Source organism: Nuphar pumila, chromosome 1 (genome assembly GCF_984573655.1).
Source record: "Nuphar pumila chromosome 1, dmNupPumi1.hap1.1, whole genome shotgun sequence".
NCBI lineage: Eukaryota > Viridiplantae > Streptophyta > Magnoliopsida > Nymphaeales > Nymphaeaceae > Nuphar > Nuphar pumila.
In genome coordinates, this window is record NC_143249.1 from 122,920,413 (window position 1) to 122,992,501 (window position 72,089).

General features: G+C 35.1%; 2 protein-coding genes and 1 non-coding gene across 3 annotated transcripts; 1 reads left to right on the forward strand and 2 right to left on the reverse strand.

The window, feature by feature from the left end:
- Positions 1–28,529: 28,529 nt before the first annotated feature.
- Positions 28,530–34,594, reverse strand: LOC149849145 (nucleobase-ascorbate transporter 7-like). The gene is made up of 14 exons (XM_090013431.1): positions 34,477–34,594; positions 33,585–33,682; positions 33,301–33,477; positions 33,084–33,184; positions 32,912–32,987; positions 32,641–32,700; positions 32,304–32,485; positions 31,386–31,482; positions 30,661–30,747; positions 30,520–30,578; positions 30,353–30,444; positions 30,202–30,279; positions 29,244–29,404; positions 28,530–29,143 (listed from the first exon to the last, which is right to left on the reverse strand). Exons 1-14 carry the CDS (start codon positions 34,571–34,573, stop codon positions 28,925–28,927), a joined length of 1,584 nt encoding a protein of 527 aa, XP_089869557.1. The 5' UTR covers positions 34,574–34,594; the 3' UTR covers positions 28,530–28,924.
- Positions 34,595–41,650: 7,056 nt separating this feature from the next.
- Positions 41,651–48,920, reverse strand: LOC149849146 (uncharacterized). Its single transcript, XM_090007332.1, has 2 exons — positions 48,640–48,920; positions 41,651–41,894 (listed from the first exon to the last, which is right to left on the reverse strand). Exons 1-2 carry the CDS (start codon positions 48,918–48,920, stop codon positions 41,651–41,653), a joined length of 525 nt encoding a protein of 174 aa, XP_089863458.1.
- Positions 48,921–61,008: 12,088 nt separating this feature from the next.
- Positions 61,009–61,114, forward strand: LOC149849147 (small nucleolar RNA R71). Its single transcript, XR_016426488.1, has one exon. It is a non-coding gene; the product is annotated as a small nucleolar RNA R71 (small nucleolar RNA).
- The last annotated feature ends 10,975 nt before the right edge of the window (positions 61,115–72,089 follow it).

Here is a 72,089-nt window from a genome sequence, read left to right on the forward strand (position 1 = left end):
TTTACCTCATTAATCAGTTTCAACTCATCCCATCTCTCTCTCACACACACATATGTGCTTCTTGCCACTGTATCCAACATCCTCATAGGCTAATAAGAATCTGCGCCTAATAGGGTAATACACCCTTCCAGGTTTATTTATGATGAACAGAATCTGTACAAATCTCATCTATGGGATCCAAACATTAAAAATAATGATGAACAAGAATTGAAAAGCAAAATTCATGGCTAAGTCCAGAGGTCAAGATGGGTCCATCGTCTTTTCATCCATCTGTATCATAATTTATATCAAAGGTGTTGAGATATGCGCACATTTTGAACAGGCATATTTTCTTTGAAGAATAAATTCCCCTAATCTCTTTATTCAGTACATATACGCAGGTAGAATGATAGAGGGATATGAGGTTCTATCAAATCAGAATACTTGAATTGCTAAAAAAAAAGAAAGAAAGAATGAGTGTGGAAATGCATAAACGATGTATATTATGTTGAGTTAACATCATAAAAGCATAAATGAGAAGTGATGAGGGAAACAAAAGCATAAATCGGAAGAAAAAGAGAGAATCGTACTGAAGTTAAACTGATAATCGTATGTTAACACTGATGGCTACAGAATTTTCAAAGATGATAAGAGCATAACAATGAATTTGCAGCAAAAGGAAAGGAAATGGATATCAGATAATTGAAATCAAAAAGAAAAATGAAAATAAGAAGTAAACCATCACGATAGAAATCAAACATAAACAAGAGATCAAAGAATCAAAAGAGAAAACAAGCTAAACACAGGAAATAAAAAAAATCGAAAGGGATATCAAAACTAAAAAGGGGGAATTAAAATAAACTCAGATGGGAATTCAAAGCCTCGATGAATCGGTGATGCCATTGTGGGGCATCGCCAATTATTAGTGTGTAAAGCAATGTACTCAAAATAAAAACTGAGAGTCCAATATAAACTGGAAATCAAAATGAGCATAGGCAATTAAAATACAGAGAAAGAAATGAAAACAAAGACAGAAAATCAAATGTAAGCAAACCTTCAGAATATACGAAAAAGGAATTCATAGAGAAACTGCAAAAGAAAGAAAAAGAAAAAGAAAATGTAGAAATATATTCATTCCATTGATATTGCAATATGCAGGTCGATCTTGCTATATGCAGATCGACCCTGCAAATCATGCATTTAATGAGTAAAATTGGAAATCAAAGGAAGATTATATGGAGAGAAAAAGAAAAGGAAGCTTGAAATGACTATTTTACAGAGGATTCGAAGAGAAAAGGTGGAGCTCTTACCTTGGATTAATGAAAGTTGAAGCCGAAGGAGTGAATCTTCTATACGTGCTGTTGGAGAGTCATTCCTTTGGTCGATGTGGAAGATCAAAAGAAAAAAATGATCAGAAGAAGGAGAAGAGAGGGGGAGGAAGATGATCGTGAAGAAGAGAGAGAAGGGTGCAGGGGTGAAGAGGCGATGGAAATGTCGATCCCCAGAGGCTTGTTTCTATAGGTGAAGACCGTTAGAAAAGTTTCAAAACGGATCCTTCCCTTTTTTAAAGTTTTTCAAAAAGAGGGCTCTTTTGTAAAAATTTCTCTAAAAACAATTTTCACTAAAACAATTTTTTACAAAAGGGCTTCTCCATCATTTTTTTTGTATTTTCTTTTTTTCTATTTTGATTTTTTTTTGTTCTTTTTTTTCTTTGTAATTTCTATTTTTTGGGTGTTTTTGAAATAAAAACTCTGAAAACTAAAGGATTTTAAACTAATTTTGCGAAAATTTAAAAATATTTACAAAAGAAGGGTTTTCTGAGAATTCGGGTTTGATCTTTTGAAATTTCTTTCGAAAACGAGTTTTGATCCGGTTTTTAAGGAAATATTCAAGTTTTTGACCTCGAATCAAGAAATACAGGACAATGGATCCAAATGGATACTGGATGGATTGTCTGAGCCTTTCAGAATTTTTTTTTGGTATTTTTATAATTTTAATTTAAAAATTAGATAACGGGGCTTAGATTTGGATTTTGATAATGGATCCGGATCCAAAATCGAGTCAGATATAGAAAATGGATTATGATTCCAGTGAATCTGAGAAATAACTGGAATTTTAGCTCAAAATCGACTTAATTACTTAGAAAATGGGGGCCAGGGGCAAAAAGGGAATTTTTGGTATTTTCTGAAAAAATTGGGGTGTTCACACTCTAAGGTTCAACAATGGCTACCGTCCTCTATGGAGAAGACGCCCACCTCTATTGAACTCGAATTTCAAGAAAAAATGACCATCAATTTTACTTACAATGCACAACTAATTAAAACAAAATTTCATATACATAAAAATACTACAAAAACTCAATCTTAAATTATCAAAAACTTGGATTTAAACTTTTCAAACTGTTGTAAAAAAAATCAGAGCAAAAAAATGTTAAAAGATCTAAAACGGCTAGACATAGCCTAGCCAATTTTACAAATGAACAAACGAAAAAAAATTAAAAGAAAGCGCAATGGATCTTACCGGATGATCCAAGCTCGGTTTGAAGCTTGAGGTCTCCCACGTCCTCTTCTAAACTTATGTAAATGTATGCATAGCCAGTAGCTTCTTGCAAGAGATCTGGTGGTCAGGGTTTCGAAGGACGGTAGATGAGAAGGAAGAATGGGTCTGAAAAACTCCTCAGCTCATTTGGAGGCCCGAAAAACTCCTCGGTTGGAAAACACCCAGAAAACTCCTCGATGCGAAGAAAAAGATCCTTCAATGGCTGTTGATCTGCTGCAAACAAAACAAAAATATAAAAGAAGATTGATACAAAAAGAAAATACACAAAAAGAATGTGGAGAGGAAGAAGACGGAAGATGCCTGGAAAACTCTTCGGTGGTGCAACACCCGAAAAGCTCCTCAGTGCGAAGAAATGACAATAGAGGAAGGAGAAGATGGGGATGGCTGCTGTAGTGAAGAATTCTCAAAATTTTGGACAAAGTTTTAGAATGAGGGGCGTCCCTACTTTTGTTTGTTTCTTTTCAGAATTTCAAAAACACTCTTATGAAAAATTATTTTTAGAACACCTCAAAAATTCTCAAAAATTGTTGGGCACCCCTAAAAAAAGGTAATGGATCCTTGGATTGGGATATTGTGGTCCAATCTGATCCATAATCCATAATAGGTCATGCTTTATATGGGTTTGGATCTGGATCCCGATTGGATTTGCTCCATTACACAAAAATTCTCATAACTTTGCCAATTTAACTCAGAATCGGATGAAATTTGAAACATAACTCCATATCACTTACTAACATAAACATGGGTTTTAATTGAAAATGTGGATAATTACATCCATATAATGCCTAATTTATAATGCATTTCATGCATTATCAACCGCATCTCTCTTCATACCCCTCCACAAGTACTTTCTTTGCAAATATCGAAACATTTTTATACCTCTAGGGTGGATAGTGTATTTGCTATTGTGCGCTTCCTGGAGTATCTATTCTCTTAGCTTACAGTTATTTGGGACCCATAGCCTTTCATCCATCTATATACTTTCATCTTCTTTTAAGTGGAAGAAAGTGTCATCCTTAACAGCCCTTGATTTCAGTTCAATATACTGGTGTACCTTGAATTGTTCAACTACAATACGATAAAGGATCTCAGGCTGCATTGTCAGACTTGACAATTGAATTTTGCCTGAATCAACTAGAAATGGCTTCCAGTTGATGAAGTCTTTCATCAACTTTCACTCTCTTGTGAGGCTAGCAAGAGTGCCAACAATCTTACGGCTAAGGGCATCGACTATGACATTCGCCTTTCCAGGGTGATAGGAAAAAGTGAATTCATGGTCCTTAAGGAATTCAAGCCATCGTCGTTGCCGCATATTTATTTTTTTTTTGAGAGAAAAGGTATTTCAAGCTTTTATGGTCTGCCATGACCTCAAACTTCTCTCCATATAGGTAGTGTCGCCAAAACACTACCACAACAAGCTCCAGGTTGTGGGTTAGATAGTTTTTCTCATAGATCCTTAATCATCGATATGTGATCATTTTTCTGTGTTGTATCAACACACAACCCAAACCTATTCTTAAGGCATCAGTGTAAGCCATGAAGCCGCTTTGACCAAAAGGTAAGCCAAGGATAGGAGTTGTAGTAAGCCTCTGTTTCAGAATCTCAAAACACTCCTTGAACTAGTTGTCTCATTCGAACTTAACTCCCTTTTTTCAACAGTTTTGTCATAGGTAAGGCAATTTGGGAGAATTTTTGTATAAACTTCAGGTATTATCATGTAAGGCCTAAGAAGCTATGAACATCTATGATATTCTCTGGTTGTTTCCAATCTAACACAACTTCTACTTTTGCAGGATCTACTGTTATACCATCTTTCGAGATTACGTGCCAAAGGAACATTACTTTATCAAGTCAGAATTCATATTTTGAGAATTTGGCATAAAGTTGATTCTCTTGAAGGGTTTTTAAGACAATCCTCTAGTGCTCTCGGTGTTGCTCTTTGTTCTTTGAGTAGATGAGGATATCATTGATGAAGACGATGACAAAGCTGTCCATATAGGGCATGAATACTTGGTTCATCAGGTCCATAAAAGCAGCAGGCACATTAATGAGTCCAAAAGACATTACTACGAACTCATACTGGCCATATCTCGTTCTGAAGGTCATCTTGGGTATATCCTCCTCCTTAACTCTAAGTTGATGATACTCAAACCTAAGGTTGATCTTAGAGAATACTCTTTCTGTTATGAGTTGATCAAATAAGTCCTCAATCCGAGGCAAAAAATATTTGTTCTTGATGGTTTTCTGGTTTAGCATCCTATAATTGATGCATAAACATAATAATCCATCTTTTTTCTTTACAAATAGTACGAGTTCTCTCTAAGGTGACACACTCAGACGAATGAATCCTTATTCTATCAGTTCTTCCAACTGACATTTTAGCTCACTAAGCTCTGTTGGCGCCATTCGATAAGGGGCTTTCAAAATTGGCGCAGTTTCTGGTAAGGATTGAATTCTAAATTCAACCTTACAAAGTGAAGGAAGTCCTGACAGTTCATCAGAAAACACATCGGGACACTCTCGTACTGCTTCCAAACTCTCAAGGGGTATGGAAATTAATCCTTCTACCAAGATACTCATAAAGAAGGCTACACAACCTTTCCTAAGGTATTTTTATGCCTTTAATGTTGATATGACTCATTTCTGTGGGACAGGTTTGGATAACCGATATTCCATCCTAGGTAATCTCGATCGAGATAGTATCACCCTGCCTCCGTGGCACCAAATTTTAGCATGTTTTTGGGCTAACCAATTCATTCTCAGAATGACATTGTACTGTACCATATCGAGTAGAACGATACTAGTAGGCAAATGTTGCCCAGCTATCTCTATATCAAGGTTCTTCACATATCTTATGCATTTGGTTCATGAACCTAGAGGATTGTATACTTCTATCAATTTATCTATCAGTTCCATCAAGGCATAGAGTTGTTCAGTGAAATCATCAGAGATAAAAGTATAAGTAACACCATAATCAAACAAGATGTAAGTGGCATGTCCATTAACATGTACAGTGCCTCCAATCAGGTCACTATTGGCTACTTATTTAGTAGTTACAGCATATACACAATCTGTCATAGGTCTTTGTTCGGTTCTAGGTGACAGTCGTTGAAATTGAGGGTGTTGTTGTGCTTGTCAAGAGGGTCCGACTGATTCGGTGTTCATCTTTTGCTCATCTGTAGCCTTCTTAGTGCAGTCTCTCACATAGTGGCCTACTTTGCCACAATAAAGGCAATCACTTGTGTCACGAAGACACGGTCTTTCAGGGTGTTTCATGCGGCACTTCTGGCAGTTAGAGTTATACTATTGGCTAGGTTGATCCGTTTCTTATCTTGGTAGTGGCCTCACAACATATAGAGCATAGTTCTTTCTTTGAAACTCCCTCTTGCGAAAGGGTGGTCGTAATCCCTGCCCACTTGGGAACGTCCTCTTTTGGTTCTCACTATTCACTACCGGCCTCTTTCCTATGATCACTTTTGATCGCTCCCAATCAGTTTGAATCTTCGAAGTTGCTGCCACAATAGCTTAGAAAGTTTGGGGCATGCTAGTTATAACATGAGACTGTAACCATTTTTGTACTCCATATATGTACTTGTCAGCCCTCTCCTGATCAGTCTTGAATAACTGAGAGCAGTACCGCTCAAGATTTTGAAATTTGGTGGTATAGTCTATAAGACTTATACCACCTTGCTCCAATTCTAGAAACTCCATATTTTTCTTGTTTTTAGAGTATAATGTAAAGTAGTTGTCCATAAGTGCTCTCCAAAAATCATCCCAAGGGATGACCATGTTGTGAGAACTGGATGATCTTTGTGGTATCCCACCACTTTCGTGCGCTATCCTTTAACCTATACATGCCGAAGTTAGTCTTTCTATCTTCTGGCACTCCCAACACCAGAAACACACATTCTGTTTTCTTGATTCAGCTTTCTGCAAGTTCTGGATCGGCTATATCGGCAAAGACCCTTGGGTCAAGTTTGAGGAACTTCTCATAGGTTATTCCTCTTGAGCTTTCATTGCGAGGCGGGGTGGGTTCTTGCCTCTTTTCATGAATGATGGTTATAAGGTTGTTAAGAGTCTCTAACAAGAACTCTTGTATGTGGGACTCCTCGCTCGGTGCAGTTCTCTTTGTCTTAGAAGTCATTTATCTAATCATATACATTAATGTAGTTTAGTTTCTCGATATATATAGGGAAGTAAAATTTATTTACTTGTATATATATATATTGCATCACAACAAGCATACATCACCTTTAAATACAAGTGTCACGCTATACTGGCAGACATTGGTGGCGAAAAACCATACACACGAGTCTGTTGACTCCAAACATAACCAGTTTCTGAGAACTGACTTTCTTTTTTGACGTAAACAACCTCAAATAGGCTCATTGATCGCCACACCGCCTTGGCTTAGGTGTAGTTGGAATTGGCTCAGGCGACACTTCCACACTCTCAAGTGAAGCCAGTGGATAGGCTGGTGATACCCATCAATTCTGTGGCATGGCGTCATTATGACTCAGAGAATCCAAAATCATAATGGGCGAATAAAAGGAGTTGTATCCTTCATTTGGGCCATATAGGCTAGGCGTATATGATATCGGGTGATAGCTTCGCGAGTGATAGAATTTCGTAGGAAATATCCAATCATTGCCTCCCAGACTCGGAGATCCTACCGAAGTTGATAGGGTACTGCTACTCCTCATACTCGAGTGATGGAGTCCATTGATGAGTGAGGTCTCATCTCTAAGACCAAGCGATGTCTCTCGACCCATATCGACGGTGTATTTTTTTTTGCATTCGTTGGCAGAATGCCTCTCTTCACCACAAAACTGGTAATCTTGGATTTTATATGGGCATATCCATTCATCGTGCATGAATTTGCACTGATAACAATAGCCTCGTGAATCATGGGTTGGCATCTATAGTTGGCAAGGGTTTATCCGGTTAAAAAGTATAAAAAACTACTTATAGTGCAATACTGCAAACATGACAGATCTTAAACCAAGTTTCTCAAACATAGGCTCTGATACCAATTTTCTAACGCCTCGGATTTCTAAAACAATACTAAGTTGAAAATTCATGGATTACTTTTTTTTTTCTTTATAGTGGAACTTAGAAAAAGTTTTAGCAGCAAAAATAGACAATAATGAGTCATCAGTTTTAGAAAATATCAGGCAAGTCACAGGTATGTGGCCAAGCACTCATTGACCATGAAAGTGTTCCAATTATCAAAATAAGTTGTTTATTATAAACATCACTACTTAGAAAAGCAATACTAGTCTTATAAAGGAAGCGATGCAACACTGTCTGGAGAAACCCTGGAACTCGATGTTGCCTTACTCTATATATCGCATCGTAGGTTTAATACTTGTATTCTCCATTAAATAGGGTCAGAACCATTGTTGGTCTAGTAAGATAGCATTCAATCACATCAAGTATAACTCATGAAATACAGAGACCACTTAGGGTCACAGTTCGCAATAACGATGCTCAAGTCTCTACGACTTAGCGTATATCGCGAAAGCCTCCTTAGGGCTAGGATTAGAACATTATGCTCAAGTCTCCAAGACTTGGTGTATATCATGTAAGCCTCTTTAGGGCCTTAATTGAAACATCAAGCTCAAGTCTCTAAGACTTGTTACATTCGTATCTCACGAATCCAAGCGAGAGCTCCTCGAGCTTAGCTTAGTCATGCAGATACAATATGGGTATTTGCCGTATCGGTCTAGTAGTATACCGATCTTGATACCTTTCTCAAGGTTATGCAAGACTTGTCAAAACAATGCACATTTATTCATATATTCATACATTGTTGAACCTAGAACTAATGCATTATTTCGATATTAACCATTCACCCCCTGGTATATAGGAGAAGCTTGAACTTCGACATCAACGCAATGTTTTGGGGGTTTATTATTCTATGTATTTTAGATATCCTAGAAGCCTGATAACCCTATCTATGATAGGGCAGTAGAACTCATACTAGGATAACCCTAACAGGCTATTTCGGATGCATCCACTATTGCAGTAGTGGAGTTCAATCCTCAGATCTTAAGGATAAACCGACCTCCAAACCTTCTGAGTGACGGCAGGTCCCTTGAACTCTTTGGTTCATGATAAATATGTGTCACTCGCAGATGTACATCACAGTCTTCCACGGTGAGCAATAGTCCTGAAGGGGTTTGGTGGTCTAACCATTACTTGTGGGATATTTGAATGTCACTCGGGCAAACCAATGCATTCTGCATTAAGGAAATATGTACCCCAACCCCATTTAGTATTTCAAAGCACAGTAAAACTGTATAGTCCAGAAACTATCATTAACTTTTATTCATATGAATGCTTGACTCTGGTCTCGACATCTACGGCCATCACGAGCATTTCATCTCTTTTGGGTGAATAATGAACTCTGGCACTCCAACCCTTACATGTCTAGTTGTACAACAGTATTTCACATGGGCATGTTGTGATCATCGCAAAAATTTTCCTCTCTTGGTATTCTTTCTCCATCTTCCTTCTCTTTCTCTTTCCAACCTTTATTTCCTCCTTTTTGAAGGGAAAAAATAAAAGACAGAAAGAAAGAGAGAAGAGAAAAGAAAAGAAGAGAAGAGAGAGAGGAACTTTTTTGCGGGGTCTCACTTGACCTTGATTTAAAAAATTTTATAAAATTACTCACCTCCGTTTTGAAATATATTGCGGGAAAATGGAGAGACGGGATTCGCTCGTCGGTACGTGGTTCGACCGTTCTTGGCACCTTTACCAGGGGTAATTGAACCAAGGATCGAATTTATGCCTTTTGCTTTGCCTAAATATTATCTAAGGATTTATCCTAAGTCTAAATGCACAAAGAATCATGCTTGTGCAATGCAAAGATGTATGCTTCTTTTAAAAATGATTTGAAAAAAATCTCCAAGTGTTCTGAGATGAACTTAATAATGGAGTGAAGAAATGGTTTTTAAATGGTAAAATTTAACTTAGAACTTGAGATGGATTTAGAGAAGTTCTAAGTTTTTGAAGTAATCAGAGTTGGGAAAATAAATCTTGATTTTGAAAAGAATGATTTTTGAAGCTGAGATAAAAGGAAAAGGAATGAATTTTCAAAATCAGAAATTGACTTTGAATTTGAATTTTGAACCTGGTTTTAAGAGAAGGAGATAAAATTTGAAGTGATATTGAATTCTAGATTTAAAATTTGAAGTCGAGATGGATTTGAGAAAATCAAATGGTATTTAAAAATAGAAATGGATTTAGGAAGTTCAGATGAGATCTAAAGATGGAATTGGTTTTGAAATCTAGAATTGGGAATGGAATTGGATTCTGGATCCTGAATAAAATTGGATCCAAGATCTGGAATCCAAGATGGAATTGGATTCTGAATCCTAAAATGGGTTCTGGATCTTAAAATGGATTTAGGATCTGAAATCTGAGATCCAAAATAGAGTTGGACTCTGGACCCTAAGATGGATTTTGGATCCGAAGTCTGAGATCCAAAGTGGAACTGGGTTCTGGATCCTAAAATGGATTTGGATCGGATGGTATCTCACGGCTTGTTAGAATGGCTGGAACCACACCGGGCGAATGTTCAGATCCCCCTCTACAATGGATCCAGAGCTAAAGACATAAGGTGACTAAATAATGGATTTATGCAAATTAAACTAAAAAGGAATTCAGAAATGAACCGACGAAGGGGAGGAGAAAGTAAAAAAATGTTGGGATTTAGAGAACCCCATTGTTATTGCACCGGAGAGATCGGTGTTGCTATAAGCAGACCGAAGCACTCAGTTGTGCATTAATGAAAGAAAAAAAAAAGAAAAAAAAATAAACGAAAAGGGAATATGGTAAAGCCAAAAAAGGGGAAAGTAAAATGCAGCAATATAAAAAAAAGGAGAAATACCAGCAGAGAATTGGAGAGGAGCAAAGGGATTCTTACCGGCCTTTTGTAGGGGAAATGCTTCGGAGGGAGGATTTGTTCTTCAGCGTCTTGCAGAAGAAAAAAAAAACCGGGAAGGGAAAAAGAAAGGACAAAGATGATGAAAAACAAAAACTCGATGATGACCTTCGTTGATGAGATTCACTGTGCGCCCTTTTAAGGAGGGAGGGAGAAGGTTCAGGAGTGGGTTTGTTGAGGATGAAAGGTGAAGAATAGAGGGGTTGGTTTGAGATCGACGACGATGAGGAGAGGAGGGAGGCGCGAGAGCAAACCGTTGGAATTTTTCCTCTTTTCCAAAAAGAGGATTCCCCTTTTTAAAAACTTTTTTATAAACTGGTTAAAAAGTGAGGTTTTTAGAAAAATCAACTTAAAAAGTTTCAAAAACATTTGTTTTCCTCGTAATTTTTCCAAATTTTTTGGTTTTTGTGTTATTTTTCCATTTTTTTGTATTTTTAGAATAAAATCTTAAGATTTGCGAGGAAATAAAGATTTAAAATTGTTTTTTTTGTATTTTTGCAAAATATTTACAAAAGGGAGTTTTTTGAGAACTCAAGGCTATTTTGGAAAAAAATTTTCAAAAAAATGGGTTTATATCCGAATTTTTAGGTAATATTCGAGGTTTAAAACCTCGAATTGAAAAATACAGGGTTGTGGATCCAACAGGATACCAGATGGACTGTCTGGGCTTTTTCAAAAATTCACTTTTGATATTTTAAAATCTTTAATTTTGAAAAGTTGGATAATGAGGCTCAGATTTGGGTTTAAAACACTGGGTTCGGTTCCGAAATCGAGTTTAAATGGATTTTGATCCCGAAAATCCGAAGATCAACTGAAAATTAACTTTGATTTTCTCAGAAAATGGAACCAGGGGCAAAAAGGTCATTTTTACAAAACTTTGAAAATTTTGGGGTGTTCACACATGCATATGTCACAATCTCAATGGATCGACTGCTCGGTGTATATAACCACAATGAGCATTGGACCTAGTCAAGGCGCAACAACTACTCTAGCGTACTGGCCCTTATGAGTACGGTGCCCTTACAGGCAAAGGTGGAATGAGCCATTCCAACAGGGTTTCTACAATAAGGCATCATTGTGCCATTCAGGCAAGTCTTCTGCCAAATATTTTGGCAGCACTTCCTTTGCTTGACGGAGGAAGAGGGATGACCCTTTCTACTTTGTAGAAAGTACTTTTCAGAATTTTGACAGCACCTGCTTTCTTTAACAGAGTGATGCTATGCTCTTTCTGAGCTTTGTTGAGCTTCTTCAAAAATTTTGATAACACTTTCCTTCTTTGACGGAGAAAGCATTGCGTTCTTTTAAGCTCGGTGAGCATCTTTTCAAAAAAATTGGCAGTACTTTTTCTCTTAGATGGATGAATGCTATGCTTAACTCGAGGATGAATATGCATCGTTATGCGTACTTTGACTCCATTGAGGTTTGTTGGAACCTTAGGCCTTAGCTAGGTCATGCACAAATGACTTTTTTTTTATGAAAAAGTGGTTTTGGGCAAGAGCAAAGCCTTTTCAATAAGGGCTTCTTTCGTCAATCAAAATCTTGATCGAGGAGCGGCATATAAAATCGCATTGAAGATAGGAGTTGATCTCCATTTGAATGCTCATTTATGCGCTACTATATGTAATATAAGCAGAAGCCTGTGCGATATAGTTTAACGACGTAAATGAAAATGACGGAGAAAACTGAACTAAATAACTTGCAGAAAGCAAATACATATATATTTCTAAAAAACAAGAGCCTTGGCATCGTTCGACGCGATGACAATCTTAAATGCATAAGCAAATTGCAGAAAGCAGAAGCCTTGGCATTGTTCGACACAACGACAATCTTAAAAGCATAAGAAAATACATATATATGTAATATATAGAAAATGGGAGCCTTGGCATCGTTCAACGTGATGACAATCTTAAAAGTATAAGCAAATACATATATATATATATATATATATATATATATATTTATGGAAAATAAAAACCTTTATCGAAAAATATCCAACAATAGTTGCAAGGGAATGCACGTGAACACTGAAGTGTCCTAGAGAGTGTAAACCAAGGACTAGGACTAGATACTATTTTTAAGAATGCATATATTGCATTTTCAACATAAATATCTAACGATAGTCGCAAGGGAACGCATGTGAACATTGAAGTATTCTAGAGGGCGTAAAACAAGGACTAGGGTCAAATACTCTTTTTAGAAATGTATATGATCTATACCATACCACAGAAATTATCAATCACTTGATAGATAGAGATTCACATGCAAACTTACTCTCCAATAGTTGAAAATGTCTTCAGTTGTGCTTTAGTTTGCTTCGAACCTAGTTTTGGCTAAACTGGGTTCAAGCTTTCTTTAGAGAGGCTGAACTTGGTCAGATGGGTTTGACCTAGTTGAAAAAAAGGAAGAGCAGGTCTAGCTACTAAGACCAAGTAGTTTGGACCAAACTGGGTTCAGTCCAAGTCAACTGGGTCAGGTGGGTTCGAACTTAGCTCAAGTAGGCTAGGACCAAAAGAGGTTGACTTGATCAAGCTTGCTTGACCCAGTTGAGCTCAAGCTAGGTCAAGCAGGCTCAGGCTAAGTCAGAACCAGGCTCAGGTAGGCTAGGCTAGGTAGGGGAGGTTTTATAGAGAGAAACAATTAGAGAGAGAAGGGGGCTAGTGATTTTCTAAAAGAAGAAGAGGGGGGCCTTTTATAAGCAAAAGGAAGAAGCCTCCTTAAGCTTCTTAAGGATAAGCCTTGTCCTTTTTACCCTTTTACCCCTCTTATTCAGGATAAGGTGAAGTGGTTCCTTTTGGTGTGAGGCCCACTTGAATTTTCTATAGAATATTTTGTGGGTCCTATAAGATATTTTTTCAGATATTTTTATGTGAGGACCACCAACATTTTTGTCGATCCCTCAAATTTTTGGGGTTTTAGTGATTTTTTCTCGAAAAAAATTGAGTACACCATTCTCTTTGTATCGACAAAACTAAAAAAGTTGGCTCGTACAAATCTGCTAATTTTACTCAGGAAGGAAGTTATGGCTCCCTGACTGTTTTAGCATATATTTGTAAGGATATGTATGTCATAAATATAATTGGCTCATTGAAATCGATTTGTTTCACATTTCAGGTTAATATGCTATTTTCACATAAATTACCTCATAGATTTATTCAAAATTTTTTTTGCTAAAAAATTATAGGTCTTACATAGGTGGTAGTACCACAGCTCTGTAGAGTTAGGGATGTATGCCCGATTTTTTGTCAATGATTTTGGTTTGGCGTAGGCTAAGACCTGAGACCATGGGTCCGTTCTCCCAACTACTGCATTGCAGGGTCGAATCATTCAGGAAAGAACCAGTTAAGTCATAGGAGGGCAAATAAAATACATAGAATAATAAATACTCCTATGGTTGTTTCTGGATGCTTATATCCTCTTTTGTACTAGATTGGTCTGAATAAATAAGACAAACAATTAATTAGATTTTTTAGGATCACTGCTATCATATGCATAAACATATAGATGTGAATATGTAGAGACTACTAAGGTTTGCATGATTATTGCATATGATTTGTTATATGTAAATGAAAAAGACATGTTTATGTTGGTCATGTGATTTAACTTGTTGATGCAAGGCACGGGCTTGGTTGTTGCACATGAGGTGCTTGTGTGTGTGAGACACACGGAAAAACTTGAATCAGGGCATGTTTTATTTATATATTTGAATGTAAAGCGCATAAATGTTCTGAGAAATGACATATGAATTTATAATTTAGATAATGCATGTCTTAGTCATGAGTTAGACATGAGCATGCATCTTTTGAGGATAAAGAAAGTGAATGTTTATGTTATCATGAATTATTGTATTTTACTTCACTTTGAAGCATGCTGAGAATTGTGAATTCTCATTCATTTATGTGAACACTTGTTATAGATACAAATGATTGTAATGTTGAATGGCATGAATGAAACTGAATATGAGTGTGAGAACATGCTTACAATTTACGTAATTATGAATGTTATGCAATGAATGATGATAAACGTGATTGAATATCATGTGCATGTTTTGATGTGGATTCCCTTAACTCTCATTTTTAAAATGATGAGAATTACACTTTGATTGTACCTTTACAACTTGATTTGTATTATTCAAGTTTTGTTTTGGGTTTTTTATGGGCAAGTGGTTGATGCCTTACAACATTACAGATAACTTCATGGAGGACTAAAGCAAAGTGCGGGTTGTTGCGCGGCTGAAGGCTCTACTCTTACCTATAACGATTCCTAAAGGACCCAGACAATTTTGGATGATTATATACTTGTCAAGATTTAGCCTTTTATATTTGGATCTTTAAGTTTTAAGAATTGTAATATTTTGAAATGAGAAGAATTTTGAATTATGTTTTTTCATTTTCGCATTGGTTATGCTTATTGTAACACCCCGGATTTCCAAAACAAAGTTAAGTTGAAAATTTCATGGATTTCTTTTTTTTTTCTTTGTCGCAGAACTTAGAAAAGGTTTTAGCAACGAAAATGGACGATAATGAGTCATAAGTTTTAGAAAAGTGTCACAGGTAAGTGGCCAAGTACTCATTGGCCACCAAGGTGTTCCAATTATTAAAACGAGTTGTTTATTACAAACATCACTGCTTAGAAAAACAGTATTAGTTTTATAAAGGAAGTAGTACAACACTGTCTAGAGAAACCTTATAACTCAATGTCGCCTTGCTCTGTATATTGCATCGTAGGTTCAACACATGTATTCTTCATTAAAATGGGGTTAGAACCATTACTGGTTTGGTAAGAAAGCATTCAATCAAGTATATAACATACACAGACCACTCAGGGCCACAGATCACAATAACGACTCTTAAGTCTCTACGACTTAGCATATATCATGAGAGCCTCTTCAGGGCTATGATTGAAACATTTCGCTCAAGTCTCCAAGACTTGACATATTGAGAGCCTCTTCAGGGCTATGATTGAAACATTTCGCTCAAGTCTCCAAGACTTGACATATATCACATGAGCCTCTTCAGGGCCTCAATTGAACTCTTCAGGGTCTCAATTGAAACATCGTGCTCAAGTCTCGAAGACTTGGCACATCCGTATCCCACGAATCCAAGCGTGAGCTCCTCGAGCATAGCTTAGTCATGAGAATACAACATGGGTCTTTTCCCTATCGTTTTAGTAGTATACTGATCTTGACACATTTTCCAAGGTTACACAGGACTTGTCAGAATAATGCACATTTATTCATACATTCATTCATCACTGAACCTAGAACTAATGCATTTTTTCGATATTAACCGTTCTCCCATGGGACACGGGAGAAGCTTGAACTTTGGCATCAATGCGATATTCTAGGGGTTTATTATTCTATATATTTTAGATACCCCAGAGGCCTGTTGACCTTGTCCATGATAGGGCGTAGAACTGTTATCATTGTAAAATTTTACTTTTGCATGTCAAACTAACCTTTTGAAAAAGTTTTGAAAATAACTCGCCTCCATTTTAAAATATGAAAAAATTTCGTAGAATGAGACTCGCCTATTGGTACAAGGTTCAACCATTCCTTGTGTCATAACAAGGGGTAATTGAACCAAGGATCAAATTTATGCTTTGCTTTGCTTTGCTCAACTGTCTAAATTGTTATTCTATTCCTAAATGCACAAAGAAGCAGGCATGTGCTATGAACTTTAAAAAACTTTGACTGAAAACATGATGTATGCTTAGAATATTTTAAAAATTCTTGGAAAAGGGGATGCTTTGAAAATCATGAGCCACACTTGGGAAATATTTTTGAAGAAAAGAAAGCTTGGAAAATCGTGAATTGGACTTAAGAAATATTTGAAAATTTCTTGAAAATTGAAGATTTTGAGAAAAACAATTTTGAGGAAAAAGAACCCAGAAAATGATGTTGACTAACTTACGTGATGAATGAAATATGGTTTTATAAAATCATATTTGAAGAAGAAAATTTGAAACATCTTTGATAAATCCTCTTTCTTTCAAAAAACAATTTTGTATAAAAGGGTTTTTATGTGTCTTATAGAATTTGAACAAAATAATTTTGCTACATATCTCTGACTATGACCACAAATATGTATTGACTATATCTCATTTGATTCTAAAAGGGAAAATACTTCAAAAAGCTTTCAAAAATATGCAATGATTTCTGAAGATAGCCTAAGAGTGTAGGTTGTTTGTAACTTAAAAGAAGATGATAAATTCGAGTTTCGTTCATATCCTGACTATGGCCACAAATACGAATTCCATTGAGTTTATCAACTCCCTAGAAGCAGGTGCACATGTCATTTGTGTTGATCATTGTGAATTTGAAATATGTATGAATGACAAGCAATAGCAATTATATATCAAAATCAAACTATATGCAAATGCAACCTAAGGTAAGCAGGAAGGGAATTTTCTTATTCCAATATTACAATTACATTTTACATCAAAAATTGAATAATAAATTGAAGAAAGGAAAAAGGGGAAAAAAAAAATCTAATCTTGAATTTCTCTGCAAAATTATCAAACTTGTTAGTAGAAAAATGTAGGTTTTTTTGTATTTATCTAACAATATCTGGAAATTGAGGGATTTATCCAGATATAAGCTTTTTTTTATGCTTTCTTGAAATAAAAATCATTAAATAACATAATGGATGATATATAACTGAATAAATAATAAAAATAAATAAATTTAAAATTCAAAATTAAGAAAAAAATGACTAGAATACCCTTAAAATTTGATATTATTTGCAAAACAAGATTAAAAACAGGGTTTTTCAGAAAAGATTTTTGAAATATGATTAATTTGAAGACCAAACGGATTCAAAACGATGCCAAATCGGGTGGAGATCACCCTGATATGATTATGAAGATTATCAAATCCTAAAAATATGAGACGTTTCATGAAAAAGACAAAATAATAGAAAAAGATTTATTTTTGCCCGTATTTCAGTTGAATTAGGACTTCGCGGGCATCCTGTTTTTATGAAATGACTAAGTAACATATCAAATGACTTCTAAAAATCATGAAAATCAACATGGAAACTTTTAATAACCCTAAAAATAATATGCAATTAAAAAAAATTGGGATTATTTTGGATATAAATATTGAATAAAAAAGAAGAAAAGATGTTATTTTACCTGCTATGTCATACCTATCACAGTCTTAGACTAGAACGACATATCAAATAGTAATAAGATTTATAAAATTTAACAGAGAGAAACTAGATAGATAAATAAAAATAACTCTTTTTACGAATTGGGAATACGATCTCTAGTTAGGGAAAAATCGTTCTGACAAGTTGCACTTGATTTTGGCCAGCATATAATGGTTCAAGAAAAGCAAGTTCTGATTTTGGGTTAAAGAAAAATAGCAAACAAACTTAAAAATCATCAAAATCACACTTGAAAAATTAGACATGTAGACAAACACAATACTTTTTATAGATCAGAGATATCATCTCTGGTTAGGGAGAAATCATTCCAGCTCGATGACCCAAAGGTTAAACGTTACCTAACAGTTCTAGAGAAATAGGTTTTGATTTTAGATTGATAAAAAATAGTAAATGACCATAAAAAATTCTAAAAATTACACAAAATAAACTAGACACATAGACAAGCATACCACTTTTTACGGATCCAAAATACGATCTCCAGTTAGGGAGATATGACCTCAAAAAGATGCTCTTGATTTTACACAGCATTTTAACGATGAAGGAATCAAGTTTTGGTTCTTGAATTTATAAACAGGGTTACAAATCTCAAAAAAATCTAACTTTTTTACTGGAAATTATAGACAGATGCATAATTCTATCATAAAGAATTCAAATTTAAACAACAAACATAAATTAGTAAAATAATAGCATTAACAGACGACCAGAATTGAAGACTATAAAATCTAAAACCCTAGAACAAAAAGAAATCGAATTATGCATGATAAAATTGATAAAATATGTAACTAATGCCATGAATCATGATTAAACGTATGAAAACAATGAAAATAAGCATGAGTATGATGAAATAAAAATAAAAACATAGGGAATCATGGACAAAATTTTGATTTAGCCATTAAAAGAGGGATTCAATCCATAGAGGGGTCGAATCACCTTCTTTCTTCAGGCATTAATGAAATAAACCTAATCTAGCCATTGTTAATTGATCAAAAACATATAATGAACATTAAATAATCAGTTGATCATCATCTTGAACCATAAACATGGATTTTTGGATGGAAAAGAAAGGAGAAAGGGCATGCATAGGGGGGGCAGCAATGGTGGATCCAATGGAAATCGATAGAAAAATAAAAACTAATAAAAGAAAAAGAAAGAAGAAACTCACCTTGGGATGCTTCAATGGAGGAGGCTGTTGGAGGAAGATGAAGGGCTTCTAGGGAGAGAGAGAGAGAGAGAGAGAGAGAGAGCATCAAAGCATGAAGGGGTCGACCCCTAGAGGTAGGTATTTATAGAATTTTTTTGCTTTGTTTTGGAGAATTCCGATCTAGTCGGAACTCTCTTAATTAAAAGAGATAAACTCTAGCAAGGTCGATCCCCCTATAGAGTTCTAATTTAAAAAAAGTTTTGACTTTTCAAATTTTAATTTAATTAAAACTCTAACAAAACCTAAACTAACCTAAAGACTTTCAAATATGGCACCACCTAATGTGGGGCCCATTTGGTTTTTCAAAAACGATTTTAAAAAGATAAAATAAAGGGGTTAAAAACAAGATTTTCAAAAAGCTTTTAAAAGACACCTATATTTGTAAAAAAAATATATTTTTAAAATAAATAAAATATAAAAATGAAATGAAATTGAATAAAGATGGAAAAATTAGGGTTTGGCGCCCCCTGCAGGGTGGGCCCCACTTGAAAAAAATTAAGAAAATTGGAAATCAATTTAGGAATCAAATTTAAAATGAATCAAGATCATTGTTATAAGAAAAATGCTTTGAAATAAAGAAATATAAAGCCCTAGGGGTTGGCCAAATGGAAAATATTGATTTAAAACCCAGGTTTTTGAAATTAATTTCGAAAGAAAGGTTTCAAAATCAAGTCTGGATTTGGTATTTTAAAAACAAGAGTGCTTGATCTCAAAAATGATGTGCAATGACATGAAATGTAATAAAATGATATAAAATGACATGCAATGACATGCATAATGTAAACCCTAGATGAGGGATTCGAAGTCCCAGACCCCTAGTAGAGACAAAGAATTGGAGATTCCTGTCCAAGGATAGAAATTGATAATTGGATATCAGATCTAATCTAAATGTGAATTGGGTCTCAGATATAGCTAAAATTTTAGAAAAAGAATTGATTCGAGCCCAGATTAATAGTTGTACCAGCTTGGAAAAATGATAGAATTGATGTTTTGGACAAAATATCGTGAGAAATGATTTTGCCCCTGCATGGCAAAGAGTGACACTGAAAAATGAGGTTTGAATTGGTTTAAACTGAATTGAACTGGATTCTAGGGTTTTTAAACTTAGATGAACTAAAAAGACATTGACTCAACTAAGCTCCTAGACTGGATGATCGAGAAATGACCCAATTCTCAGGAAAATGGTAAGAAATGAACACTAGAGTGAAGTAGATCATGAAAATGTATTGGGTTTGAGCTGAAATGAATGCCAGTTATACTGAGATGAACTAAATCTAGAGCTCAAACACTAGTTGGGTTGACTGGACTTAGCTCAATTTTAGCTGAAATGAGCCGAAGTGAGCTAAAATGGGCTCAAAGACCGTGGAAATGGAATTTAAATTGGAACCGAGCCACTTGAACTTATGGTGAGCTAAAGATAGATACAGAGGAATATGATTGACTGAATCATAGATAATTGGCTAGAATTTGAGTTAGAAATGAGCTCATTTCTCGATAAATGAACTAATTTTAGCTGAAATGAACTAACATTACTCATCGTGAGCTCAGAGGAGCTAGAAATGACTAACATTCTAACTCTTCTAAACTTAAAACAAGCTTGGTTGAGCCTATACAACAAGGGTCTAAGGTGACATAGGGGTAAAATGGTAATTTTACTAACAAAATGGGTGAAATAATACTTAAATTGGGACAGACCTAGGGGTAGACTGAGCTAAAGAGAGTGGTATATGTTGAAAGGGGATGTCTGAGAATAAATGAGGAAAATTTAGGGTGTTTACAGATGCCCCACTTTGCTACTAAATTAGTTGAAAGCCGAGCTTAGTGGCAAAGAAAAACATAACAAATTTGGGCTATAAAAATGCCCCAATTAGGAAAATCTGACTGGGTATGAAAGAATTGGCTCTGGTGATAATGGTAGATATGGGATGGAGAATGGAGAAGAAGATTCACCTCATCGGAATGAGGCTCATGCTTGGCCTTTAACCTGAATGGGAAGAAAAATACCTCACAGAGGAGGCTTAGTTTTAACCCTTACCTGAATGGGGGGCTTGAATGGAGTCTTCGAGAGAAAGATTGAGAAAACCATTCTTAGGTTTGACCCTTACCTGAATGGGAGGCTTGAGTGGAGTCCTCGAGAGAAAAGATTGAGGAATCCACGAAAAATACCTTATAGAAAATGAGGTGCCAGAAAGAAGGCAATGAAGATAGGGTTCCCTAAAAGCTTTGGAAAAGGGATTGATCTTGGGCGCCTTATGACTGAGACTAAATAGCTTTTGAAAGATGGTTTTTTTGCGAAAGATGGTTTAGGTTTAACCCTTATCCTGAAGGGGAAGATGGAATCCTTGAAAGAAGAAACCATGATGGAACCTTCGGATTTCGCACAATAAATCCGAGTGGGGTTTGCAAAAGAAAGAAAATGGGGTTCTCTAGAGCTTTGAAAAGGGATTGATCTTGGGTGCCTCATTACTGAGACTAAATAGCTTTTGAAGATGACCTTTTACTAAGAATATAGATGTTGGCTTGACCTTGGACCGAAAAATAAACTATCTATGGCTGAGCAGTAGGGAACACAGGAAAGTGTGTGAATCTGAGAGCCCAAGCACTCAGATTAAAAAGAAGGGAAGGACCTTGAAAACTCCTGTTATCAAGTCCTAAAGAGAGATAAAAACAATGCCAGGATATATCAAAGATGGACATCAAGTTCTCACTTCATGTCGGGATAGCTAGAAAATGTTGCCAAAATGATAAAAATTGTAGTTGATTAAAAAATGATTGGAATGTGCACGTTTGTGCAAAAAATATTTTCACTTCTACCTAGAGTATTACCTCCAACTAGGATAACTCCGTAGAATCCAGAATCAAAATCAAATTATTGTTGTTGGGTTTCTTTAAGGAAGCTATTCATTTCCTTGATATGAAAAGAAAGGAATTTGCTCTTAGTATTATAAAAGTGATTTATGAAAGGATATTGATAAAAGAATTTTACATGAATAAAGAAGATTCTTTGGCAGTTTAATATCTGGGGTTTACCCATGATGATCCTTTTGCACTCTTTTGAGACATAGAGATTAAGATTTCTTGGGGTTTGGCGAGAATTTCATTGCATCAACCTTCAACTTGGTGATGTTCTAATTTTTTCTAGAAGGACACCTCACATACTCCTTCAACTTGGAGATGATACGAGTTTTCTTTGGTCTCAAGAATTGAATTGATGATATTATCTCTTTGATTAAAATCTCTTAATGATAGCATTGATCAAATCTTTTAGGGATTGATGGGAGGTTCATCGCATCAGCCTTCAACTTGACGATGATTTAAACTTTCTCTAGAAGGACACGCCACATGCTCCTTCAACTTGAAGATGATCCGAGTCTCCTTTGGCCCCGGGGGTCTAACTCATCCACCAGTCTTCAACTTAACGATAATTGAGAGATTCCTTTTGCAGATAGTTAATTATAGCTTGAACGATTGAGGAGATTAAGTGGATTATTTTTATCACCCAGGATATTTTTGCTACCTTATTGCCAGAAGAATGGTCTTTGAAAATGTGACATAGCTGTGATTAATATCAACTCACTTATGGCTTTTCAGCATCATTGGATTTTCCTTTACCGGTCATATCGAGGAGTTTTCTTCATCCTTTTGATTGACCAACAGAAAAGCTTGAATTTTGAGTCTTTCTTTGCAAGAGCTTTGTCCTTTTAGAAGGAATACCGAAAGTAATATGAGGTAAAATTTTTGTGCAATAAAAGTTTGAGATCAACAATTATTTTTTACAGCAAATTGGCAAAATATTCTTGAAATCCTTGGTGAAAGGAAGTGCTTGATATCTGATTGACATATCTGTGACTAGATTCTCCTCTCCTTTCCCCAAAAGAGAGAGACTCAAGTCTGACACTTACTTGAATGGGTAATAAAAGATACTTCTCTCTTCCCTGAAGAAGAGGTGTTTGCAAAACAAAACTTTTGAAGAGAAATTAAGTTTTTGTCAAAACTCCATAACTTTAGGCTTCTCTTATGGAAAGGTGGACGATTAGATAAGGTCGATAAATTGTCATACAGGAATGAGTCCATCACACTCTCCTTAGAAAAAGGGTTCTCGATGGCGGGGGTGACCTAAAAAAAGACATTGAGGGGCCACAAAGAAAATGAGCTTCTGTCGAAACTCTCCCTGGAAATAGGGTTTCTTGTGTGACAATAAAGATTGTTTTGCAAACTGTCCATGAATAAACGAGTCCCTTCAAACTCTTCCTAGAAAAGGGTTCTTGCGAATGAAGAATTGATTGCATGCAAAAGGAATGAGCTCTCTTAAACTCACCCTGTAAGAAAAGGTCTCTCGCAAGAAAGATTATTGATAATTGATAAAGAGTCAATTGGCAAATGATTTTGACACGAGGGTCGAATCTTGAAAGACCATGATTGAAAAATGTGACTCGTAGGTTAGCAAATGATAGACTTTGATAATATTTATGACCTGAAGGTTTGCTTGATAAAATTGGTTGACCTGGAGGTTCGCTTGATAAAAATTGATTAACCCGGAGGTTTGAAAATTGGCATTGAGCATGAATATTGATGCTAAACCAGTATAAGAACTAGATCTGAAAGAGTAACCAGTACAAGCACTGGATTTGAAAGAATAACCAGTACGAGTACTAGATTTCAATAAGATACCAGTACAAGCACTGGATTTGGAAAATCAACAAGCACGAGCACTAGTTTTTGATAAAAAGCACTAGCACGAGCATTGGGTTTTGAAAAAGCACCAGTACGAGCACTAGATTTTGAAAAATCAACCAGTACGAGCACTAGTTTTTGTTAAAAAGCACCAGCACTGGGTTTTGAAAAAGCACTAGTATGAGCACTGGATTTTGAAAAATCAACCAATACGAGCACTAGTTTTTTATAAAAAGCACCAACATGAGCACTGGGTTTTGAAAAAGCACCAGTACGAGCACTGGATTTTGAAAAAGCAACCAGTATGAGCAGTAGTTTTTTATAAAAATCACCATCATGAGCACTGGGTTTTGAAAATGTACCAGTACGAGCACTGGATTTTGAAAAATCAACCAGTACGAGCATTGGTTTTTTATAAAAAGCACCAACACGAGCATTGGGTTTTGAAAAAGCACCAGTACGAGCATTGAATTTTAAAAAATCAACCAGTATGAGCACTAGTTTTTTATAAAAAGCACCAGCACGAGCACTAGGTTTTGAAAAAAGCACTAGTACAAGCACTGGATTTTGAAAAATCAACCAGTATGAGCACTAGTTTTTTATAAAAATAACAGTACTGGATTTGGAAAGAGGTTGGCACTTTGAAGATATTTGATGATTGTGATGCGAATTTTCAACTTCACCTTCACTAGGGATTGTCACAAATGACAGTCGGGTCTCAGGATTTGTCTCTTATCCTAAATGGGTAGCAAATCGATGCAAAATTATGTGAATCGATGTAAAATGAGGCGAATCGATACAAATTGATGATAAAAGACAATGCTTGATAATGAAAGAATTTGCTTGATCCTGCCTACATACAGGATATTTGAAATAAAAGACAAGTTTTTATAACAAAAGATGCCCCTGTATAGCATGAGAGGAGAATATTAGATGAAAGAATAATTGATCAATATTGAAGGAAGCCCCTTGAAGAATGCAAAAGACAGAACAGTCGCTCTAAGCATAGAATTTCTTCAGATGCAGGGCATTGATGGGATCAAGCAATTCCACCCCATCTGCATTGATAAGACGATATGAGTTACGTGGTAACACTTCCTTGACCACGTAGGGACCTTCCCAATTCGGTGACTATTTGCCACGCGAACAGTGCCTGAGATGAGCCATTGATATGAGGACTAGATCGTTAACTCAAAATCTTCTTTCTATAACTGACTTGGCATATTGCCTGGCTATCCTCTAACGATAAGATTGAGCATGCTCTGCTGCTTTGAGTCTTCTCTCATCGAGTAGATCAAGTTGTACCAACCTCTGTTGTTGATATTGATTGAGTGATAGATCTAGAAGCGATGCAAACTTGAAAGCGGGGTTCTGAACATGAAGAGGTAGTACCACCTTGGTTCCATAAACGAGCTCTGATGGAGTAGCATTGGTTGGGGTTTGAATGGTGGTTCGATACGCCTAGAGTGCATCATGGATTTTCTCGTGCCAATCATGACCCGTCTCAACGGTCATTTCTAAGATGCGAATCGAGATTTTATTAGTGGCCTCTGCGTAACTATTCCCTTGAGGGTAATAGGGAGCTGAAAAATGATGAATCCTGAATTTTGAACAAAAGATCTTCATTCTCTCATTCTTGAAATGACTTCATTGTTGTTGCATTTTCTATGAAAAATGTCAGGCACCCAGGCTTTTGGCCACGACGCAGGCTCCTTTTCTACCCATGTGTCAAGCCTATTTCGTACTTCATAATACAAACTATCATTGAGTACATAATTTTTCTTCCTTTATTTTTCTATTGTGTTCCAACACTATCGGATGTTGTGGGTATGGCCCCTTCGAGTCGGTATTCTCAGTAGTCATATTAAACAAATTTAGAATTTTCAATAGTAACAAAATAAAGATTATAGATAGGGGCGTAGGCTATTAACAAACATTGCAAAAAACAAACATAATAGCCTATAAAAAAAATTGAACCATTAAGGAAACAACCAAAAGAAATGGTGTTGCCTAATCATGTTTATAATACAAGATACACAACATATAATCACACGAACACTCACACACAAATGATTTAATCAAAGAAAAAAATAGAATATGTAAAGATAACTAAAAAACTATGCAATTTTTACACAACATAACTAACTCATGCCTAAAAACATTTTGATTTAAGCCATTGTTTAAAAAAAATAACAGGTTCAGCCGTTAAAGATGTGCCTACCGAAAAACTCATTATCAATGATTTTTCGCTGATGAAGTGTCTTTTATGATTTGCCAGAAATAGTCACCAAAATTATTGTCAGGGGGAAGCATGTTGGGGACCACTTGTTGGGGACTATAAAAAAAACCCTAGTTTATGTGAAAATGGCCCTAGTGTGTGACAATCGATTTTTATACGAAGAAAATTTGCATTTAATGCTTGTATAAAAAATCACAAACAAGCATATCCGCAATGATATGATTTGCGAAGTTAGTACCTAATTTGCAGACTTCTTAAGGATCGTAGGAAGTTTGTACTATATCCCACGAAGTTCATGTGTTATATATATATATATATATATATATATATATATATATATATATATATATATATATAGAGAGAGAGAGAGAGAGAGAGAACTGAACATATTAGGCCCACTTTTCTCGTTATGCCTCATGGTTTGAAGTGTTTTATAATAGATTTAAACTGCTAGATGTATTTAGCATGCTCGATTTAATGGAAATCGACTCTAGGATCATATTTTTTTGACAAAAAAAAGTATTTTTATGAGCCAGGAAAAATTGATACCTTCATAGCCATTGATTTTGGATCATCAGAAAAAACTGTATATAGGCCAGATTTTTGTGATCCAAAAACCTCTTCTCACTAAACAAAACCTATAGTTCACATCTATGGTGTTAAATGTGAAAAAAAATACCAAACGATTTTGAGGGGGCAAAACGAGAAAGTGGGATGGACCTATAGATCACACACACACACACACACACACACACACACACACACACACACACATATATATATATATATATATAGATAGATAGATAGATAGATAGATAGATAGATTATGCTACTGCTCGGGGAGCACCTACTCCCACATACTAGAAATCATGGTTGTAGGTTGTATCTTCTCAATTAAACCTTATGAATGTACTCAAAATAGTTTATTTGATGGGAATCATGCTTTGGATCATGTTTTTTTAACATAAATGTAGGATTTTTTAAGTCATAAAATTTTGATATTTTGTGAGCCATTGATTTTTAAAGGTCTTAAAAAACATACATATATGCTATAATCACATGATCTAAAACTTGTTTTCTACTAAATAATGCTTATAGATCATATCTATAGGGTTTGATCAGCTAAAAAAGTTTAAGAAATTTGACAATCTAAAGCTTCTATTAGGTGGGAGTAGGTACTGGGAGCACTGAATCATTACTATATATATATATATATATAAGTTTAGTACAATATTTGCGATGTTATTATATATTAACATGAGGTTCACACTATATCTCATGAAATTCATGTTATATATGTGAATTTAGTATAATATTTGCGATGTTACAAAGTTTCAGTTTAACAGAAAGTTCACAAATATAGTTATGTGAACTTCGTGAGGTCTGCAAAAAAATGTGAATCTACATTTAAAGAAGTGTTTGTGATAGTCGACGAACGAACTGATATATCGCGTGAAAACCTCTGTGTGAAGGTTAAAACGTTTTTTTTTTAAGCAAACATTTGTAATTTTGGACATCGGGCAGATTTTTTAAAATTGTAGGGTTTTTTTTAAAAAACACGTCATTTTTGTCATACAGTACAGTCATTTTTCGATCTTTATATCTCTCCTCACCCAACCTAACAACCCGGGCCCGTGAACAACCTAACCAAGCTCAGGCCAGATCGGTCAAAAGCTTGGCTTAGGTTACTCCTACACAAGACAAAACACAAAGGTAACGAGAAAAAGTAATGCAATTCTTCGCTTCTATTACTCCTATAAAAATTTTGGTATCACTAGAAAAGACCAGTGTGAGAAGAACTCTCCGCACCGAGAACCTCTACTAAGGATACGGTGTCTCACAAGAGCATCCGAAAGTTAAACTTCAACTACGACAGTGCTTAAATTAATTAATAAAAAAAACTTGGAGATTTTTAATGGAAAACTCCTGCAACTGCAAGCAAGGTAGCAATGGTGCTGTCAAGACTTCATTCTCAATTTCATGTCCATTTCCATGAACCGGTTCCCAGTATATTGTAATTTCTTATTCATACCTCTAATGAATTTCCTTGTGGGAAGTCATTGTCATCTCCTTTTGATCAAATCAACACTCAGTTAAACAGGCTTATGTAGCAAGGACGCACACAGATCTTGGATAAGATTTTGGGCATGGGGTCATGTTTATGTGTTTGTCACATACAAAAGGTCTAAACTCTAGATTAATTATTAAGAAAACCGCAAAAAATAAACATGAAAAAAAAAGAGAAATATGTCATACCATGCCAAGTGTACGTCACTGTATTTTGGCGTGTCCAGGTCAACTATTTTAATGTGTCCCAGTATCATGAAAAGTCAATACAGTGAAAGCAATAGAAGAGCTTCCACAATCAATCACAAATTGCAACGTTATTGCGAAGCGTTCAACAATTTTGTGGCTAATCATTTCTAACTAACCGACTGATGGCTCTTTTAAGAAACAGTGATTTTTTTTTCGACAGAGAAAGCTGGGGTTAGGCAAACCCCTACCAGTTATACAACCGTACCATTTGGGCTTTGAACTTGCAACGCCCCCAACACAAGGTGACGTGCACTACCTGCTCCTGCCAGACAAGCGGCGCCCCCCGGTTGGTGAAACATGAATTTACTCATAGCAAAATACTACGGATATTCTACAATTATACAAGAATCAAATATTTCCAGCTGCCTGAACTGTCTTCTTCTTGGCCAAATTCTTTTGAGGACCCTTATCTAATCAAGAAACCTATTGTAGGCAATTAGATTTTATTATAAATAAAAAAATTATCCAGAATACTTACAATAGACAGTCATATATGGACCCTATGAGAATCATAGAAATTAAGGATTTCTTATGGATTCATCATTTTTGAGTAAATAATTACAAACTTGAGTCTTATATATAGGGGCACAGAGTAACCTTCTTTATCCACGAGAAATCAAAATCAGGAACAAGCAGAAGAGGCCCTTTTACATACTCCTGCCAATAATCAGTGTAAACGGATTCTAGAACCAGCAACATTGTCCAGCTTGAGCATCATGTGAAACTAGTCATGCTTAAAAAAGATGAATTCTCAAAATATATCATGATATGATAAAAAAAAAAAGGGTTTGGGGGGGGGGGGAGGGGTCGGTTGTATAACCAATAACCAAGATTGCCTCCGTCTAGACAGAAGGGAAATACTTGTTAAGGTTGTAAGGAAGCGAGTAAAACTCCTCACTCCGTGCATCATCCTTAAATGACCTGAATTTTTCCCACCAATGCCAACCCCTATCTCTCCTTGTGGCGCTATCCTTCTGGTGCAACGAGCAGTCCAAGAAATAAGCAGCAATACCCCCCACAGTTGCCGGTGATGAGAAAATCACGTTTATCATGTCATTAAACTGCAAGAAAGTGAGTGAATAAAGCCAGTGCTGATTTAACTGAAACAGATTGCAAATTAAGTGTAGAATAAAAGGTAAGGCTCTGATGAAAACTCCATACCCATCTTGCATGCGTGTGAACCGGACCATAGCCAGCAACTGAAGTATACTCGTTGAAGTACTGGGGCACTGATAATCCCATGAACAATGAGAAGCCTAAAATAAATTTTGTCCTAAAACTGTTGAGGTGACAGAACTGAAGGAAGCCTAGACCCGCAGAAGCTGCTCCCATGTTATAGTAAAGTCAGCCACATAGCATAAAACATGGAATAAAAGTAATTACATGAAAGAAAAAGGAGAATTGGGCGATCAGTCTTTTATTATGGTACTTAAAGAGAAACATGCACATGTTTCTGCATGCATGAATATATGGGCAGGTGTTCATGTACACTTTGCTCATATTTAGCAAGTCAGAAACAAATAGCATTACTGGTAAAAAATAATAAATCTTCCATTAATAAAAACTGTTTACATAATAATTCATCTGTTAATTGACTCTACTTCTATATAAAGTGTCTGAAGACTTGCCAGGTCGACCCAGCGACTCTGTTGACTCGGCCTGTATCAGCCTCTCACCGGGTTAACCCAGTGAATGACCTAGACTGGGTTAACCCAGTTAGAGGCCCCATGCTCTGTTTAGTAAGGATCGGGTTTTGGATCGCCAGGATACAATGTGTGTACAGGTTTTTCCAGCAATGCAAACCTCAACCGTGAATGCCCCAAAATTTCCCACTTAAAAAAACACAATCCAAGGGTTTTAAGATTCCCACTAAAATGACCATGTTGAACACGTCTATGAGGTTAGATTGAGTCAAAGTGACTTGCATCGTGAGGTCCCCAACTAGATTGGATGTACAATGGATTGTAACAGACATTATATATATATATATAGAGAGAGAGAGGTGCACACACAAGCACATATTATATATTCTACATATAATCATTATATATATAAAGAAAGAAAGTTCTCCCACTCTTATGTATATAAAGAAAGAAAGTTCTCTAAAAACAACACTTACCCATATATGCAAAGAAGATGCAGTATAGTGCTGCAAAAATAGGCAAGGGAATAGAAGCAAAAAGTGCTCCAAATTTTCCTGCCACCAGAGCAAACAAAAAAAAATTTAAATAGGCAAAATAACGTTCCTTTGACAACCTGTAGTAACTTACCAAGAACTGAAAAGAACAGCATAAATCCAGCTGATATTTGAACTACTCTTCTGCTCCCAACACGTGTCATTCCCAATAAGCCAGCATTCTCACTGTGGACATTCACTATTTATCAAGCTTTTCACAATTAAAATAAGCAAGTTTTCCTAAGAGCTGCCATATCTTACACTGATACTGTTGATCCATTTGCCGTGCCAAACATTCCATCCAGTAAAATACCTACTCCCTGTATTAAGGTAACTTCTAAATTAAAGCAGGCACCAAGGAGGAAAGACATGAGAACAAGTGCTAAATGAATGACTTATTACCAGCCAGGAAACTCCACGACCAAACACAGAAGGTGGTACAGGAGTCGCACTCGCATACCTTGAAACAGCAATAAAGGTGCCTGTGGACTAAAGAAAAATAGACCCAAAATTTTTAGTAAACTTGTATATATAAAAGAAACAATCAGTTTTGCCAAGTGAATTATCAAGGAATGATGCACTCCTCAAAATTCAATTACAACAAATTTCCATATATCTAGAATAGTTTCATTCTTCCCATATTTCTAAAACAATCTCCAACCCTGGCCAAGAATCACTTGATTTCTATTAGGTGCATCATTTTGCAGCTGGTAAAATTCAAAGTTGAAAAAAGATGAAATTATTCAGGTACAAAAAGAACACCATCTGCAGCATGTACGATTAGCAGAAACAAAACCCACTCGTCACATGCTTACACCAAGTAAATGGTAGCATTAATGACTAGCATAGCTGACAGGATGCTAGAAACTTTATACGCTTACTTTTCAGTTTTTGATGTATAGTGTGATGTTTGGAACAGTATGACATATTTTTATAAAATTCTCTTCCCAAATCCAATCAAACAAGTGAATGAATTTTTCCAAGCCATATTTCAAGGAACACATAACCCAGTGATTCATAGAATTTTTTAACTTAACTTTGATAAGAAATAAAGTTATTGTAATTGGCATGAGTTCAACAAAAGAATCACAGTTAAAAACAAAAAACAAAAAGAGCAGAAAACCAACCTCAATGAGGGCTGCAAATGAAGCAGCCATCATAGCAAAAACTTCACCAGCATCAAAAGTTGGTTGGCCCCATTGAAATGGATATGGAACTTTTATCCTATACAATGATGAAAAATGCCAGCAAAGCTCAAAGGATGAGAGTTAGGAATAACTAATAATATTTTTCATTTTCATCAATAAGAGTGGTGCAAGGGAGCCAATCATGAAAATCGACAACATGAATTTGAATTATAGAATTGAAATCACGTTGAGTCCCTTCAAAGACCAGTTATCAACAAGATACACAAGCAGCCCATATGACTAACTGTGAAAAACTAATAGGAATCAGCTTCTAAACTCATAGTGACCCCGTAGTCTTCATATAGTAGCATCTGCATGTACTGGAGTAAGCAAATAGTCAACTATAAAAGTAGATATTAGTTTAAATGAATACATTGAGGTTTTCTGCTATGGAGAACATGATCCCCAAAGAAAAGAAACGGCAAACACTAGTGAGCCACCCAAGCATAACTATCACAGCTCAATCCCTATCAAGTTCTAATCTCATATGAAGTCAAAACCATTATCAAATTCCATAAGTAATGCAGTAAATAGATGCTACAGAGGCATAAACCAGTGGTCACTCAGGCTGCAGCCAAACCCAAGTTTCTATTATGCAAGCTAAATGATGAGAGCGTATGAAATATTTTAGTTCTTGATAAAGGGAGAAAATTCAGAAAAATAAATTAAAAGTAAAGCTTAATATAATATTAAACATAAACTTGGCCATAATAAACAGTGAAGACTGTATAAAGTAAATCTCTAACTGGTTGAAAAAGAAGCTTAGTGATAAACAGTAAGGAATAGATGTGGGAGAAGTAACCATCGGATCACTGGACTTAATACAATATAGAAATGTAATATAGAAGAATGGTTTACCAGGGAGAACCATGGATAAGTCCAGCACGATCGGTACGGCAGTTGTATTGAGTGCGGGCAGGTCTATGCCGATATGCACCAGAGACTGTTAAAATATGAGCATAAAGCCAAACAATCGCAATAGAAAGTACAACAGCAAAACGACTCATAATTCCCTTCCTTCCTCCAATATGAGGGATATACTGCAAGGAAGTTCAGGAAAATTTGGATTATTGACATGATACCATTCAACCTCGCTAACAAGTGAAAAGTCAGCTCTTTCACAAATATGTTTAATCCATAATGATCAAAATCAGAAAAATAAAAGGGCACAGTTAGGTCATACAAATAGCATTACCTGGGTAAAGACAATCAATAAGATTATCTCTGGAAGTCCAATTTCAATACACTTTGCAACCTGTAAACCAGTTACTTGTTAGAAAGAACGATTTCTGTGTTAATCTAAAAGAACTAAAACAGAAGGAATATCCTCAACACTATGCAAAAAATTCTAAATTGAAATTTATCAATTAGGAATGCAGGAGAAAGACAGTCATTCTAATGTTTTGTTTAAGCACAATAAATCAAGAAAATCTTCATCATTTACATCACTCAACAGTTATACTGACCCCAGGAAAACCCAGGCTAGAAAGCCCAAGCCCAGTAAGAGTAACAAGTGGCACAGCTGAAAGAGGGCTAAGAAACCTACAAACAACAGTTAACATCAAATTATCAAAAGTATGGTTAAGACACACACTTATAAATCCAGTGAATGTTTATTATGTTAACTAATGAACCAACCTCATCACAATGCTCCAAAGCCCAGTAATTCCCAGAATTATCTGAAAACTCGAGGCTGCAATAAGTGCCCCTTGAATTGCTCTCATGGTCCTATAAAACCTCTAATAATCAACACCATAAAAATTTCTCAGTACCCAATACGTATATCAAATTTGATGTAACGAACACGATAATTTAATAAATTAAAAAAAAAATCCACAGCATATAGAAAAATTACCTCATCTGGCTCAATGATATAGCTGTATCGACGAGCAAGGATAATTGAAATTGTAGGGAGAATAAATGTGTAAGATCCACCAATAACCGCAGGCAGCCGGGTCCCGAAGAAGGACTGAAGTAAAGTGTTCAACCCAGCTACGAACAGCAAGGTTTGAATCACTTGGGCCTTCTCATACTTTGCAAATCAAATAGTATAGTGAAGTTCAGATAAGTAAAGAAAAACAATCAGATGACGGGAATCATGAGATCAAGGAGAAGTAGAGTCTCTTGCTTTTTCCTTACATTGCCACCTCCCATTTGAGGAACCAAAATTGAGGGTATTAGAACCGTCGTGCCAAGCATCACCAGGTAATGCTGAAAACCCTGAAAGATGGCCTCATCTGTGCAGTAGAATCCACAGGATCAGATTATTTTCTAATTTGGCAAAAGAACAAGATGCAGTTCTTAGTTGTTCCATCATTATATCAAACCAATTAAGGGTAATTTGACAGTATGGAGACTTAGTGGCAGTGAAAATCTTTTAAAACAAAAAGGTAAGAAGAACACCACAGCGGGATAGAATCAATCTATCACGAGAATTTCCCTAATTTCAACTGGAAATAGAATATCCGAGATTAGAGAAAAAAATGTTGAACCCAAAGAAAGAACCACAAAAAGAAAAGGAAAAATAGGAAAAAGGAAACAGAGTGCAAACACAGAAAGCACACAAAGTAGACTGCAGAATTTACAAATGATTTTGAAATATACCGAAAGATATATATATATATATATATATATATATATATATATATATATATATAGAGAGAGAGAGAGAGAGAGAGACATGCACAAATTATACTGCAGAAACATTTTGAAATATACGCAAGTCGTGCTTGGACTACCATAATCTGAAATGTCTATAATCATCAAAAATACAATAAATAAATAAAAGGAACGATGAAGACAACAAAAATAAAAGAAACCATTAAAAAGACGTTCAGATTTCCACCCAAGTATCAAAACTTTCCAAAAAACCAAACGAGAAGGTCAACAGAAGGGAGATCCTAAACCATGCAAATGGTTCTGAAAAAAGAGCAGATATTGTAAAGGAGGCCAATCAAAAGAAGACAGAAACACGAGAAGATGGAGAGGAACGGCACCTTTAGATTTCAAGAGAGAGAGAGAGAAGGCTTACGCCAAGGGGGAGGACTAGTGATGCAGTATTCGATTCCGGGGAGTTGCTCCCTCACCGGATGAGGTACGAACTCGTCCTGTTTTGCTGGCCCCGTCATCTTCTCCGGCGACTAAACCGCCCACCACCAACCTCTGCTTCTCCTCCTCCTAACACCAATATGGAGAGCGAGCGCTCAGAGAGAGAGAGGGAGAGGGAGAGACGATGGCGACAGGGGAAGAAGTTTGAGGGGCGTGGAGAAATATAATGAGTGAGATGATGACCAACTGACCAAGAGCATCAGCAGTTGGTGCTCTCTCTCTCTCTCGTTACGTCTATTTTGTCTGCATCGAGAGTATGATTTTTTTTTTCGTCCATGTAAAGTTAAACTAAAAAAGAAATGGCAAATTAACTATAATACCCTTAATATTTTGAAAGTTGTTATCACATCGCGCATGCCAGACCATCCCGGCCATTTCCTTGTCGAACGGCCTCAATTAATTTTTTATTATTATTTTATTTTTATGATATTCAGTTATTTCAGGGCCAGCTACTGCCCGGGAAATGGTTGGGTGGTGCCACCAGTGGCAGGTCGAGAGTCCTTTTTTTTTTAAGGTATTAGTGACCTAAATAGTTTAACAAATTAGATTTTGGCAAACCGTTTGCCAAACACCAAGTAGAGTTAAAACCTGTGTGACTAGCCTTCACAATATAGTGGCCTTGTTTCCTGTTAAGGGTTGGGGGTGAGATCAGCTTAAGGCATCCACATAATCATTTTGAAAAAATGTGTAGCGTTCAAGTATTGACAGGTTTGGGCATTTTTGGTTGAGTCTCATGAGATTTGGACTTTCATGCAAACGAGAGAATGAATTTCATTGATATTGACTATCAAACATCAAAAAATAAGTACTAGAAAATGAACTCTCATTTAAATGAGAGTCAAAATAGCAAAGAGTCTTGTGTGATTCTGATTCATATGACCAAATAGACTTCCACTTGGAATCACATGTGACCCAGCAAACAAATCTTTGTATAGAGGTAAAGAGCACTCTTTGAGTTTTAGACTGTCAAAATAGGGTTACGGTTAATGTGGTACCTCTCGACTTGTAACAAGATGTTAAAACTAAAGCAGTAGTTTTTTTTTTTATGAAAAAAAAAATTAATTGCGTTGTTCATTTTTTCCAACTCAGTCTCTTTATATTTGGCTCGGAATTTCTTTAGATACTTATTCAAAAGCTTTACAGAGAGAAATCAATTACCTTAGCAGGAATAGAAGAGAGGGTCCACATTAATGGCCTGTTTGATACACATTATGTGTAAAGTTCATTTTCTCCTTTGACTAGAGAGTACGTTAAGCAACAACCTCATAGATCATTTTTTGTTTTAACGTTACTGTGTCTTTTAAGCACGTAAAATACGTATATAGTATGTACTCCTCGGTGGGTAGGAAATCTTCATGGGTTTTACCAACCGAATGCCTGCCAATGTACAGTGGACGAAGGGTTTTTTTTTCTTATTAATTAATTAATTAAAAAAAAAACAATATATTATGCTTAGATGTTTAGTTGTTCAGTCGGCCCGCAAAAGGGAGAGAAATCCCCCATATTGCGTGTCCTAGGGGCAATTACGTCAATTATTGGAGAAACTGGCTATATTACTAGGGGTTGGCAGAAAAAAGAAGGTATTAATTAACTATTAAATTTGAATAATTGGGCGGTTTCACAGCTTCGTTGTTGGATTCCAGCACCATTCATTGACGGTTTTACCCTTTGCTTACCAATGACAAGAGACACAAGCGTGTTGCTAAAGCTTAGCTTTCTAAATGACCCCGGTTAACAGAAAATATTACCAATAAAATCCTTCGGTTTTTTGGATCTTCAAACGAGTGGTTAAGAGGTTGGTCCGAATCCAACTAGCCCTATATGCTAGCTGGATTGGGAGTTGCTTTTTCAGCTCCCAGTACTGTCCAATGTTGGGCTGGAAGATGAGCTGCTCATGGTTCGGTTTGTATTCAGCTTGTAAATAGCGAGTGCTCATCTTGTATGTACAGGCTGGTTAGCTAGTAATAAATAGATTTTATATCGTTGATGTTTGCAGTGTTTCTTTTTGCAAGCAGTAAATTTACAAGTCAAACCCTTTTACTTACAGCCTTTCAATTAACTGTATTTATTTTGTATAAACCAGCCAGTTTAAGTTTCGTTAAGTAGGTTTAAAGCTTAAATTATATTATTTTTATTTTTAAAATTATATTATTTTCATAAAGGAAGCGTGAGCTCAGCTCGTTTCACTCAAACTCAACATGAGTTCAAGCTTGTCTCAAATTGCACATGAACAAGCCAAGCTTGAACACCATGGCATTTTCTACTCATTTGCCAGCCTAGTCCAGTGTCAGCAAGAACGCCTCGTACGGTCCTGGTTTTCATCTAGTTCAGTAAACCCAGATACCCCTTTTTGCCAATTCAAAGTTGGAAGTGATCCACACTATCCGGTATCGCAAATTCTGTGGCACTTCAGCAATTTTATTTTGGAATACTGGCGTAAAGATTATTTTTGAAAGTAACCCCCAACATTGCTTCTAGTTAAGACAAGGATCCGTGTAAACCTATGGTTTCTTGGATCACTAATCTCCATCTTAAATGACGTGAGACGTTCACGTTTCCCATCTTTCATTTTTTTTTTTGGAAGAACTTCATTTGGGGCCTAACCTCTTGCCCCTAATTCCAAAAATGAACCTATTTTGCTCAAATTTCAGATATGGCCATACTTTTCCTAAAAAATAGTCAAAGAGCGACATCCATCATTTTGCATAAAGTGATTCTTTTTTCAGAAATTGATAATACTATTCTATAAAAATGACATGTTTCCTTGAAAACCCCATGCTAATTTTCATTCGTTGACCAAAACCGTAAATAGCCAACTTTGTTAGGACCTTTTTACCCTTTGCATAGTCGAAACTAACGAAGTTTGTGTGATATATCGCTTAGCTTGTCCCACTTAAAAGGAGGTCCGCAAAAAAAAAAATTCAAGCCACATGAAGTGCACAAAAAATTATATTATTTATGTTGTCTTCTCTGTTAATCATAAAATCGCAAATATCTTAGTAAAATCATATATTTTATATCAAAGTCATGAGAAATCGTGTGAACTTCCTTTATTATAATGCTCCAAAATTTTAACCCGAAAATATAACAAATCATTTTTTTAAATGAATAATGCAAGGTCTTATCGATCGTAATGTTTCAACTGGACTAATCACTAGGAGGTCCGCCTCAGTGCGAGCATATATTAGCCTACTAGAACTAAGTTCGTGAATGAGAACAAAAAACAAGAACCCTTTATATAAATATATTTTTAAAATACAACGAAAATATATTTTTTGGTTCCGGTTAGAATTTTGGGCAAGTTATAGGTATTTCAACTCAGCATGGTATTGGATCCATTCTCTATATAGAACTTGGGTTAGGTTCAAATCGTGAATCGGTTCTAACTCAGAAATCTGAATCCAATATGTAAAAGAGTCAATACAATTCATAAGCCAATTAAATCATTCATCAATTAAATTGTTTATAAATATTTGTCAAAACAAATCAACAAGTCTTTATATTCAAAACAAATCTTGGATCTAAAATAGTTGGTTTTTGGCACCACTCGTAGCATCTCCCCATCACTCCAGCTCATCTACTCATTACCTGAATGGTTATGATATAGGGGTCAAACTGATCGAGTCTTGGTAGAAACAGATAATAATGAATGCATGTACAAAACCAAACATATACGAAAACATATATATTTTTTAGAACATGTGCAATGCAACATTATATCATAACGTATTTCAATGGACAACTATAACAATTACATTCATGCATTCAACACAAGATTATCAAAAAATGAACATACTCATTTCGAATGCATTATTTCTCTTGCTTACCCTCTTGCGAGTACTCGCAGGCCATTGTTGTCAAGTCAGAGGAAATCACTCGAGGTTTTATTATGCTATGTATTTTAATTACCTAAGTGACTTACTAAAACAAATCCACTGAGAGTGGTTCGTGACCGACAGAGATCCCCCCAATGGCCATTAAAAACTAGGATGCATCCTAAACTTCTACATAAAACATGAACATACCTCTCTAAGATACATTGATAGTCCAACCCCCTAACTCCGAGGACTAGGGACCAAATAAGTCTTTCTTGCTCGAAACATATAACGGTGTAATGGTGTTTTGTACCACCTACCCTCTCCAAGGTAAGCCCGAGTCTAAATGAGTTATTGAGTGTTTTTATTAAAAATAAAAGTTCATTGCATTTTATCACATGTGTCATATATCATTCAGTACTCCACGACCCAATAACCAAAGTACCCTTCTAAGCTAGCTTTCCATATTGCTTTTATGGCATGAGCATCATTGTAAAAGTTGTAAAATTTGAATATTATTAATAAATAAATAATTCATCTTTATCTTTGAGTTAAAATTATGTTTATATCGTTTAAATCTCATTTATTAGTGTTTAAATGCTCAATTACTCATTTTTGGCTAACAAGGGTAAAATTGGTATTTTTAAACTATTTCAGATATTTAACAATCAATTATATTACTTTTGATCAAAAATAGGTTTTTAAGAGTTTTGTAAAATATTGGTGTGATGTCATTGAATTTTGGAAATTATTAGATGAATTTAACAAGTTAAAAATATTATTTTTTAACTAAGGGGCATTTTGGTTATTTTAATCAAAAGTACTACTTAAAATATTTAATCTATGTTTTGCAGTAACTAAATTTGGTGAGATAGAGATGTTGGTGTATGCAATGTTTTCTGCTCAACAGTTAATATTTATTGGTGGTTCACCCTATCTTTCTGAATTTTTTGAGATTTCATATTTTAAGAGCTTTTGGCATTTTCGACCGAGCACCAAGTGTTTGGTGCATTGTTGCTTGAGCGGTCTTTGCAGATTTTAAAATTTCTCAGTCTTTTAGGTTTCGATTTGTTGTTCTTCACATTATTAAAGTAAGTTTCCTTAACTGAACGTGTAGAGATCATGTTTAGGCACTAATTGCGTAAGCATGATGTGCTAAATACTTCACTAAATTATAAATACAAGTTATGTGCACACACCACACATAGTTATGGATATTTAGGGGTGTTATGGTTGCCTATATGTTTAACTTATTTGAGTATAAGGTATATTAAAAATGTGATACTTGCGCTAAGTATCAAGACAACTATAAGCCAATGTGCATTTAATGCAATACAATGCAAAATACAAATCAGGTAAATGCCCGTGGTAAGTACGTGGTGCAAAAACATCATGTAATAAATTTATTTTTATTGTATGTAACACTTTCTTGCTTACATACACCACTTAGTTGTTGATATCTAGGATTGTTGTGATTGTAGATCGAAGATCATGCTAAGCATGATTTGAATGTATGGGAATAGAAGTGATTTTCTTATCGTAGTTCGGAGATCATGCTCGTCATGATTTTAGATAGCTGAATATGGAGTGCGTTTGTTGTAGGTACATGTTTGAGAATGTATTTGTGTGAATGAATGTTGCATAAATTGATGTGTTTGACATGACCATATTGAATGCTAGTGTAAAATAATAATTATGTAATCATGCATGAAAACATAAGCGATAAAATCATGTTCATGATAGGATTATGTAAATAGTGTTATGCATGAACTGTTACGTCCTGTGCTCTCATGAATGAACCATGATTTGCGTGAATGCGATTAATATATGTATATATATACGCACCTTCACACTGATTGAAATATTGTTCCCAAAGCACAAAGGTTGTCCATGGTGGTCAGAAGGTGGTGCCCAAATATAAAAGAAACCCCCAAATTGGTCAGTCGGCCAACATTTATCCCAAAAGTAACAAAGAAAAGAGGGAAACAAAGAGAGAAAATAAGGAGGGACTGATAAGGGACTCATCGAAGAGGGGTTTAGGAAGTTAAACCCGCTGCTCTAAGCGAAGTGGCATCAGGATCCAGCTGTGGCCCTAGTATCTGGCTAAAAGAGGGAAACCGGGGGGGTGGTCGTCCAACGAAGAAGAAGAGACAACCCCTATTGTGCCTCCGATAGTGGAGAAACAGGAAGGGGGTGTCATGCAGTTGCTTGGTTGGGTCTGCCCAGGCGACAACAACTCGTCACTTGGCCTCTGGTGGTTGGCACTGAAGAGAGAGGATGGTGGTCGGCCTCTGGTCGACGCCCGAATAGGAGGAAGAAGGAAGTGTAGGGGGAGAAGGGCGTGAAGATGGTGGTGTCGATTGTGCATAGAATGGGGGTTTGGGAGTGAAAAAGGAAGAGAAGAGTGAAGAAGGTCAACAACGTGAAAGAGTTCACTAGCAGCGACAAAGCCGTAAGAAAACCGATCCAAACCGGGTTTTGATATGGGTCCGGTTTGGTCTGGTATTCCCACTCTAAACAAATATTTTAATACGGACCTAAACCTAATTAACTAATACAAATTATTATTATTATTATTATTATATATATATATTAAAGGAATATTTGTTTTAAAACAAAATTATGATTGAAAAATATAATATAATATTTGTTTGATTACATGACACTGTTAAAATGAAATGTTCAGGTCGATTCATTTGGATCTAATCTGTATAGAATTTGGGTCTATTTTAAAATCCCCCAATTATTTTCTAAAATAGTTTCTTATGTTTTATTCTCATTAACTACTTTTCTAAATTTAAATAGTTCAAGGTTTTGGTATTTTCTAAAATAGAAATTTATTGATTAGAGTATTTCTCATAATTTATTTTATGACTAAAATAACCTTCTTAAGCAATTTTTTTCTAAAACCATTAAAATGTGTCTTGTTAAGTTCAAAACATCTAGTTGAGTTGTGACTCACTAAAATAATAAATTTTAATAGTAATTTAAATATTTTAATAAATATTTTGTCTGTAATAATACTTGAAATGACTATTTTACCCTTACTGGTCAGAAAGAATAATTGAGCATGTAAAATACCCAAAATTGACGTTTAAAAGATAGAAACCATATTTCTAACTCATGGATAAAGCTAATCTCTTTATTTATTTTTAATATCAAAATTTACAGGTTTCACATCCTAACCCCCATTAAAGAAATTTTGTCCTCAAATTTTTACTCAGATACAAATAACTGAGAGTACTTTTCTTGCATACCTGCTTCGTGTTCCCATGTATACTCCTAAATATTGTGATACTGCCAAAGGACTTTGACAAAAGGAATGGTCCTAGTTCGCAGAACCTGCTCCTTCCTATCAATATTCTGAATCAGCCTCTCGATAATGGATAGATCCTCCTGAATATCCACATCCTCGTACTGAATGATGTGAGAAGGGTCGTGAACATACTTTGAAAGCATGGATACATGAAATACGTCATGAATCTGTGAGTATTGTGGTGGAAACTCCACATGATAGGCTGCATTGCTGTGAATACCCCAAAATTTCCAAAAAATTATAAAAAAAAATCCTTTTTACCCCTAGCCCCCATTTTCTGAATAATTGAGTCAGTTTTAATCAAAATTCTAGTTTATTCTTCAGATTTTATTGGAATCAAATCCATTTTCTATATCGGACTCAATTTCAGATCTGGATCCAGTATCAAAATCCAAATCTGAGCCTCGTTATCCAATTTTCAAATTGAAATAATAAAAATACCAAAAATAGTTTCTGAATGGCTCATCCGGTATCCGTTTGGATCCGTTGCTCTGTATTTCTCGATTCGAGGTCTAAAACTCAAATATTTCCTCAAAACCCGGATCCAAACCCGTTTTCTGAAGAAATTTTCAAAGATTAACCCCGAATTCTCAGAAAACCCTTCTTTTGTAAATATTTCTAAATTTTTACAAAAATAGTTTAGAAATCCCATAGTTTTAGATTTTTTATGTAAAAAACACAAAAAATATAGAAAATGCAAAGAAAAGAACAAAAAAGAAAAATAGAAAAAGAAAATACAAAAAATAGCCTAAAAAACTCTTTTTGAAAACATTCTCGTAGTTAAAAACCACCTTTTTGAAAAAACCTTGTAAATGAGCCCCCTTTTTGAATTTAAAAAAAAAACAGAGGACTCGATTTGTAAAATCCCAACGACCATCCGTTGTGAGAAGAACCGCAGGAGGGGCGATGGAGGCTATGGCCCTCCACCTTCTCAAACCTTCCTCTCTCTCTCTCTCTCTCTCTCTCTCTCTCTCTCTCTCTCTCTACCCTTCTCGATCTTTGCTTCTTTGCCTATTTAACAAGCCCCTCTGTTCTCTTAAAGGATCATCCATCTTCTACCTCGCCATTTGCTTTTCCCTTCGATCCGTTCTTCACCTCTCCAACATTCTTATTCTTCTTCCCCTTTTCATTTTCTGCATTTCCCTGGTGCCTCCCCTTTGAATGGCCGAAGGTCGATTGTGATCCAGAAAACCATAGCAATAGAAGGTCTCCATAGCAGAATGAAGAGAAGGCTCTTCTCCATCCTTCAAAACTTTAATAGAACACCGGTAAGTCGCCATCCACCTTCCCTCTGGTTATTTTCCTTCTTGGCAATTTTGTTTAACAGTATCACTTATTTTTCATGATTTTCCTTTTTCTCTTTTCCTCTATTATTTCTGATTTCTTTTTAATTCTCCTGTTCTTGCCCCATTGAAGCATCAGTGGTAGTGTTGGTTTACTTATAGTAAATCAATCTACCTTATTGCAACATTAACGGAATGTCTCGATTCTGACAATTTTGTTATTTTGTTTTCCTTTCTTTTTGTTATGGAGTTTCAGTGGTCCTCTCGTCAACACATTGTAGAGTATGATTTTAATTCACATCATGTTCTGATTTTCTTTTATCATTTATGTTCCTCTTTCATGTCTGGTTTTTCATTTTCTTTTGATATTCGATCACTTACTGGTTTGGGATTCCTTCTCATTCGTTAACTAGGATTTCTTGTTATATTTTGATAACCTGTTGCATTGCATACCGCATTAGGTCGTCATATCCTCTGTTGGTCCTGTGTTTCATCTCATTAACATCGTCTTCTTCACAATATCTGTAGTTGTTTATATCATCACTTGTTCTTTCATTGCATTTTTTTTGTTTCATCTCACCATATTCATCGTGAAAATGCGTTCATCCATTTGCTTCTGTCAATTCATTGTATTAGCCGATTTCATTCATGCATTTCATTTGTTTCGTTTCTCTTATTTCCTTGCATGATTTCTATTTCCCTTTTAACTACCGTTATATTGCATGAGGGTGTTGGTTTGTTGTGATCTTCTCCATTCCCCTTTTAATCAGCATGATTGCATCTGCATCATGCTTTAGTTGTGACACCTCTATTCATTGATCTATTGATGGCACCTCATCATTTATGACAAAGAAAGAGTGCTAGAGTATTGTAATGATACAAAATGCAAAGTATCGTGATGGGTGAGGTCATGCAAGCCATGTGCATGTTGGCATAGGATCAAAATAGGAATCACGTTGTTCAGGTAGGCTGAGCCACATGCTTGAAAGGGCTCAAGCTTGAGGGAGTCATTCACGGAGCCAGTCTTATGACCAGCTTTCCCAGGTTTCAAGAGAGGAGTGTTCCCAAGGGGATTTTAACTTAGGTAAGTCTATATTTATCCATGCTCCCCTTGGAAGAAGCTACTTAAGGGAAGGAGTTGTTCCTACAGTAAGTGAGATTACCCTATTGCATTATTCGAATCTTGGTGCTAGTGGGCAACAACGAGATGAAAGGCATCCAAGTGGTCAATTCACACTTTATCTACCTGCACCAATTCCTAAAGAAATGAATCTTGTTGATACACCTGAAACTAATGACATTCTGCAAAGGCAACAACACCTCACTGAAGAATCTGTGCCATGTGCAGATACGCTTATTTTTATTTTTACTGATGGATCCTTGATTGAAAGAGAGGTGTCTGTTCTTCGCTATGTCAAAAAGTGAAAGACAAGAGTTGTATTTGTTCTAAATAGATCTAATGTCTATGAGAGTCCCACGAGCTTGAGGGGTTGTACTATTTATCGGAGAGAATGCTCGGAAACTGTTGAATACAGGGGATATAACATGGTGTCCTGTTTCTGCACGTTCTGCACTTAAAGCAAAGATTTTAGTAGCTGCTGATGATGGGAAAGTTGATCGGTTAGTCTTATCATGTGATTCTCGTTGAAAAAATAGCAGGTTTGATGAACTTGAAAAATTCTTGTGAAGCTTTGTAGATGGATCCACCAATACTGGATTGGAAAGGATACAACTTAAGCTTGAGACACTAGCTGATATTGCTAGCACATTATTTGCTGCTTACGAAGCAAATACGCTGGAAGAGCGTCAAAAAACCAATGAAGATTTTGTTTCTGCAAAAGAATTAGTCGGCAGTGTGAACAATTATGCACTATTACAGATGGTCCACTTCACACTCCACATATACACAACATCTATTGCACAACTTTTCCAACCATTTGCACTCATATTTACCTATTGTGTCTCAACCCCGAACATCACTTGACGTGCTCACAACATGTCACTTGGTATACTTACACAACACCAACCATTATATGCACCCTGCCACCTTGGCACCCTTATTTCCATTATGTATTTTCATCAGCTATACAACAGTACTTTGCTGTTTTCACCTCACAATACTCCTATGCACCTTAGTCACCTGTGCACATTTCACTACACTATTTGCTGCAAATACATAGCTTCACCCAGTCCTGCACTCTCTCACCCATTCACTATCTTACATCTCTACTATGCCCACTTGATATTGTTGCACCCCTATTCACTTATGCATTACCTATAGGTCCCAACATCTAGTCATGTTAAGTATTGCTGCAAAAGTCACTATTCACCTTCATTTCTCACATTCACAACATTTGTTACTTAGCCCCACCTGCTTCCTTTCCCAGTAGTGTGCATCCTACTACAATCTCATAATATCTTCCATTGTAAATAACTCATGTCTGCACTCATATCCTCCACGTATCATTATATCTAGTTTTCACTATCATTTACAATGATATATCTGTCGTAACACCCAAATATCACCTCACAACACATCTATGCTTATAGCTGCATCTATAATTGCTACATCACATCTCACATTTTGCACTATAACACCATCTATCCCTATGTATTTGCATAACATCCATGACTCCATGTTGCAGCATCATATATTGTTTTTATTTCTGTTTCATTACTTCCTGCACCTTGTCACAAGAGCACATGTTAGGTCATTTCATCATTTGCATGCTGGAAATTTCTGCAGCACCTTTCATACCTCCACTTAGCCCTCTCTGCAATACTCACCCGTCACCATTGCACTTTCACATTACTTGTTGCGGTAACCCACTCCTTCATCCCAACACCTATATCACTTCACTGTTGCACTCAAAGGCTTACTTGCTCACTCTATCTTCACAGTCATCACATAGTTCCCAGCACATTAAGACTTCAACTCCACTCTGCTGCAACTTTGCATACACTAGCAGTTATCTTCAATACCCTGTTTATATGCATTCCCCTACTACCAGTCGCCACCTGCTAACCTTCCCCTTTACACCCGATATTACCCATCACATGCAATCTCTCATTTAGTCTAGATGAAGAATTTTAATTCTGTATATGCACCTTTCATCTAGCTTAGCTATCACCCTCTTAGCTAAAGGCTCATGCATTCTCATGTAGGTCTTCTGATTGGCATTCAGACACTTCATGTATATCTCCAATTTGCTATAAGAGTGAAGGTTTGTAGGTGCATCCTACCAATAGAGTAGGTATAGACATGTGTATTGGGTATAATAGCTTTCATTTACCTTACACTAACACTGTTTTGTAGGAAATAGGTAGAAAATGTTATCTTCTATCTTAGCTCGGGAATGTTAATTTCAATTTCAAGTTTCAGTTCAAAGGTTGTAATAGCTAGGTATTAATGAGAATTTTACATTTTCAGTACTAGATTAGAATGCATGAGCATGTAAAATCCCATAAACCATGTGTTTCATCTTATTTTATCTTATTTCTAAAAAATTCACAAATGGGAACACGAATGACACGTGCATCATTCTAATAAAAGGTAATTAAATCCTAAGCAAATGATTCACATTGATGGCCATAGTCAAAATGTGAACAATGCTTAGGATTTTTATCTTTTCTGGAATAACATTGGATCCACACTGGATCTCTTTCAAAAATCATCATATTTTTTGAATTTTTCTTCTTTTATCAAAGTTTAACTTGAAATTAACTTAAAATATATATCAATGGTCATAGTCAGGATATATTGAAAGTCAATTTCATTTCAAACTCTATAAAGGCGCCAAAATGTGTTTTATTCTTCATCTGAATTTAAATGTAGATTATTTTATAATACATTTTATGACCATAGTCAGGAATGTATTATATCTTCAATCTTATTTCAATTCATTTAAAGAATGAAATATGCTTTTCAATATCCAATTTTCAGAATTCTTTAATTCATTCATCATTTAGGATAGAATTACATCATAGTTTTCAAATTATTTCAAATTTCCTTCAAAAATCCAAGTGATTTTGAGATGATTCTTAAAATATCTTCTTCATTTCTCAAATCAATCTTCAATTCCTAAATCCCAATTCATCTTTCTATTTCATCTTATTTTCAAAAATTCAAACTTCAATATCCCAATTTGGAATTTTCAGATTCATTTCCAAGATTCAAAAGTTCAATTTCAAAATCAATTCAAATCAAATTTGAAAGTTCAAATTTAACTTTGAAGTTCATCTCCTGATCAAGTTTTCTATTCTTAACTTCAAATTCTCAAAATATCCAAGTTCTTTCTGAAATCTTTTGAGTTTCTAAATCTTCAAATCACTTTGAAATTAAGGATCAAAATTCTAAAGATTAGTGCTAAATCCAAATCCATCTTCAAGTTCTATCTGGATCCAATTCCAAATTCTATCTGAATTTCCAAAATCTAGATCTATCTTCAAATCCCATCTAAATTTTCATGGTTCAGATCCATCTTCAGATCTCATCAAGATTTCTCAATATCCAGATCCATCTTCTAATTCCATATTGGATTCTAGATTTCAATTCCAAATTTTCCAAATTCCATCTAGGATTCCAGATTGCAAAACCCAAATCCATCTAGGATTCTAGATTTCAATTCCAAATTCTATCTAGGATTCCAGATTAGATTCCATATTTTCAAATCCAATTCCACCTTGGATTCAGATTTTTCAAATCCAGTTCCATTTTTCAATTTGATTTCCAATTCCAAACTCAATTCCATTTTCAAATCTCATCTAGATTTCAAGATTCCAATTTCAATTTCTATTTTTCAAAACCACTTTTAAATCTATTTATCCAAGTCTAAATTCAATTTCCAAATCAAAAAATTCCTATTTCAGGTTCTGAATTCAGAACTCAAAACCAAAGATCCCTTTTCAAAATCGATTCTTGAAAATCGATCCAATATCAAAGTTCATCTTGACTTTGAAATTTCATTCTTACTTCAAAATTCTAATTTCGAATTCCAATTCTCCTTTTCTCTTCATCCAAGATTTATTTTCCAAACTCTGATTATTCCAAGATTTAGAATTTCAAAGTCTCTTCTTCCGGATCCATTGTTCAAAGTTCTAAGTTAGATTCAAGAACTAACTTTTTCAAACCAATTTCAAACCCTTTGAATCATTTCTCCAAGTATCTTCAAATTTATTTCAAAAATCACTTAGATAAATCCCAAAAAGTTCTAAAATTATTTTTCTCAAAAGCATACATCTTTGCATTTGCATTGCACAAGCATGATTCTTTGTGCATTTTAGACTTAGAATAATTTCTTAGACAATATTTAGGCAAAACAAAAGGCATAAGTTTGATCCTTGATTCGATTACCCCTGGTAAATGTGCCAGGAACGGTCGAACCTCGTAACGATGAGCGAATCTTGTCTCTTTATTTTTCTCGCAAATTTTCAAAAACGGAGGCGAGTAATTTCAAAATATTTTCAAAAAATTAAGGTCAAGTGAAACCTTTGCAAAAGAGTTCCTCTCTCTTTTTTTTCCCCTTCTCTCTTCTTCTCTATCTTTTATTCCCCTTCAAAAAGGGAATAGAGGTTAGAAAGAAAAAGAGAAGGAAAAAGATGAATAAAGAGGAAAATTTTTGCAATGATCACAATTGCCAATCCTTTCTAAGACTCTAAAAGGACCAACATACCTTGGACTGAGTTTACCCTTATTGCCAAAATAAAATTCACTCTTGGTAGGAGAGATCCTGACGAACACCATGCCATCTACCTCAAAAGTAAGCTCCTTACGACGACGATCAGCATAGCCCTTTTGACGACTCTGTGTTATAAACAAACGATCATGAATAACCCACATCTGATCTGTATAGTGATGAACTGCCATGGGTGACTCAACACTGCGATTGCCAATATCATCCCAATAAACAGGCGATCTACATGGCATTCCATAGAGTGCTTCATATAGTGCCATGTCAATGCTCACATGATAACTGTTGTTATATGCAAACTTTGTGAAAATCACGTGACTATCCCAATCATCTCTCTAATCTAAGATGCATGTTATAAGCATATTCTCGAGGGTCTGAATTGTCCTCTCGAACTGACCATCCGTCTGAGGATGAAACGTTGTGCTAAACTTCAACTTCGTACCCAAACGTTGCTGAAACTGACCCAAAAAAATGCAAAGTAAAATGAGTATCCTGATAATATATAATCAATATAGGTATGCCATGCAAACAAACTACCTCCTTGATATAAAAATTTGTAAGACTCTCAGGAGTCTAAGTCACACGAATAGACAAAAAATGTGCTGACTTGGTCAATCTATCCATAATAACCCAAATGACATCGTGCTGACGACGAGTCTTAGGTAGTCCCACAACAAAATTCATAGTGATCTCTTACTCACTTACTTTTGAGCCTTCAAAGATAAAACAACACGATGTCCCAGAGAAGGTCTAAACACACGATAAGAAATCTTGAGACAATCAGGTCATGATAGGACCATTGTGCCCTCACGACAATGGATAACGACATAGTGCTCATAGAGTCAATCCATACCAAGAATAACATCGAACATTGTCATGTCAAGTACAATAAGATTGGTAGGCAAATTTTGCCCGCCCAACTCAACTGAAAAATTTGATAAATAATAGGCACATATACAGTATCACCTATAGGATTACTAACATGTAGAACATGCTTCAAAGATGCTACAAGCAACTGTAACTGACTAGCAAAACAAGCAAAAATACAGGAACGCGTAGCTTCATTATCAAACAACACTAGTGTGGCTCGACCAGCAACCAGAATAGTACCTTGGATCAAGTAACTGTCTTGCCCATGTCATCTGAACATGCAAGCAACCACACCCAAAAACTATTGTGAGTCCTAGCATATTTTTAGGTTTTTAATAAATATTACATGTTTTCATAATATATAACAACATATCTCATATATGCACATCATCAACATCTATATAACAGATATCATACCTGTGAAGGTGGTCTTGTTCGTGGCTTGAGGTCACTCTTACCCTTGCTCTGATACCAACTGTGACATTCCTAAAAAATCCAACCTTTTTAAAACTTTTCCAAATCCAAAATAATATATGTCAGTCCAATGCTGGTTGGGCAGACCAGCAGTCGGTGGCTCCTTAGTTGCAAAAGAAGAAGAAGAAGAGAAAAACAAAGAAAGAAAAGAAAAAAAAAGAAAATTGAAAAAAAGCGGAAGACGAAGGATTTTCAATGCGAAAATCGGTTTGTGGCAATGGATAGAATAGAGTCTATAGCTACACATACCAACCTGTTTTGGCCTAAATATATTACGCCGAAACCTAAGCGAACTATATTGCAAAAAATTTTTTATACGCATACTTAAAAGGTTTATGCATGAGTCTAAGTTTTTCATATGTAAATATGAGAATATCATCATGTCGAGTGCATAGTGAGTTAGATGCTCATGCACATTCAAAAATAAGAATTTTATTGCCTTGTGATAATTACTATGCTTTAGAATATGCTTGTGATTAATGCAATATAATTTTCACAAGGAATTAACTTGTTTTGCCTATACGTATGTATATGATAAATGCAATATAACATTGAACATAGAATCAATACGTATATGCATATGTTTACAATAGATGCAGTATGATATTGCACATGGAAAGATCATACTTGACTATGCTCATACTTGGGATAGATGCAATATGATAAAGCACATGGAAAGAACATACTTGTCTATGCTCATACATATGATAGGATGCATTGCACATATCTTTGCATATGTTTATGATAAATATAAGGTGACATTCCATATGGAATGATCACACTTGTCTATGCTCATGGTAATTGCAATATGACATTGCTCATAGAAATCGTGTTTACCTATGCTCATATTTGTGATAAATGCACTTTGATATAGTGAATGGAATACTTATGCTTATGCTTGACACAAATGCATTAAGCCATAACATAGGGAATGTCCATACTCGGGCAGAGTGCCATATGATAACAATTGTTCATGTTATGCTAAATGCAAATTTCCTATGAAATCTTAAGGCTATGCAAAAAATGAAAGATGCATATGACATGAGGCTATACTTGATTCAAAAAACTTTATAAGTAGCATATGATGCATAAAAGCATGTGATAATGATGTTCATATTTTTAACATAAATTGTTGCCTCCCGAATTGGCTATGAAGCCTACACTAAAATGATATACATAGCATATTGTAGAAATACATCTGGTTGCATTTTAATATTATGCTTTATTATGCTATGACATGGTACATTGAGGCATGTATGAACATCATTGGACTTGTGTGTGGTTATGAACTAATTGTTGAACTGCATTGCTTGATTAATGCTCTATTGAGAGTAGTTTTTCTTTTTGCAATGATGATTTTAAAATATATTTTCAATAAAGGGTTTTGGAAAATCAGCAACCAAATATATGAAAACCGAACTTCCACAATCGTGGTGTGTACAGGTTGAATCCACAGGGAACGAGATAATATCCAAATTCAATTCTTATTACTTCACTTTATTAATATTTCAAAATGTCTACACTAAAAATTATAAGTTAATTCAAACACTAATTAAAAGTTAACTAAAAATTATGAAAATCTAAACTACCATGCTTAAACACTCTTTTAAGTATGAAAGGGTTTCATCATTTCACAAGCTATGACATTGTAAACACCCCAAATTTTTCTCATTCATTCCAGACACCCCTTTTCAGCAGATGCCAATCCCCTTAGGAGTCAAACCCCTAGGTCCAGTCTAGTTTAGGTGTCATTTAACCCTTTTTGTCAGTAAAATTCTCATTTTACCCTTAGGTCACCTCAACTCCCTGTCAGTTAGAGTCGATCAAGCTCATTTTTAAGTTCAGAACAGTTAGAATGTCTGTCATTTCTAGCTCACGATGAGCAAACATTGTTCATTTCAGCTAAAATCACTTTATTTCCTAAAAAATGAGCTAATTTCTTGCTCGAATTGTAGTCAATTATCTCTGAGTCAGTCAATTCTAGTCAACCCTATTCCCTAGAGTCTAACCTGAGCTCACCACGAGTTTAAGTGGCTCGGTTTCAGTTTAAATTCATTTCTCGCAGTCTAGGAGCCCATTTTAGCTGAAATTAAGCTAAGTCTAGTCAGTTTAGCTAGTGTTTGAGCTTTGAAATTAGTTCACTTCAGTATTTTTGACCTTTGTTCAAGCTCAAACTCAGTGTATTTCCATCACCCACTTCACTTCAGTGGTTATTTCTCACCATTTCTCTGAGAATTGTACCATTTCTCAATCATTCAGTCAGGGAGTTTATTTGAGTCAGTGTCATTTTAGTTCACCTGAGTTCAGAAACCCTAGGATTCAGTATAAACCAGTCGAGACTAGTTCAAACCTTATTCTTCAGTGTCACTTCATGCCCTGCAGGGGCAAAATCATCCCTCAAATCATTCTTGTCTAGAACTTCATTTTATCATTCCCTCAGCTGGTACAACCACTAATCGAAGCTCAGATCAGTCCCTTTTTGAAAATTTTAGTTATATCTGAGACTCAATTCACATTTGGATCAGATTCAATATCGGGTCTGATGTTCAATCCTCAATTTTCATCATCGAACAAGAATGTTCAATCCTTTGTCTCTGCTAGGGGTTCGGGACTTCAAATCTCTCACTCAGAGTTTACATTTCGTAATCATTTCATGTCATTTCACATCATTTTGTATCATTTCATGTCATTTCTTGTCATTTCATGTCATTTTATCGCATTACATGTCATCCTCGAGATCCAACACTCTGGTTTTTCAAAATCTTCAATTCAGATTTGAGGTTTAAAACCTTACTTCAAAATTAATTTTAAAAACCTGAGTTTTGAATCGATATTTGCCATTTGGCCAACCCCCAGGGATTTATATTCCTTCTTTTCAAAGTATTTTCCTTAGAAAAATGATTTGGATTTGTTTTAAACTTGATTTCTAAATCAATTTCCAATTTTCACAACTTTCTTCAAGCGGGGCCCACCTTGCAGGGGTGCAAACCCTAGTTTTTCCATCTTTATTTGAAATCATATCATTTTCATGTCTTACATATTTCAAAAATACAAAAATATAAGTGAGCTAGGTGTCCTTTTGAAGTTTTTCAAAAAAAAATGTTTTTAACCCCTTTATTTTCAAGTTTTTAAAATAATTTTCTGAAAAATCAAATGGGGTCCACAGTAGGTGGCGCCACATTCGAAGGTGTTTAGGTTAGTTTAGATTTAGTTAGTATTCTACTTAAATTAGAAGTTTGAAAGAGTCAAAATTGATTTTAAAACTCCATCTTTATTTTGGTATTTTAAAATTTTGATTTTAACTTTTAATTAACGTTTTAAAAACCAAATGTGGGTGGCGCCACATTTGAGATTTTTGGAGGTTAAATAGGATTCAATTAGGTTTAATTAGGATTAATTAGTTAGAGTTTTGTTTAGGTTAGAATTCCAAGAAAAAATTAAACATTTTAGTTTTGAATTTTTTTTGAAACTCTTTAAAACAAATCCAACTCTCTTAATTAGGTTTTTTGAAAAACTATAAATGCCCACCATGGGGATTTCAACCGGCATGTGTTATCTCCCTCTCTAACTCTTCTTCTTCTTCCTCCAGAAGCCTCCATTGAAGATCTAAGGTAAACCTTCTCTTTTTTTATTATTTACTTTTTTAATTATTTTCCATTAAAATCCCCATTGCCGCCTCCTTTGTTAGAATTTTTTTATATTTCCTTTCAAGAACCCATAATCCATGATTCAAGATGATGATCTACTGATCATCCATGATGTTTTTCATGATTTTGATCCATTATAATCGTTAGTAATGAGTTTGTTATGTTAAATTCTTGAAAAAGATCGAGATTCAATCCCTCTATGGATCAAATCCCTTTTTTAATGGCTAAATTGAAATCTCAGCCATGTTTCCCTGATTTTTTTGTTTATTTCATTATATTCATGTTTATTTTAGTTGTTCATGCATTAAATCATGTTTCATATCATTGTTTACATGTTTTTTTATGTTTTTAGCATGATTACTCAATTTTATTTTATTCTAGGGTTTTAGATTCATTATTTGCAAATCAAGTTGTTAGTTAATGTAATTATTTTGTTAGTTTATGTACATTAATAAAATATGATTTTTTTATGGTAAAATCATGCATGTGCTTACAATTTTCAATAAGAAAATTGGGATTTTTAGAGGTTTGTAACCCTATGTTCAAAAATCAAAGTCAAAACCTATTTTCTGAGTTGGGAAAATGCTATAAAAATCTAGAAGCAGCTTTCTGAGGTCATATCTCCCCCACCAGAGATCAGATTGATGATCAGTAAAAAGCAACATACTCCTCATGATGTATAATTAAATTTGTGAAAGTTTTTTAAATTTCTACGGTGTATTTCTCTATTTATTTGATCCAACAACAATGCCTGTACTTTTTAAATAGACAGACCCAATTCATGGCCTAGGTCAACTTGTCAGAATGATTTCTCCCTAACCAAAGATTGTAATGACAATCCGTAAAATACCACTGATTTGTATGTCTGTCTATTTTCTATGTTGTAATTTTCAGAAATTTTCACCACTGATTTCTATTTTCTTGAAGCTTAAAATCAGAACCTATATTTTTTAAGTGAAAATCTTGATTCAAACAATGGTTCAACTTGCTGGAATGATTTCTCCCTCACCGAAGATTGTTTTTTCAATCCATAAAAGGGGTTCTTTTTGTTATGATTTTTAATTTTCTTCTGTAAAATTTTATAAATTTTGATACTGGTTTTCTATGTTTCCCTGAGCTCAAAATTGGGTCTGCCTGTTTTGCATCGTTATGCATAGACCGAAATAAGGTATGTATTGTTGAAATCGTATCTCCCTAACTGGATATCATATTCTAGATTTGAAAAAAGGGTTATCTTAATTAATATGTCTAGTTTCTCTCTGTCCAATTTTATAAATTTCTATAGTCGTTTGATATCTGATTCAATCCTGACACTATGATAGATACATGATCGCAGGTAAAATCATATATTTTTATATTTTTATTTAATTTTTACATCAAAATAATCCCCAAAATTATATTTTTGATTAAATTTTAATTTTAGGGTTATTATAAGTGTCAATATCAATTTTGATGAATTTTGGAATTCATTTGATACATTATTTAATTATTTCATAAAAACAGAATGCCCGCAGAGTCCTGATTCAACTGAAACATGGGCAAAAATTAATTTTTTTCTAATATTTCATTTTTTTTATAAAACGTTTTATATTTTTAGGATTTGATCATATTTATAATCATATTAGGGTGCTTTTCACCCGATTTTGCATTGTTTTGAATTTGTTTGATCCCCGGATTAAACAAATTACAAAAATCTTTTATGAAAACCCCTGTTTTTAACCTTGTTTTGCAATAAAGGTCAATTTTCAAGCGTATTTTAGCCATTTCCCCAAAATTTTTGAATTTTAAAGTTATTTATTTTTATTATTTATTCAGTTATGCATCATTCTTTATTGTGTTTATTTTAGAGAAGCATGAAAAAAGGCCTATATTCGGATAAATCCCTTAATTTCAGATATTGTTGGATAAATCCTGAAAAGCTGACATTTGTCCACTGACAAGTTTGCTAATTTTGCAAAGATACTCATGATTGTATTTTTCTTTATTTTCTTTTTCTCTCTTTCAATTTATTATTGATGTAAATTATAAATATTAGAATAAAAAGTTTCTTTTCTGCTTAGATTAGGGTTGCATTGCATATAGTTTATCTTTAATAATATTATTCGTGTGATGGATGATGATTCATGCATATTTCAAATTTACAATGGTCAACATGAGTGCATTCGCTTCTAAGAAGTTAATAAATTTGGTGGAGTTCGTATTTGTGGCTATAGTCAGAATACAAACAATATCCAGATTTATCATCTTCTTTTAAGCCACGAATGACCTACACTCTTAGGCTATTTTCAGAAATCATGACACATTCTCAAAACTTTTCTAAGTATTTTCCCTTTTAGAATCATATAAACTATATTTAATACATATTCATGGTCATATTCAGGAATATGTATTGAGTTTATTTCATCTAAATTCTATAAGGCACAAAAATTCTTTTATCAATGATTTTCCCTCAAAATTCTTTAGAAAATATTTTCTCAATTTGCATTCATACATCATCTAGATTTAGATTGCATCATAAAAAGATTTCACAGGTCCACATGCCCATCCTGTTGATTCATTTCAGAACAAATCTCAGAAAATTCATTTTTCTCAGAGTCACTTGGATTTTCTTCAAAATCGATTTTCTCAAAACACCAAGATTTCCCTTCTTCACAAATCAAATTTTCAGAATAGCTTCTCCTTTCCAAATATTCTCCAACCCTGATTCATAAATTTTCAAAGTGACAATTTTCCTGATATTTTCCAAATATTCGAAGCATATATCATGTTTTCAATCTGCATTTTCCAAAGTCCATAGCACATACCTGATTCTTTGTGCATTTAGGAATAAAACATTGATTTAGACAGTTGAGTAAAGCAAATCACATGATTGATCCTTGGTTTGATTACCTCTGGTTATGGCGCCAAGAATGGTTGAACCTCATACCGACAGGCGAGTTCCTTTCCCGCAAATTTTTCAAAACGGAGGCGAGTTATTTTCAAAACTTTTTCAAAGGTTAGTTTGACTTGCAAAACTAAAATTTTGCAATGATAACAAGCATTCACACTCTTAGCATAAATACACCTTTTGACCTGCAGTATGCTTGTCAACTAGATGATCTGCGTTTGGTCCAATATCTGAAGCCTCCCACGGTTTCTGTTACACTTCTGCTAATGTCTGCAACTTCTAGCCACTCATTGATGGAATGGTGGCAGTGGTTCGAAGGATGGTAGGTGGGGAAGAAGCGCTAGCCCAAAATATTCCTTGGCTCGCGTGAGGGCCCAAAAATCTCCTCGATTGGATAGCACTCATAAAACTCCTCGGTGCGAAGGTCAGCTCCTTCAATGGTTGCTGTAATGTTGCACACAAAAATCAGAAGGTGAGAAGAAACTTGACACAAAAATAAAAAAAAAAACTACAAAAAGAAATGGAAAGCGAGAAGATGGAAGACGCCCGAAAAACTCCTCCGTGGTGCAACACCCAGAAAATTCCTCAGTGCGACGAAACAATGGTGGAGATTAGAAAATGGAGGTGGTTGGGCTGTGGAGAACTTCTCAGAAATCTGGACAAAATTACAGCAAGGGGGGGGGGGCTTCTCTTATTTGTTTGTTTCAATTCTCATGAATTTAAAAAACCCTCTTATGACAAGGTATTTTGAGAAACACTCAAAGTTTTTCATAAATTGTTGGGTGCCCCTTTAGAAAAATGTGAATGGATCTTTGGTTGGTTCAATGTGATCCAATCTTGATCCAAGATTCAAAAAAATTGTCATTCTCATATGGGTCTGGATCCCGCCCAAATTCGCTTCATTACACGAAAAAGCTCATAACTTTGCCAATTTAACTCGGAATTGGACAAAATTTAAAACGTAGCTTTCTATAACTTGAATCAACATAAACTTGGGTTTTAACTCTAAAAATATGGATAATGACATGCATATTATATTTATTTTATAATGCATTTCATGCGTTATCAGATTCCCCTATGCTTGAATGTTGCTAGTCCTCGAGCAACACCAAAACTAAAAACATAATGAAACTAACTAACTAGTAATCAATTCTAGCTTTCATTTTATGTAAATGTAAGAGATAACATATGAAAAGAAACCACACCCCCACAATACAAATATTTTTATCAATTTTTTTTAAAATTCCGTGATCATCTACATTCCTTTTTCAAGAATTTGAACACCTTCATGTCATCATCTTTCTCTCCTTGTATGATTTCTGCATAGTTTAATTCTTTTTGCTCTTTTTGTTTTCTAATATGCAGTGAATTATTCTTGCAAGCTCTTATATATATATATATATATATATTCATATATATATATATATTCATATATATATATATATTTCAAATGAGCTCTACATCCATCATTAGACTTCATAACCCTTGTAAGGAGCATTGGAGTGATATCTTTTAGGCTAGACGACCTTAGGGTATCAAATACAAAGATTCTTCGGCCTTAATAACTTGAGTTACTAGGTCCTATACTTTTGTAGTATATGTAGCCTTTGTTGTGTGCAATGTCATCACCTATTAGGCTTTCTATTGGGTCCATGTAGCGAGCTTTAGTTCGATGACTTCCAAACCAGTCGGTTTTAGGGCATCAGGTGTAAAACACCCCTCAGACTTACTCAAACTCAACAAGCCTCACTGACACTGTCTAAGCAAAGTGTTCGACCTTCCAGGTTGCCTTCTTCGTAGAAACGAAACACGTCAACTAGTGTATGTCTCCATTACTCAAGTGACAACTTAGAAGACTTAGAACAACTACATTTGCTCCTTTATCATAAAATTTTCTCACTACTTTTATTTGAACTATACTAAGCATTGTCATACAAGTAATTCTATCAAGACTCCAACAATTACATGTTCTCATTTCATCAAAATCTATGCAAACAATCACTCTTTTTATATCAATTTTTCAAAAAAAATTGCACATGGGATTTAAAATTCTAAACATATGTCAAATCTTACAAAAGACATTCTATGAAAAGCTGAAAATTGATTATCTAAAAAATAAATAAATTTTTAATTCTTTTATAATCCCCTCTCCCATGCTTAAATGATGTTGTCATCAACAACACTCCCCCATGCTTATATAAAACTATATGCATGTATGAATGTGCCACAAAAACAAATATAAATTGAGACAAGGATATATACAACATGCATACTCCATTGCCGCGTCCATGCACCACCATCGTGCACACTTAGGTATATGATTTTCTGTGAACTTGACATGAAGTTGACATCTTAATTGCTTTTCCATCCTTGTGTCCTGTAAAAAAATAATCACCATTCTCGCACAAGAGATTAGATCACATGACAATGTAATTAAAAGAAAATAAAAAGCAAAGCAGACACAGGAAAATAAATAAAAAATCAAATTTTACTCCTACTATGTACATATGGTAGACGATTTCTGCTCAGATCCTATCCTATTCCTCTCTTAGGCACAATATACCCGAACACACTTCCCTCCTCTGACACAACAGACGACATCTTAACAAAACTATTGTCTAGGCTATCTTCTATTGTATAACATATATCAAGTGGATCTCTAAACAATAGCAAATTTGAGTCTTCTTCCAGTAACTCCTGAATAATATCTACATGGAAACAAGACTCATCTCTGGCTGGTCTCATGACAATATGAAATATATTCAGTCTCACCTTTTTGTTGCCAAAGGATAAATCCATTGCTCCGGTACGACATTTGCTACATGCATTGACCGTTGCCAAAAATGGTCGGCCAAGAATGATCGGAGTCTGACGATAGCTATCTATGCCCTCCATATCCAAGATGATGAAGTCGACTGGGAAATAAAACTCATCGACCTTGACTAGCATGTCCTCTAGGATTCCTCTCGGAACCTTGACAGAATGATCTGCTAGTTGCAGGGTTATAGGTGTCAGCTTCATTTCTCCCAACCCAAAAGAATCATAGAAATATGCAAGTAGAATATTCACACTGGCCCCTAAATCCAACAATGCTCTCTTGATTTTGATATTTTCAATAACACATAAGATGATCAGGGCGCTAGGGTCCTTGAGTTTAGGTAGAATTTGATGTTGAAGCACCAAACTCACCTGCTCAGTTAGAAGGACCTTGGTAGGAACTTTGCCTCTTGATTTATGCTTTTGTGTACAAAGCTCCTTCAGGAATTTGGCGTATGTCAGAACTTGCTGAATGACATCTAACAAGGAAAGGTTGATCCACACTTGATTGAATACTTTAAGCATGTCTTGTATCTTAACTCCTTGCTTACTGTTGCCAATGGGCGATTCTAATTCTTTAGGATAGGGTGGTTTGGAAATACACATTGGGGGTTCCTTTTTTTTGTGAGAAGACTCACCTCTATCCTTGTCATGAGAGGGAGATGACTAAGCCGAAGTAGATGATATGCTCATGTATGGCTCATCTATCATCCCTCTCAGGGCTATATGATACTCATGTCCACTCCTAAAGGCCATAACTGCTTTGGCCTATTGCTATGATGTATCGGTCATGTACAGGCCTCCAGAACTATGCTCATTGCCCTTAGGATTCATGATAGGTTGGCTAGGCAAGCTACCATCAGTTCTCCTATTAAATGCCTTAGCTATCTGACCCATTTGCGTTTCTAATTTGGAAATAGAGTGAGTATGGAAATTCAACACTTGATTGCACTTCTCAAATGCATTTTGATTAGAGATTTTCACCTTCTGAAATGCTTGGAAAAGTCTCTCCTCGAAAGATGACTGTTGTGGAAGCTCCTGAGGAATAACTGAGGGATAAGTAGGGGATGACTGAGGGTAACTAGGCCTCTGATATGTCTGCATGGGAATGCTGGGCCTAACCTACTGCGTGGGAGGGATAGAAATTGATGAACGTGGATTTCTCCATGAAAAATGAGGATGGTTTCACCGACCCGGATATATGTAGAAGAATATGTGTCATGCATGGGTTTGGTGAACCCCTGAGCAGCCTGAACTTATTCATGAACAAATTCAGGATACTGAGCTATCGAAGTGCACTCAATGACATGATATGCTGGACTAGCATATAGAGTACACATTGTTTGCTGATAGGATGGTCTAGCTAAAGGCTGACCCAACTTATGCGCAAGCATATCAACCTTACTCTGAATCGCATAAGTCAGGCCTACCTCTAGTAGCCCACTCTTCTTGGGATCACTCGGTGCAATCCTCTCAGAATTAGATGATGAAGACGAAGCAGTGTGGTGCAGGGAGTTCTCAGCTAATGTTTCAAATAACCCCCACACTTCATCTTCGCTCTTCAACATGAAAGTACCACCACAGAACGAAACTATCATTTGTCTGTTTCTTTCGGACAGACCATCATAAAAGCTCTACACTATCGACCACCTAGGTACCTGATGATGTGGGCATTTCCTAAACAGGTCCTTCATACGTTCCCATGTCTCATGAAATTTCTCACCATCCATCTCTGAAAAGCTAGTGATGGCTCGCCTAAATTGGTTTGTGCGACCAATGAAAAAATATTTCCTAAGGAATTCCTGTTATAATTGAATCCACATCTTGATTTGCCCTGGGTTCAAGGTCTTGAACCAATGCTTCACCTTGTCCTTCAGAGAGAACATAAAGAGTGTCAGCTTCATAGCATCGTCTCTGAAGTTGTTGATTCAGACCGTCGAACAAATCTTGAGAAACTCATTGAGATGTCTATATGGGTCCTCATGAGCAAGGCCATAAAATGAAGGAAGCATTTGAATAATGTTGGCCTTTATCTCATATTGAGGCACTCATATCTTAGGTCTCTTAATGGCAGATGCCTGGGTGTACTGGTTAGGGATAAAGAAATCCCTCAATGGATGAGTTTCATTCTGCTACTCAATTTGCTCCGCCATTCGATCCAGACTTCTAGATCTTCTCAAGATATGCTCTGGTTCTGGATCAAATGGTTGAAGAGGAGCTCCTAAAGATCTCTACCCCTGCATACACCAAGTCAGCCCGATGTATGGATTGACTAAGACTAACTATTCTATCCAAACTAAACTAAACACACAACAAAAATCCACAAAAATACAAAGTAAATGAAAATAAAAATGATCTAAACAAAGTTAGAATAAGTTAATCTACTCTACAGAATTTAAATAATAAAATCGAATCTAATTCACACAATTAGCAAATACATGAAATCACAAACTATGTTCTCTAAAACTCACCTATCTATTCGCTCATTTAATCATGCAATTCAATGAATCCTAGAAAAACACTACGTGAATCCTATATGTACTAACTAAGTGAAAACCTATATTTACTTACTAATCCTACTAACTAAAAAAATAATAATAAATAAATATTAATAAAATAAAATATTAGAAATGATGAATATCAATCACTGTTCCTCGGCAATGGTGCCAAAAATTGGTGTTCTTTTTGCAATGATGATTTTAAAAGATATTTTCAATAAAGGGTTTTGGAAAATCAGCAACCAAATATATAAAAAATGAACTTCCACAATCATGGTGAGTACGAGTTAAATCCACAAGGAACAGGATAATATCGAAATTCAAATCTAATTACTTCACTTTATTAATATTTCAAAATATCTACAATAAAAATTACAAGTTAATTCAAACACTAATTACAAGTTAACTAAAAATTATGAAAATCTAAACTACGCTGCTCAAACACTCCTTCAAGTCTGAAAGGGTATTTTTGTCCTTTCACAAGCTATGGCATTCCTCTCAGCATAAATATGCCTTTTGACCTGCAATATGCTTGTCAACCGGACGATCTGTGTTTGGCCCAAGATCTGAGGCCTCCCATGGTTCTTGCTACACTTCTGCTAATGTCTGCAACTTCCAACCACTCATTAATGGAACACTGGCGGTGGTTCAAAGGATGGTAGGTGGGAAAGAAGCGCTAGCACAAAAAATTCCTCGACTCGCGTGAGGGCCCAAAAATCTCCTCGATCAGATAGCACCCTGAAAACTCCTCGGTGAAAAGATCAGCTCCTTCAATGACTGCTATAATGCTGCACACAAAAATCAGAAGATGAGAAGAAACTTGACACAAAAATAAAAAAAACTATAATAAGAAATGGAAAGCGAGAAGATGAAAGACACACAAAAAACTCCTTGGCAGTGCCACACCTGGAAAATTTCTCGGTGCGACAAAACGGTGGTGGAGATTAAAAAATGGAGGTGGTTGGGTGTAAACATCCCAAAAAATTTCAAGTCCATTCCAGACATCTTTTGCAGATGCCAAACCTTCTGCAGGCTAGTGTCGAGTCTCACCCCAAGGTTTACCCCAGTCCAAAGGTCAGTCTACCCCTATTTTTTAAATAAAATTACCATTTTACTCTTAGGTCACCCTTAGGCCTTTTGTTAGTTAGTGTAATGCCCCAAATATTTTACTCAAAAATTTTGGAATAAATTTTTTTTTCTAAACAACAGCGGAAAAGCTTTATTAAATTCTTAGTCAAATTATTTAGACGGGTTACAAGTAATAGCACAAACTCAAGATATTAAGTAAAATAAACTCTTTCATTGAAATACTACAAGTTATCAATTACAACTTAATGATTTATTACAAGTTAGAATTTCTTATGACATCCGAAGAAGATATGGTCACATGGCACTGTCTGCAGCGACGATCGCAATTGCTCGCCTTAATATGTTTACTGAAAAATATTAATTCAGAAAGGGTCAGACTACCCCGTCTGAGTAAGAGACATACCATCTATATGAGTGTGCTCAGTGTCATGTGTACAAGTATATGTGCTACACATTTATATAAGCAGTAACAACATGTAAAAAAATGTTAGATGTACAGTTCACTTAATTAAAGCATTTCATGATCCATTGCCTAAGGACATCAAGGAATGACACATTATACTTATAACTCACCTTTAAGCTATCATATTTTTTATGTAAACGAAAACCGATCTGGGTTAAGCACCACATGGATCACACTTAGGTTATCAATATTTGCATGTAAAAGAAAACCAGATTGGAGCTATGCACTGCATGCATGAATTACAACATTTCAACATCAATCATTATACAACTACTTGAAGATTTTCATAAATGCATTAGCTTTATGTTTTCTCTTGTTAATTACTCTGTGGGTACGCATAGGCATTCGACATCGTAGCAGACCGAGACCACACGGGGATTTATTATTTTATAACCCGTATGACTAGACGTACGGATATCCAAAGGGGACTGTTCACGACTGAGAGAGTACTCCCCAATGGCTAAAACTAGAATTAGGATGCACTCTGTAACTTCTACAGAAGACTTGGATCTACCACCTAGGATGCATTGGTAGTCCTGGCCCCCTAACTCCGAGGATTGGGGACCGGGTGAGACGCCTCTCTCTCACAAAAACTAGAATGTTCCACAGAGTTTGTACCCTCTCTAAGGTAGACCTTGGGTCCAGTAACATACACCGTCTTTCAGGTGTACTTAGAGCCCTAGAAAACTAGTAACATATACCGTTTTCAGGTATACCCAGTATCCCGAGAAACCAGTAACATATACCGTCTTTCAAGTATACCCAGAATCCCTTATTTTATTTTATATGTGCATATTTTTCATTCTTGTTTAATTTTTTGTGTGCAAGTCATTGCACTACAGAGGATTTCCAAAATCCCAACCCACGCTCGAGGTAATCTCAGTGTACGCATATTATCCATCAAATGCCCAATAGGCAACAACCCTGATTTTTTTCAGAATTTTCGCTCAACTCTGAGCCGAGTTCTTATACTTTCAGTATTTTAAAGTTTTATTTCTGAGCTCGGGTGTACATTTTATACCCCACTGACCATGCACTCATAAGGCATGTCTCGAGTACAACTTTTCATAAGTGCTTGTATGGCACTATAATGGTCTCGCAAGACCGCAAGCTCAGTCTTGGGCCTTCACATGATCATGACATGACAGATGCTCTTTATTAGGCAAATATTTGCAAAACAAGCATATATCAATCGACACAGGACATGTCATAACATTTACATGAAATCACGATTCAATTATATGCAATTCACTTAGCATCATATGTGCCCATATGGCACCACAAAGATTTGACATGCTCAGTTTCAATTTGTATTATTGTGCCTTCGTAGTATTTCTCAATTGTGCAATTATAACAAAAATATGTATTTACCAACAAGCCACATACAAAACCATAGGCAATATGACTACATCATTGTTATCTCGTTCAATCCTCAATACGTACATTCTTAATATGTATAACCATGTCTCAGTGTGTGTGTCCACGGTGATAGCAACAACCATTTGAATTCTCATATTAATTTAGGTGGTCGAATAAAATAAGGATATGTATAAAATTGAGGTCTTTCAAATTCAAGCATTTATGATCTAAAAATTGCACAAAATCTTTGTCGCTCAAAAGAATTTAATATATATATGTATATAATACCTATACCCTTGAGAGTGCGGTCGGGCTGCAATGAGTCATCGACACATAGCAATCTCGTTGTAGCTACAGCTAGGCATAGCTAACGGCCTCAAATATGAACATATATATACAAATATATTTGAATGATTACAACCACCAAACATCAAGCATAGGGTATGTTAAGCCAACAGTTTTACAGTTCATATGAATGAGAAGACAATACACTAAAGTATGTCACAATACACAGAATGACAATCATTTTTATATGCACTGTTTTAGACCTTATTAGGGCAATACATTATGCACAACGTGGCTTGCACTTTCTTACCCTAACATGAACTAATAATAATGCCTTGTTGTACATACATGTATGTTGAACAGTAGATCCGTGGTTCACATGAATAAAAAAATATATATATCAAAGATCTAATAATGCCAAGAGATGGTAGTGATACACGATTTCTCATTACATTAGAAACAATTCAATGACAGCATGATATGTATATTGAACATGACATTGTGATTCTGCATAATCAACAATTCACTAACATTAAATCTACAACGTCCTAACTTTAGCAACAATTATGTTTTTTTTTTTCCAGTCTGGATGGAACCAACCATGTCCCAGTTATGCTTCTACCTCAATGCCTTTGGGTAATGTGGTAAGCCAACACCTTGGGCAAGGTACCACAGCTGGATCAGTATAGGCCCACTCGATTAAGCATAACTCTGCAACAACAGACTGGAGTTGGAACAAACCCTAGTCCACTGTGTTCCCATGCTGACGAGGACAACAACAGCTACAAGGTGCAGCAATCCCATCCCCCTACCATGCTGGCCACGGTTGGGTTCAGGTCAGCATATGTCCGGCTGAACCGGACTGACCAAGATGGTCAAGCCTGATTCTCCCACATCGCAATCAGTTACATGGCTGAAGTAGAGTCAAATCCTGATCAAGTGGTCCAACATATGATCACTTTCATCTAACAGTATCTTGCGGATCAAATACATATTACTTATCTATATAAGACAATAAACCATTACAATGTAGTACGTGTGAATCCAATGATCCGGCGTAAGCCTTCAAATGGTAAAAAGAAATATCCTTACGCAGGTCTATACCCAGATTCATAAAAACATGAAAAGAACCAAGATCAGATCTATACTAGATGGCGGTGCATTTTATTTTCTCTCTAACTATGTGTAGATGTAAGAATCCAATAAAACCCACATGGAAAGGTAAGCCAAATTTTCATTTTCAGACATGACATATACAAGAACCATATTTATATCAAAGATATCATAAGTACGTAGGTTCATGATTCTCTCTTAATAAACATACAAGTTGGTTTCTATGACTATAAGCATATGCAAGAGGATAATTAAAATTTTCAAACTATACAAGTTTGTAATAGATCAAACGTCCAAAAATCACTGGTTTCAAAGATCGTACGCCTATGCAGTAAGGAATTTGAGGCTATGCAGATCTAAAGAAACATGTCTAACACGTATAGGTGCCCCATGGCACTGCACACACGCATAGAGAGAGTATGCTCCTACCTTATCTTGAAGATCACCAGAAGAAATCAGCTGAAAGAGAGAGCCCTTGCTCCTCACGCCTCTTTGCTTGCATTCTTCCCGAAAATAATCGAGGAACCAGATGGCTCCAGCACTACAATGGACGAAAATGGCTGGAGGGGGAAGGAAGAAGATCACACGGCTGAGATTGGAAACCGTGAGAGAGAAAATGAAAGAATCCAAAAAGTCAACTTTTTTTTTAGTAAACCCTCCTTTGTCTTCCGTTTTTTTTTTCTCATTGTAACCGACCTCTTAACTCCTCACCATATTCCCAAAACGTTGTTGCCTCCATAAAAGCCCAGTCTTGAAACTCCCTCATAACTTCCCAGCCTTGAAACTCCTATCTTCCCCTTTTCAAAAACCGTGGGAATGGGGACCTTCCCAAAGAAAAACACTTGGGTTTTCCATTTGGAAAATTCGCTCATCCCCCTCTCCTTGAAAAACGTAGTTTCCAATAAAGTCACTTTAATGAGGAGTTACAAATTTGAAAAAAAATGAATTGACTTGTTTTTCAAAAAGAATCCGGCGCACAGGGGGATTTGAACATGGGTTCTCTTCCCTAAGGGGTAACGAGCCCCACTAGTGTGCTATGTTTTGTTTCGTTGCATATTCTTGTAACATAAATCCATTTAACCTCTTGTAGTCGTTTGGCGGATTTTCCAAAAATAACATCTATATATATTTTTCCTTTGAACCACCATTCTCATTTAAGTCTCCTTCTCCCAATTCTAAAATCGTGGGCATGGTGGTCTTCCCAAAACATTTTTTTCACCCTCTTCAATCTTCTTTATTGGGTTTCTAACTTGGGAAGTTGGTCAACCACCTCCCTCTTGAAAAACGTCTTTCCTCATTTAAGTCATCTTAAATGAGAAGGTGAAACATTCTTTCTTTTCAAATTCCAAAAAAATATTTTTTATTTTTTTATAAAAATAGTCTTCATTGTTGGTGCATAGAGGGATTCGAACTAGGGTCTCCTCCCTAAGAGGTAAAGAGCCCCACCAATGCACCAGGATTGATTTCGTTGCAAATCCTTGCAACACCATTGTATTTAACCTCGTTATGGCGGAATGGCCATTATAAATAAAATGTTTTCTTTAATAAAAATGTTATGGTGCCCAAGGGGTTTGAACTTGAGTCCTCCTCCCTAAGGGTCCCCATTCTGACCACTATACCTAATCCTCTTTAGTTGCACCTTCTTGCAACTAAAATCCTTTTATCCTCTTATGACCATCTGTCTAAATCCCTAGAATGGATGTTTTCACATACTTTTTCCGCAAACGGGGGTTTTGAAACTGAGACGTCTCTCCTTGTCTTGCCTCTTGACTCAATATCCTTTAAGCATGGGTTGTGTCTCATCATCCTCTTACTTGATTACAACGTCATTCTCCTGGGAATTTTGAACTCTTATTTACTGCATTTTTGGAACTTGATTGCGATTCAACCATTTTTGAATCTTGATTGCAATTTGACCATATTTGGATCCATTAAGATCCAATTGGTGTAAGGCCCATGATAGTTCTGAGATAATATAAAATATGATGTGTCTTAGTAGATGGAATTTCTCGTATGGTTATGAGGATTTTTTTCAATATATATATATATATATATATATATATATATATATATATATATATATATATACCTATTGATGAGCAAGGTCCGAAATCGCGTAAGTAAGATGTATGAATTGGCATGAGTACTATTTATAAGGAATCAATTCTCGAGAATTATAAATCAAATTCATAATATATAAGACTAGTCAATCCCCAAATTTGAGACCCAAATGAGGAAAAAATCTTGTTATTTCATGTGAATTACTGGAAAGCGTATATCGATAAGATATGGGTCATAACGAGGGTGATTTTCGTAAGAGATGAAAATTTAAAGATGTGCTTTGAGAATTTAGTTATAATTGAAAATTTAAAATTGGATTTTAATTGGGTTTTAATTGGGTTTCAGATCCATCCAAGATCTGAATCCATACATTGTATCCAAATCCAAATACTGGATCCATTTGATCCAGTTTGGATACAAGATCCATTTGGATCGACTCTAGATCACTTTACCGTATCTATTTCCAAGAATGGTAATATTTATTTGTTTTGATAATTATCGAAATTTTGTGGGTTTTACAGTTAGACTTAGCCAAGCTTAGCTTAAGTTCAGAAGAGTTAGAATGTCAGTTCTCCTTAGCTCACGATGAGCAATGTCAGTTCATTCTGGCTAAATTTAACTCATTTCAGGCAAAATGAGTTTATTTTTAGCTCGAATTTCAACTATACTATCCTCGAGTCACCCAATTCTCGTAGATCTTATCCCCCTAAGTCTAATTTAAGCTCACCAGAAGTTTGAATGACCCAGTTCCGATTCAAAGTCACTTTTTACACACTCGAACCTTCATTTTAGCTCATTTGAGCTCAATTCAGTCCAAATTTAGCTGACTTCAGCTGGTTAAGCTAGTGTTTTAGCTCCGAATTTAGTTCACTTGAGTATAACTGACTATTGATTCATTTCATTCCAATCATGTCTAGTTCAAATTAGCTCAAACCAGTCTAGTACCGTGTTTCTACCCCTTAGGGCGAAAACAAAAAAAAAATAATTTTTTTTTCAGAACATCGTTTCTAACAATTTTTGAACTGGGACAAGACCCAAATTCAGACTCGAATCAATTCCTTCATCTAATATTTCACCAATATCTGAGATACAATCCATTTTAATTCGGATAGTGGATCCAATGTTTGATCTGGTGTCCAATTTTTATCCTAGACCTAGATTTTTCATCTGATTCATTCAGAAATCCATGTCTAGAGTCCAATCTATCATTTTTAACCCAGAATATCTCATGGGGTATCTAGGATCCAATTAATCATTTTGGATTCACTTTCTGATCCATTTAGAAGGTTAATTGAATCAATTTCTGAACTCAGATTCATCTAACATCTGAGATTCAATTTCACTTCTTAGATTCTGATTCTGATCCAAGATCCAAATCCAAAATCCCAATTTTCATTATAAATTTGGGGTGTTTCAATTTCAACTCTTTAGAAATCTATATTCGGGGTTCGATTCCCATTTCAAACCAATTTCATTCAAATCGAAATCCAGATCCAATATTTCTCAAAACCTTGGATCCAGATCCTTTCAAAATTCAAATTTTATTCTAATTTCAAAATCAATTATCAAATTTCAAATTCAAATCCATCATTTTGCAAAAATCTTTTAAAAAATACCCTAGATCCAATTCATAATTCAATCTGGATTTTGAAATATCAAATCTATTTTTTATTCAAAATCGATTCTTGGGTTTTAAATTCAAAATCAAAATCCAATTTTTATCCCAATTTTGAAAATAATCTTTGAATTTCAAATCCAAATTCAATATTTTTATAAAATTTCTTAAAATTCAATCTGGATCCGGTTTCAACTCAAATTCAGAATTTTGAAAATCAAATTGGATCTTGGATCCAATTGAAATTCGTTATTTTCAAATTCCCTTTTTATATTTTTATCTTTTATTTCACTTGTATTTTAAACCTTTTAAAAGAAAAAAGAAAAAATATATTTTTAAAGAAAGGGCACCACTTGGCATTTTTCAAACTCGTTTTTAAAATTACTTTTAAAAAACCTTTTTCTTTTATAATTTTCGATTTTTGTAGTTAGATCTTTTTTTTTCTTTTAATTTCTTTTCTAAAATAACAATGTAGGTCTACCTTAGTTCCACGTTAATCTTCATTTTATGCTTTTAAATTGCTATTTACTTTGTGCATTTTCATTCTAGCTATTTGGAATTATGAGATTTGATCTTTAGTAGATCAAATCTCATAATCAATTGGCTAAATCAATTTTAATTTATGCCCCAATGCTTTCAATTTCATTTTAAATGCTTTGATTATGTTTTTGCATCATTTTCATCATCATTTATGGTTTGAAATAATAGATCTCATGCTTGATCATTAGATCAATTCATTTATGAGATTTTATTTCATTCAATCATGATTAGATGATATTTTTCATTCTGGTCCATTTTTCATTTCATCAATTCACATATAATTAGGCCTCATTTTAATCTTATTTTTTAACTGCATTTTTCTTTATGTGTTTTTGAGATCTCCACAAAAAATCAGATCAATCTGAGTTGCTTTGGCCCCTTTTAAAAATCAGGATTCATACCCTATCACTTGGCCTCATCCAGATTTGACCCAAAATTGGACCAACTTGTTGGAGTGATTTCTCTCTAATCAGAGATTATCTCTCCAATCTATAAAAAGGGATATCTTTGGCATTAAATCGAGTTTGTCCATGCCAACTGTTTATCAATTTCTATGGTGTTTTCATGCCCAATTTTGGTTAATAACCGCAACCTTATTATATTGTGTCATTTTTATGGTCCGGTTTTTAACCCATTTTGTCAGTCATATCTCCCTAATGGGTGATCATTTTTTAGATATATAAAAAGGATTTTGTTCATCTGAATGTCTAGTTCATCTCTGTAACTTTTCATCAATTTCTATGGATAATTTATGTTTCTTTTGTATTTTAAGTCAAGACTCTATCTCTTTGCAATCTCAGGCGTTGCTCAAACCCATGATCAACTTGTTGCATTCATATCTCCCCAATGAAAGATCATTTTCAAATATGTAAAAAGAAGTTTTTTTCTTAAAATGTCTATTTTATGCATGCCAATTTTAATAAACTTTCATTTCCTTTTTATCTATCATTCGTATAAAAAATAAGAACCCTATCAATTTTCTTTCACAAGCTTTCTCAGGTTTTGACCCAACTTGATTGGATTTGATCTCCCCAATGAGAGATCATTTTCTAGATCTATAGATTAGATATTTCTCATATTCATGTCTAGTTTATTTTTAAAAAATTTCATAAACTTATATGGACTTTTCATGTTTGATTCTGATAAAAAATCAGAACCCTGTCATTTAGCGTTACTAAGCATTACTTAAATTTTATCTCAAGTTATTTAGATTAGCTCTCTCTAATGAAAATTAATTTTCAAAATCTGTAAAAAGAGTTTTCTTCCATTTTGAGTCTAGTTTATTCTTGTTAAATTTTATAAACTTTTATACTCATTTGATATTTCAATTTTATTAAAAACTAGGTCTGGTTACATAACTTAACAGGACCATTTCCTGTTTGAAAACAATGACTTCCCGAAGTCATCATTTCAAAACCAGGATTGTTTTTTCAATTCTGTAAATTGTAGTTGTTTTCTAGTTGAACTAAATAACTTTTTCACAAATTTTGGAGAAATTTAATTGGTTTAGTCTCTAAAACTCTAAAATTACAGAAACTTGTTTACTAAAAATCTAATTCTCTGTTTCTAAAAATTAGGTTTTGTTGTTTCAATCATAACTTGAGTTTTAAAAATGTTTTTCAAGTTCTCTAAAAGAGAAATGTTTTTCTAATGTGTTAAAAATCCATGGATTTATTTTCAGCTCAATTTGAGTTGTTTTAGGCCTTCATTCATT

What these genes read in the sequence shown, in the direction of transcription:
- LOC149849146 (XM_090007332.1), bottom strand. Translation starts at nt 48,920, where the DNA reads ATGGCACTATATGAAGCACTCTATGGAATGCCATGTAGATCGCCTGTT. An exon ending in AAGGGTAAACTCAGTCCAAG is followed by an intron (nt 41,895 to 48,639) that starts GTATGTTGGTCC and finishes GGGTATTCACAG; the next exon opens with CAATGCAGCCTATCATGTGG.
- LOC149849145 (XM_090013431.1), bottom strand. Translation starts at nt 34,573, where the DNA reads ATGACGGGGCCAGCAAAACAGGACGAGTTCGTACCTCATCCGGTGAGG. An exon ending in CTAGCCTGGGTTTTCCTGGG is followed by an intron (nt 32,701 to 32,911) that starts GTCAGTATAACT and finishes ACTGGTTTACAG; the next exon opens with GTTGCAAAGTGTATTGAAAT. An exon ending in TTCACACGCATGCAAGATGG is followed by an intron (nt 29,144 to 29,243) that starts GTATGGAGTTTT and finishes ACTTTCTTGCAG; the next exon opens with TTTAATGACATGATAAACGT.